General features: G+C 35.6%; 1 pseudogene; it reads right to left on the bottom strand.

Annotated features, from left to right (window-relative positions):
- Nucleotides 1-26,799: 26,799 nt before the first annotated feature.
- Nucleotides 26,800-54,097, bottom strand: LOC128567392 (eukaryotic translation initiation factor 3 subunit C-like; annotated as a pseudogene).
- Between the last annotated feature and the right edge of the window lie 17,992 nt (nt 54,098-72,089).

Here is a 72,089-nt window from a genome sequence, read left to right as displayed (position 1 = left end):
TGGTGATGCTCTGATAGAATTTCCCAATTTAAGTCCTTGCAAGATAGCACCCCCATTTAATTGGGCAGATAGCAAGGGAGAAACTCAGTCCATTTCTGTGATACTTACAAATGAGGGAAGAGGTTTCTAACTGACGCATGGAAAGAAAGAAATCTTCACATAGCTGGTCTATTACTTTACACAGCTGGAGCTTGTTTGTTATAATTGCTCACATGGTAAGAATTGGTGCTTCTTGGGCCATATAATATTTACTTTAGGCTGCCTTCCTCCCCTATCATACCTCTGAAATGAGCTAATCTTACCTCTATATAGACAAGGAAAACTTTTCCTGCTCTGTTACTGAGCTTAATTTAAAGGCAGTTGGCAGAAGAGAAAGAGAATGCCATCCAGCACCATGTATTACCTGATGGTTATTCATTTGATGTGTTTATATTTCTCCCCAGGCATACCAATTAAGAGAGTTCATCTGCCTGTGTTAGAAAATTGACTTGCAATGGGCTGCTAGAACCAACCACAATGCCCAAGGTCATTGTCTAATAGAGTAAATTGTCCAATTACAGAGTAAGTAGCAGAAACAATAAGGGAAATGTGATAAAAATATTTTAATTAGTGCCATTTCACTAATAGTCTGCCTTTTTTCACACTATCTGGACAGTGAGATTTAGCTAATCTTTTCATTTCTGCAGCATGAAGCCTTGGCAAGATCACTGTTGTGATAGGGGAGAAAGGCAGGTATTGCAAGGCTGTCCATTACACCCCTGCAAAGTGCTTATACTGAGAGCTGTCCTAAATATTGGACATCTATTAACAAACTTAATCCTTTCCACAACCTTAGGAGACAGAAATTAGTATTGTCTACATTTTATAGATAAAGAAACATATTAAGGAAAGAGCAGAAATAAATATTAGTTCAGTTATTTTAGAACTTGAAATGATTTGAAACAGAGTAAAAACAATTTTTTTTGCTAAATATATAGCATGTTGAATTGTTTCTCCAAAAAAGATATGTTCAAGTCCTAAACCCCAGCACTATAACTGTGACTTTGAAAACAGGTTATGTTCAAATACAATCAAAGGAAGATGAGCTCTATTAGATTAGGTATGTCCTACAGCCAATGACTGTCATCTTTGTAAGATAAGGATGGAGAATTTGGAGACAGAGACCCAAACACAGAGGCAAGATGACCATATGAAGATGGGGTCAGAAATTGAAGTGATGCAGCTCCAAGGCTAGGAATGCTAAGAGTTGTAGGCAACCCCCGGAAGCAAGGAAGAGGCAGGGTAAGACTCTTCCCTGTTTTTCAAAAAATCATGGCCTGTTGACACATGAATTTCAGACCTCTACCTTCAAGAAATTTGAGAAAATAATTTTATGTCACTTTAATTCACTTGGTTTGTGGCAATTTCTCAGCTCCAAGAAACTAATATTACACAGGGTTTTTTCTGCTTAATTACATATATATCAAGATAAAGAATTTTGTATTACATCTATCTTCCTTACCACTTTTCTTTTAAATATCTTATTTCAGGATATCAAAGGAATAAAAATGTTTTTGATGCATGACTTGAATCAGGACTATAAATGTGCTCATCACCCAAACAGTCCCCTTTGGTTGAGTTTTGCCCATCCATTTTCCCCCCCGTCCCATGCTTGATTTCCAAATACTTTAACTTCCCTCAGCGCACTTGTGTTGCCCTTTGGTTAGTCCAACTTCTTAAAGAGTGTATATGGTGTTTGTTTTTCCATTCTCGAGATGCTGGTCTCCAGTTTCTTCCGAATTGCTACAGAAGGCATTAATTCATCCCTTTTTATGGCTGAGGAGCACTCAATGATATAAATATGCCACATTTTGTTAACCCACTCATGAATTGATGAGCAATCCTAAGCAAATAGAACAAATCTGGAGGTGTCGTATTACATGACTTCAAGCTATATACAAGGATATAATGTCCAAAATAGTGTGCTATTGTTACAAAAGTAGAAATGTGGACTAATGGGACTGAATGCAGAATCCAGATATAAAACTGTTTACTTATAGCCAAGTGATCTTTGACAAAGTAAACAATAATGCAACTATGGCAGCAACAAAAACAAATGGAACTTGATTAAATTGAAAGTTCTTTCATTTCCCCTTTTTTCTATCTTCCTTCCCATCTTCTTTTCTTCTTTTTTCCCCCCTGATTTTAAAATTATAAAATATTTTTCCCATAAATTGACGTACAGACTTAGTTTTAAAGTGTCTCCATGAAATAAGTGTCCCAAAGAAATTTGGAAGCACTTAGCACATCTATAATCCTATACACTGCAATGTAAATTGTTGGGTGACAGCTGCCTGGACTGATACAGAGCCCTGATAAGGTGAAATCTTGAGGGTTTGTTTATTTATTTATTTATTTTTATTGTTAAGGCATAGCTGTGTACATTAGTGCAATCAAGGGGTACAATGTGCGGGTTTCATATACAATCTGAAATATTCTCATCAAACTGTTCAACGTAGCCTTCATGGCATTTTCTTAGTTCCTGTATGTAGGCATTTGTATTCTGCCTTTAGTAAGTTTCGCCTGTACCCATTCTAAGATGCACTGTAGATGTGGCCCCACCCATTTCCCTCCCTCCAATTTTGTATTGCTTTTTTACTTGTCTCATAGCTCTGCTGCTGTGGTTAATAGCAATATAATTCATGGCTCTTAGCACTGTAGCTCAGAGCCAATACAAGGAGCCAAAAACATGACACAGGGAATGAAATTAATAACAATGTCACCACTTTATCTCCAGATACTAGATGGAAGGTGGAGTGGGGAAGGTGGCCCCACTGTCGCCTGCACCCTCCCTGATTTTCTTCCCACTCCATCTGATCTAATATCGTCATTCAAATTAAATCGTCCTCTCTATATGTAAGCCAAAAACATGTCTTAAGATTTGTTATTTTATTTCTATTCCTACATCTACACTGGTAAATGTTTTGTTCCTAAACGCGATATCCATGCAACCTCTCCATGTGAGGCTGTTTATTTCCCTGTAATCTCACTATCAAAGGGCCCATAGAAGGTGTCCAGTGACCCTGGTTCTCCACTAGTTCACTCAGCTCCTTGTTTTTGCTTCATACTAGTCCATCCTTTTACTACTTCTGACATCTACAAAATTCCTTCCCTCAGCATTTATGTAAACTCATCACTCATACTTTAGAAATCATTCCTTTTCGAATGTTAATTCTTTTCCATTTTATTAGGTTTTAAAAAGTTTTCTCTATAGAGTCTTCCACATGAGACACCTCCTTTACGTAACTCTAATTCAGCAGTTCTCAACCTGTGGGTCCTACCCACAGGAACTGTATTAAAGGACCGCGGCATTAGGAAGGTTGAGAACCGCTGAGAGTCTAATTCTATTTGAAATTCATGACATAGTTGCTTTTTCCCCACGCAGTACACGTGAAATCACCAAACCAGTACCACCTTCTCATTCCTCTTCATCTTTTTCTCTCCTGGCTGGATGCCTTTCTTTCCTTTCTATCCCCTTCTCTCTGCACTAAATAGCTGTCTTAACACACAGCGAAATTAAGTCTGTAAAAGGTTATATGGGAGAATATGTGAGAAATAATTCAATTTGGAGACTGCAAGAGGAGAGATAAGGGTTGAAAACCTGAATATATTATTCCCTAGTGACCTCAGAAAGTGACTTTCTCAGGTGACCGTAAGACTATGAATCACTGTATCCTTACCTCTTGAGTTTCCAATGATAAGTTAAATAGAAGAGGCACAAACTCAAATCCTACCTCTGCACACTCTACATGTGTTTGCAGAAATGACTCTAGCCATTGTACATTTTTCTGGGTGTGTGAGAGAAAGGTGTGAGTTAATAATGTAAAAGTTTTTTAATAATGAAATGTACTGCTACCTTTTTAGTATTATACTCTGTATTTTATTTCTGGAATAAATCATATAATGTCGTTATTTAAAGTACTACCCAAAGTCTGATAATTCCAAAATGTAAGTCTCCAGCCCATTTCTCCCTTCTGTAATTAACTATAATGGCTTTTTTAATAACACCAACTTGACTAGACTTCAGTTTCAAGTTATTCAGTCAAATTCATACTGTGTGCTACTGTGAGGAGGAGCCTATTCTGGAAAATCTTCAAGGGCCTGATTCAGTTATGCAGATAGATGGAAAGCATTGACTTGTGAGAGGGAGGGGAAATTTCTGTGGTTTTGGACTTGCTTTACCAGTCCCATTCCCTAAAATTTTATAGGCCTATTTATTATAATACAGCTCTCTCTCCCTCTTTCTTTTTCCCTCTCTGTGTGTGTGTGTACGTGTATATGAAACTCTTTCTCTGGAAAGACCATTAGAGCTGTTATCACACAGCAAACAAAAACACCCTAAAATAATGACTGCCACTCAGACACTGACACACGTCAACACAAACACAGCTCTGAGACATACACTAAGGCTCTGAAACCTACTGAGCTGTTTGTACACTGTTGTCAATGTAAGCGCATGGTGGCGAGTTTGCAGATTTGTCAGCCCTCATGGGAGGACATCTCCAAGGGTTGTTCTAGAAAGAGTTCCAAGAGTTCCAAAATCGCTTTGAAGAGTGGACTAGGCATTAGTACTAGGGAGTACTAGGGAGTACTTTGAAGGTGACCATAGTGATAGTCGACAATGAGGAAGGTAGCACTTTTTCTAGGATGAGTTCCCAAACAATTGTCAGAACTCAAGTTCTATATCTCCTATTGGTTTTGCTTGTCTGTGAATTCTGACCGATACACTTACTAAACATTCCCACTTACATTCCATAGACAACTCAAGCTCAACATGTCAGCATTTACTTAGTATTGCTCCTGGAAAAGAGGATGTGTTCATAAAGACTTTCTAAATTTGATGCATTGATAGGAGCCCCAAACCACCTTCCTCCTCAATCCATTCTTCTCTAGTCCCTAAATCATTATTGGCATCATCATCCACAAAAGACTCAGAAACTCTCTTTCCAGGCCCGCCACTCAAGCTCCAAGTCCTAAATAGCTCTCTGCTTTCCACCTCTTTTCCATCTGGATTGTCTCAGGGCATGTGAGGCAATAGTGCCTGCAGTAGTCTCTGGCTGCTTCCAGGATTGACTGAGTGTACTTTCTAAAATACGAACCTTATGATCGCACTTTCTTCACCTTTCCGATGTTAGAATAATTCTCCACGACTTATTTGAAAATACAATTTAAACTACAATTTAAATTATTTTGCTTAGTACAAATTTGAAATTTGACTCCCAAGCCCTTCTAATTTTACTTGGAAATTCCACTCAAGGCCTCAGCTGCAGCCATATAAACAAACTCCACTTTCTGAATTCATGGTGCGGTTTCCTAACTCTGCCTTCATTCATGCTTCCTTCTCTACCAAGAACAACTTTCTTAATTCCTTAGCCCTACGTAAAGATGCTTAGCCTGAAGAATCACTTTTAGCCTTGGTTTCCTTCAGGAAGACATCATTGTTTCTCTTCTGCCATGAATAACTGTCGAGCTTCTTCTCAGTTAAGCAGCATCCTGTTTCTGCTCCTTTGACAGCACTTATCACCCTGTTCCCTAATCATTGCTTTCTTTTTGTATATCTTCCCTATGGAAATGTGAGCACTTTGAGGTTAGGAGACATGTTGAATTCAATGTTATGTTTCCAGCACTATCTTAGTGTTTAGTGGAATTTAGTCAGTGTTCAAAGGATAGTTTTTGAATAAATGAATAAATAAAATCTGCACCTTGAAACTCACTCTCTTTATCTGCCACATACAACCTTGTTCATTTTTTCACTGAGAAACGAAGCCATGACTTCCACTTATTCCCTTTTCATCCTCCGTGGAATGTACCTGACTTCACCTTGCCTTAGTACAGAAGTAGTATTTTAATACCTTTCCTTCCTTTATTTTCCCTCTTTACTGGGCATTTCAATATCTATTTTTAAAAATTTTATTGTATATATTTAAGCTATACAAAATGATGTTATATACACAGTAAAAGGCTTACTATAGAGGGACAAATGAACATATCCAGCATCTCTCATGGTTACACACTCTTCTCCCATGTTGTACATTAAATCTTAGGGCTTGTTCATCATATACATATGAGGTTTTTTTTTTTTAGTTTCTACATATAACCAATATTTTTCTTTCTGTGTCTGACATTTCACTTAGCATAGTGTTTTCTCGATCCATCCATGTTGTAGCAAATGGCATTATATCCTACTTTTTAAAAAGCTGACCAATATTCCATTATACATACATATATGCATATCACAATTGATCCATTTGTCCATTAATGAATGCCTAGTTATATTCACATCTTGGCAAGAAAATGAGGAATCACTTTTAGCCTTTTTTCCTTGTAAAAATCTATGCACTGCCACATTTATTATAACATTATAATAAATAGTGCTAAAACAAATGTAGAAATGCATATATTTTTACAAGATGATTTCATTTCCTTTGGGTATATACCCAGAGGAGGAGTTGCTGGGTCATATGGTATTTCTATTTTCATTTCTTTAAAAAGCTCCATACTGGTTCTGTAATTCCTCTCTGATTAGGTAATTTGTTTTAAACCTATCTTCTGATTTAGGGTTTCTTTGATCTGCTTTATCTAGTCTACTATTGATACTTTCTACCATCTATGTATATTTCATTTCCTTTATTAAATTCTTCAGCTCCAATATTTCTGTTTAGTTCTTTCTTATGATATTTATCTATTTGTTCAATGTATCACTTAAATTGTTTCCCTGATTTTGTTGAATTATCCATCTGAATTCTTTTGTATCTCAGGAACCAGGAAGTATAACTGCTCGGAGAGTGGGCCTGGTTCCAAGAAGGTATTGAACAGTAGTTGTGGTGCCTAGAGGGACGGCCTCCTCTGTTTCTCCAAAGATAGCACAGCTGTTTCGACTCCATGAAACTCCCGCAGCTGGTTTAGCACCTGTGAGAACTGCAGCAGGGCCCCGAGGTGAGAGTTGTAGGTATGCAAGGTGAAGATGGGGCATGCCCTGGCTGTCTTCCTTTACCCTTCTCTATAGAGGGAGGATTGTCTCTGGGTTCTGAGCTCATCCCACCTGGGACACATGGTGGCAAAGGGAGGGGGTGTTTTATTTCATTTCCTATGTGGCCATCCCATATTTTTGTGCCCCATGGTGAGAGTTCTAAGTGTCCAAGGTGAAGATGGAGAATGCTGTGCTTTTGTGCTCCATGGGGTTTTTGCTACTCCTTTGATATGCTCTGGTGATCTCATTTAGGTATTTTCAGCAGGATGTTTTTTATTCATTGTTTTGTCTGTCTTGTTGAGATGGGCAAGCTCTAGAAGACTCTAATCAGTCCTCTTGCCTACATCACTCTTGTCAACACCTCAGTTTCTTTGCAAACTTACAATTTTCACATTGCCTTTTTCTCTTGCTATGATATAAATCTCTCTTTGCCACTGACTTCATCCCAATTTTACAACATATTGAGGTATCCCCATTTTAAAAACTTAAAATCTCTGACCTGATGTTTTAAGTTACTGCCATACGTCTGTCTTTCTCTTTGCCAGAAATGTTCTTTTGAATGATTGTTTGTACTTATAGTCTCCATTTTCTCTGATTGCCTTCATTTCTCAACTAACTGTAATCTAGACCCGTAGTTGATTTGGTCCAAACATGACAAAAATACAAATAAAAATAGTGTCTGGCATTTTTGTTAATATTTTTCCCCTTTTTGTTGCTTTTACTGTTTTATTCTCTGTCATCTTAACTCTTTCAGTTCTTATTTCTAGGACGCTCTACCTAATTGATTTTTAAAGTTCCTTTCCTTGCTTTTTGTGGTTGGATTTTACCCAGTATTTTACATTAATGTTTATTATTCTGAAATCCATGTCTTAACCATGAATAATGTCTGTTTTCCAGACAATTTTTAATTCCCAGCAAAGCATTTTCAATGTAATAATGCTGGTAACAAGCTTACCTACCTTAGAATGAAAATAATATCTTCTAAGCCTGCTTTTTCTCATGTGTTCTCTGCCCAGTAAATGTCTCTATCAGGTGGTAATCCTGATAACACATGTGGTTTATTCTGAGTTATTTCTCCAGCTTCCATTATTAACCAACTGCTGGTAATCCCATCTAAAATGTTCTTCAAATGTTTCTTCTTTTTTTTCCCTTTTCCCTTCCCTTGCTTCAAATCACATCACTTCTTACCTGAGTTAGAACAGTAAGCCTTTTACATGATGTTCCTTAATATAGCCTACATTTCACATTGATCATATTCACTGTCTAAATTTTTAAGTACTATAATCAGACTTATTTAAAACATTATCATTACTTAATGTTTATTCACTAAATTGCTCTTAAAATGCAGTAAAGGTCAACTTTTGTAGACATTCTATAATCGTTTATTTAGTTGTAGCTACTGAGGTATTAAATGAAAATGTAGAGGGTTAAGGTCTAGTTAGTATAACTCTAAAGTTCATTCTTTTTTTCATTATATCAAAATAAGAAAATTGTTTCAGAAAAGTTTTCAGGCTCTCTCTGAGAAAGTAAATATTTAACTACTTTATAGTCTCTTTCACAACTTGAAAGTTCTACAAAGAGAAATAAAGTTAAAAATGGTAGCATTGACATTGATAATAGTAGCAAATATTTTTTAACTTCTATACAATGAATACTGAACAGTACATTATGTCATTTAATCTACAATGTAGCTCTATGTGATAAGTAACTGTGTATTATTATTTTGTGGCAAAGACTTAAGGAACATTTTCTTTTCTTCATAGCTACATAGTCAAATATAATCTCAGCCTTTCTTACAATTAGATATGGTCATGTAATTAAATTTTAGTCAACAGAATAATGAACTGAAGTGATACATTATTGACACAAATAACTTTCACACTTGATCTTGTATTTCTTTTTCTTTTACATGACAGAAAAGCAGTATTCACACAACATTGGTGATTACAAATTGAAGTGGCAGAACATTTATTCTTCTATCACTCCTCTCCCAACTCACATCTTCTGCTCCTCCCTGCCATCCAGTCCTGGATGTCTAGGAGATTTTATTTTAGACTTTCACTGAGTAAGAAATGAAGGTATATAAGTGCAGATATTAAGTCAAGGGCGAAGCCTCAATTTGTACTCATATCTGTCTAGAGTTCACAATTCACCAATAGTACCATGAGGTTCAAGGAAAAAACAAATACACATTATAAATTTTTTTTAACATCAGATTTTTTTAAAAGGGAGCTCTATTTTCTAACCTCTGTTAAGCAGGAAATTACTTAAAAATAATAATCAAACACAAATTTCCAAGGATTTTTGTAAACATTTCCTGTGATCTTTACATCCTGTGAGGCATCAGCAAATAGTCCCAAGTTTTAGGCTAGTTCTATTTTTATTTCATGTACCATCGTAATAATCATAAATCTCATGAAGGAAAGGCAAATAATTACAATTATGGTTCTTTTTGTGTTTTTATTTTTATAACTAAACTATTTCTTTAACTATGTTAATTGGGTTGATATACTTTTTACTTTTATTGTTCTAAGATTATGATCTTACCACAAACATGGGACTGGGAACATAATCTAGGAGCAGGATGTCACAGAAGACCTCAATTAGGTCACATACACAAATCACAGGAATGACAATTAACATTTAAGAAGGCTTGTGCTCAGAATGACCAACACTTCTGGTCAACCAACGCGACAGAAGCAAAGAGATATTTTCTCTATCTGGTCTAGAGCAACTCTGGCTGTCTTTACCAATATTTAAACATTTTGTATTTCTAACTCCCTGAGAGGGCAGTCCAGTCTAAGTTAGCCTTGTCTGCTCAGTGACCTCTGCAGCAGAATCACACTGGGGAAAGATGTAGTTTTAATAAGATGGTTTCTTGAGTTTCTTAGAAGGCCTGCAGTGCCTTTTGTACTGGGCTTAGGATCTCTTGAATCTACTTTTCTCTTGACTCTGTTCCCATTCGCCCATCGTCTGTAATCATTTTCTTAATTCTGAATCTACTTAAAAATAATAATTGAATATTGGTTTTAAGTTTATTAAATCATTATCGATAATGTAAGCACATCAAGAGATGACTTTTTCCATAAGTACTCCCACAAGTGCCTGCAGTAGGTTTATCAATTGTAACAAATTTATCACCCTAGTGGGGAATGTCCACAATGGGGTAGGCTACCCAGGTGTTGGGGTGAAGGATGTATGAGAAATCGCGGTACCTTCCTCTTAGTTTTGCTGTAAACATAGTAGTTGTAAAAAAAATAAATAAAAATAAAAGTCTTAAATAATGCTGGCCAGAATATTTTAAACAATTCCTCATATAAATTGTACGTGGTTGATATTACTAATATGTATGTAAAAATATAAACAGTGCTCCTTCCTTCCCCAGCACGTGCATATTTTAAAAGATCAGGTTGATAACAAAGTTTTTTTTTTTATTTGGGGGCAGTTTTAGATTTGATGTAGTTTATTTCTAATTTTCTTCAGGTATCAAAGTACACTTAAGCCTTGATAAGATAAAATAAATAAAAAACTATTCTTTTAACTTAAAAATATAATAAATAACTGAGGGTAGCCAATAAAAGCAAATACTGGCATTTATTGTCTAAACTGGATCAAAAGGCAAGTAAGGTTGCATGTAATCTTGTATGTCTCTTTGTTATGAGATATTCTTTTACCCAAGAAAATATTTTTCATTAAAAAATAAAGGGCTATGAATTGTTCAATTCATGAACCAAAAAAAGTTTCTTATATCTTTCCTAAAGCAACTAACCCTGAAACTAATTAGTTGTTATCTATAGAGGGGAAAAGAATGATTCATTAATATTTAACCCCAGAATCACGGGCATGAATGTAAAAAAAAAAATTGTCAAATATTAAATAGGAGTAGAATTTGTATCTTTGCAATTTAAAAGGTTAGATGAAAGACCCCTAAGTAATGTTTTGAATTATAAATATTTTTAAGTAAAAAATGATTATAGACTGTTTCATTTATGTTTTTAAAGGGCCATTTTTTAGCAAATTATTTTTCTCTCACTGCCACAATGTCAGAGCTCATATATTTGCTAAGTGACTGGGTATTTTCTGGAATTTCTTGATGTAAGTGGTACTCCCTAAAATCTTAGGCATACTTGTATTTGTGTATGGACTATTATTTGCTAGTGTCTTTTTAATCAGTAGTTTTGATTGAAGGGAGAAGAATACTGCATTAGATTGTGAGTCCATAGAAGAATTCACTTATCATTAAAAGTGTGCGATTCTTGTTCTATATTCCTCCTGGCAAAGATTTGGTTCAAGGACTTTTTGAAAATGTATTTTTCTTAATGGGAAGGTCTCACTATGTTGCTGAGGCTGAACTTAAACCCCTGGGCTGAATTAATCCTCCCACCCCAACCTCCTGAGTAGTTAAGACTACAGACACAAGCCACCATGGGCTGCTCTTAGAAGACTTTGTTCATAATTCTTTGTAAATGCATTCCATATTTCAAACTTAATGAGGAACATGGATTAGTGTTATCAATCAATAGGGTTGTCCTTAGTATTCTTCATAACCTCTGACTAACCCTAAATGTCATTTAAAGCCTAACTTATCACAAAAATGTATGAAATATGATTAAGTTTTTTACTTCCTATGGTGACAGAACAAATTCCCCACTCACGGTATTAAGGACAGCTGTATTCTGTATGATCCCCTTTGCTGAAAATATACATGTTCAGAAAATCTTTGTTTTAAAGTTTAGTATACTCCAAGAATTATTTTTTAGAAGAGAAATATATGGTAATCCTGTTAATTCTAATTCTACACAATTGTTATTAATCAAAATTGACACATAAAAACTGTTTGGAGTCTGAGATATTGATTTCCTAATTCCACAAAAGGAGATTTGTATTATAATACTGCTATTGCTAGATAAATTTGAAAAACAGAAAGCCAAAAACTTAGTGGTTAATTATCAGTTTTTAACAGGAATGTTATTTGTATTAAACTGCACATTTTTTAAAAAGCTTCTGACTAGGTTGATGACGTGCCTCCTGTTGCCCTGGCCTTCCTTTCTTGCTTTTCATTATTATCTGTTTTACAATCAATAGTAGCAAATGTAAAATATAATATAGAAGATGCATTCCATTAAAAAGATCAAACTCATTCTAAAGACATGTAGCAATAGATATTAAACTATCAAATATTGAAAAAATGTATAATGCTTCCTTTATGTAAATGATTAATGTGAATAATTTTTAAGTCATTGATTTTTAGGATTAACATTGGTCTCTTATTTGTTAGCTTTTGAATAGGTTTTAATCCAAACTGACTAGCTTTCAACTGTTTCACTTTTAAGGAGACATTATTTTAACTAGTCTACTTTGTGCCTAAAAATTCCTAGGAAAAATATTGAAGCAATATATTATTACTTGAAAAATCGAAGGCAGGTACAAATCTAAGTTGATATTGTCCAACACTCTGAGTAATCTGCAGTGATGGAATGCTTTGTGTTTGCACTGTCCAAAATGGTAGCTTGTAGGAGCAAATAAGTACTGATTATTTGAAAAGCTGGTGCAATTAATGAATGGAATTTTTCATTTAATTTAATTTTAATTTTTTTAAATGTTAATAGTTTTAGTCATGACTACTATATTGGACAGTGCAGATATAAATCATTATGTCAACTTTTTGTCCTTGTTCATATTTTCCTAAAATTATGCAGATAGCTTTCTAATTAGCATATAAAACATTAAGGAAGATACGACTGTCAGCACTGTAATTTTAAAAAGTAATCAAAGTTTAAACTATATGCCATGAACATTTTTTAAAATATATTTTTTTAATATTTGATGGAGTAACAAAGTTCTATTTTCAAATAAGTGATTCAAATAATAATGAGCCTCGAAGGACACATATAATTATGTTATCCAAAATAATTTTCTTCCATAATTGTTTCTTTTATATGATCACTGCTTTCAATTTTTAATGACATTGCTTTTATAAATGAATGACTTTTCACAAAGACATCCATTACACTTTCTAGGACCAGTTGACTTCTTCCTGAATGCTTGCTTTTAAAAATACATTTTTCAAGTATTTTATTTCAAGGCTTTTAATAATGAAGTCTTCACTTGATTAAAATATATGTTCCATTTGTTAGTATTTTGAGAATGACAGGCATAGTTTTATGTAACCAAAATAATTTATAAAAACTGTCACAAATTTGAGACATTTATTATTGTGTATATAAGGAAATTCTAATCATAGGATTGTCCCAAAGTGCCTCTGAACTCTGGGTACGATAATTGGCATGATATTTTGAATATATTCCCCAAATTAGTAATCGATCATATAACTTTGATTTATTTTTAAAAGTTTATATTTTTGTTTTCAATAATGTTAAACCATATTTTCTTTTTTTCTTTTTTTGTAGTTATGTTAAAATGCCCCACTGCTATTCTGTTATTTATTTCTGGAAGATAGAAACACAAGGTAAAGAAAATAAACTTACTGAGTCAAAGTTGAAAAAGATAAAGAATCATTGTTTTTTGTTATATTAAAAATAATTTTCAGATGATTTTTTTTTTTGGTTATGTAGTTTCATGTGATTCTATTTGGCTAAAAGAAATTAATACAATTGAGTCTAATGTTGGATGATTTAAATTTACAATTTTAAATAATATACATTAAGGGCAAATAGTCAAGATATATTTTCTTTTTTTTATTTATTTTTTATTAAATCATAGCTGTGTACATTGATATGATCATGGGGCATCATTCACTAGCTTTACAGACCATTTACCAAGTTTCACATATACCCTTGTAAGATGCACCGCTGGTGTAATCCCACCAATCCCCTTCCCTCTACCCACCTCCCCTTTCCCTCCCCTCCCTTTCCCCCTTCCCCCTATTCTTAGGTTGTAACTGGGTTATAGCTTTCATGTGCAAACCCTAAATTAGTTTCATAGTAGGGCTGAGTACATTGGGTACTTTTTCTTCCATTCTTGAGATACTTTACTAAGAAGAATATGTTCCAGCTCCATCCATGTAAACATGAAAGAGGTAAAGTCTCCATCTTTTTTAAGGCTGCATAATATTCCATGGTGTACATGTACCACGATTTATTAATCCATTCATGGATGGATGGGCATTTGGGCTTCTTCCATGACTTAGCAATTATGAATTGAGCTGCAATAAACATTCTGGTACAAATATCTTTGTTATGATGTGCTTTTTGGTCTTCTGGGTATATGCCCAGTAGAGGAATTACAGGATTGAATGGCAGATCTATTTTTAGATCTCTAAGTGTTCTCCATAGCTCTTTCCAAAAGGAATGTATTAATTTGCATTCCCACCAGCAGTGCAAAAGTGTTCCCTTTTCTCCACATTCACACCAACATCTCTGGTCTTAGGATTTTGTGATATAGGCTAGTCTCACTGGAGTTAGATGGTATCTCAAAGTAGTTTTGATTTGCATTTCTCTGATGATTAAAGATATATGTGCTATTTATATGTGCGTTAGTTAGGAACAAAAAAGCTAAAAACATTGAGAAATATTGGAAATGAACTTTCATATAATGTATATAAAAGCATTAGGAAAAGTAGATCCCACAGTGTTACTTCATGCTGTAAGTCTATTTTTAGGTGGGCTAGATTTCTTTTAGCTTTTAAGGCTAAATGTTTTGGATTTAATTCTACAACAAGAAATAAAATAATTGCTCATTACTATAAAATGTCATACTTTTATAGTTAGATTTATTAGCATTAATATAAAGTAGTCTTTGATCCAGACAAGTAAACTGTATTAAGTTAAAAACACTGATATTTTAAAATCATTATCTATATTCACAGGTTTATATTAACTTTTTCTAATTAAAAACATACAATATGTAACTATAGGCAAAGGACAGTCTTTTAATTATTTTTCCCATGTAATGAGACATTTATTTCTCTGCAGATTAGAGTTTGCAATATTAAAATACTTATTTAAAGGTTATGCATTAAACACAGGTGAAGGGCATTATAAATTAACTTACATTCCTAATACAGAATATATACATATGCGTGTGTGTGTTGTAGAGATAAGAAATTAGAAATATATAGAACACTGAAAAAAAGTAGACATTTTAGTGTTGTTTTATTCTTTTCACTTCTTCCTTTAATAAAAAAGAGCCAAAGAACATTAAATAAAAGCAAGCAGAGTGGGGAATGATCAAACCAATATCAAAAGTGACATAGTGATATAGGTACATCTTAATTATATATACGTTTTATATGTATGTGATTTTTAACTCATGTTACCGTGTGATTTTTGAACCATCTCAGATGTGTTGGTTACCTGTAGAATCTGGAATTACACACTCGTAAATTTACTTTTGACCTCTGAACGATTAATCACAATGTGAAACGTGTTCCAATCGGCAGAGAGTACAGCATGAAGCCTCGAGTTGCTGAAGTGAAGTTTAATAGATCCTATCCTGAATTCAGGATTTGGGATCTAGTATATAATGGATAGTATTTATTTTTATGTACCATTAGTAAGTACAATTTAACTCCATCTTTTGTTTGAAAAGTAAAACGAGTTCACAGACCATAGCAAAAGGAAGCAAGGGTGTTTTAAAAACACAGTTATCAAAGGGCTGTAGGAAAAGTAAGTATAATGTGTATAGTGGAGGCAGATAAAGAATGGAGAATCTAAATAATAGAATATAAAATTTGCCTCATTAGAAGTACACAGGTGAACAAAAAGGAAAAAAAGGAAGATCAACACCTTGACAGGATAAGATTGGATTCAAGTGACTTTGATAAATTGGAGAAGTTATGAAAAACAAATGGTACTGACATTCAGTAGGAACAAGTGTAGCATAAGGCAATTAAAACGGAGAGCGGTCGCATAAAAGCAACGAGAGCGTAACAGATTGAAGTATGTAACAGTCATAGCATGCTCAAGTAGGAAGGGAAACTGGAGGTCGTTCAACAATCGAGATGTAGGAAGACTTCACAACTTATCATAAGAAGAACTAGTAATATAATAACGATCTCTTGGTCTATTAACTTAATAATTTCCCTCCACACCATATTGTCCTGGAATCTAACCAGGAATCATGATTGACAGAACTCTCCACTCCTCAGCAAAGCCATCAGCCAATCTTTCAGTAGCACTAAATGGATATTCTGAAGATCTTTCCTTCTCTCACTGTTAGTACTTCTGTTCTAGTGTAAGACACCATCACCCCAATCTGCTCTGACATCCACTTTTTAGATGGTAGGTCAAGTGATTTCGCCATATCCTTTTCCTTTGTTTCTAAAACTTACTGAGGTTTAATTGCATTGTGATAACAAGCAAACTTCTGGACATGGCTAAAATTTCGTCATGTGATTCGGGCCTCCCCACTCTCATGCTCACCTGTCTATATTTGCACCAACTTTCCGTCTTTCTGTTTCTAGATGAAGCCATGTTCATGTATTCTGTGTGATGGTATACTTCCTGTTTCCTAATTAAAAATCCTTTTAAATGGCATAAAGAGTACCAGTCTAACCGAGGATTCTACTGTCTGAAGTTTTGCATATTTCAATAAAAAAGATTTCCGGTTTCGTATGAAAAAGTATTGTACCCAAATGTTTTTAAAACAGTGAAAATTTAAAATAAAATTGCAAGCAAGCATATTTCCTTTATAACTAAGCTAATTTGTGAGTATATGAGACAAAAGAGCAGTTTCTTTTCCTAATATGAATGCATCTGTATTCAAGGTCACATTTTGTTTGGACTTTGTCACTTTTCACATGAAATTAATTTTTGTCTGCTGACTATTATAATAATTGGATATATACTCCATGGAAAGCAATTTTTGATGTTCTAGCCAGATCTCTGCATTTAAATACAAACTTAACAGAGCAGAAAACAGAATGAAAACATGTAGACTGAATCGGCACAGCCTTTTGCCCCCAACTCTGGGGCACATGTTCTGCAGAGGTAGAGGCAGCTTACTGATGCCTACCTCTCTCTTGGTTTGGTGCTGCAGGTGACAATTATCAGGAACCATTTATTTTTTTGCCTTGTACTATTTCTTTGCTTAAGCTCTCAAAGCCTTGGAAACTGTTCAAGAAAGCACAGGTCTGGGGGAAGCTGAGCAATACTCATTATATAACCAAAATAGTTCATTAAACATAAACTGAATGTGGGATTGTGGCTGCAGGCAGCTGTCTGGTCATGCTTTGCCACATCCAGGTTATTTTAAAGTTGGTATAAATTAAGTTCCTTTTTGGAAGTATCTACTGAGCTCAGGCGTATTTCAAGAGGGTAGGAAAGTGATTAATTCAGTATAATACCTATGAGCACTACTTCAGGATCATTTATAGAAGAAATTTCTATCATTTATGTTAGTGTAGTTCAAATAATTGTCAGCCACAGATTCAAACAGTGTACATGCATTTTGAACAAAAAAGTGCAGAGTGGAAGCTGTTCTTTTTCATTTTTCCGTTATGACCAGTAAAACCTTAGTCTATGTTTTACCAGAATATGGTTACCCATCAAATATATGAACGTCATTGGGATATTGGGTAATCACTCTGTTTTCTCCCTATGCAAATGGTAAATAGGCCTTTCTCTTATTAATCTCCCTTAATTGTGAATTGAACTTTCAACAAGCTTTCAGGGGAAAATACAAGTTTTCCTCACTACTACAAATGACATGAGAACATTTAGAAAATTCCATGAGAATATTCCAGACATATTAATCTTTTTCTGAAATGCTTATTGTTGTGAGATGTGCAATATACACATTTGAACTATATATTTTGCAAAGGTATATATCAGAGTCAGACCCACAAACTCAAGTGTTTTGCTGGTATTTTATATTACTCATTTGGGGATGGGAAATTTGAGCATTATTTTCTTATATCAACAAAATCATATATATTACCGTATGTATGTATATGTATCTTATTTTCAATTATGCTTGATTCATTTATTTCTTATGTACATTTAAAAATGTGTTTCCAGAGAAGTAATGATTTCCTAAGCTATAAGACAATATTAAAAGAGCATATTATTTTTGTCAAATTATATCTACATCAATTTGATAGTTGTTCTTGCTTTGTAATCAACGTGATAATCTTCCTGGTGTTCAATGACCTTCTTTCTAGTGATATCTGAGATGTTTTCCTCAATAATTCACTTGAATAGATTTTCCACACTTGCTTTTTCTTGGTTGCCCTGCCGGATACCTATTATTCACATGTTGGCTCATTTTACATAGTCTCATGGTCTTCCTCCTGCTAGGTCTAGCCTGTTGTTGAAGCTTTATACTACATTTTGTAATTACCTAAAGGACTCATTATTATTATTTTATTTTTTTTTTTTTGAGACAGAGTCTCACTTTGTTGCCCTTGGTAGAGTGCTGTCGTATCACAGCTCACAGCAACTTCCAGCTTTTGGGCTTAGGCGATTCTCTTGCCTCACCCTCCTGAAAAGCTGGGACTACAGGCGCCTGCCACAACACCCAGCTAGACTCATTCTTTTTTTTTTTTTTTTTTTTTTAAGTTCTCTTATATCCTTTCTTAATTTCTCTTTCTCCTTAGTAATTTTTTTATATTTTCCATTCATGTCTTGAAATATATTTTTTGCTTCTTTGTGCTGGTTTTCAACTTTATCTTCAGTTTCTTTCATCTTATTTGCATCCATATTCTGAATTATATTTTTTACATTTTGATAATTTCCTTTTTATAGGGTCTATTGCTGTGGATCTATTGTGATTTTTTTTGGGGGTGGGTGTCAAAACTAGCTTGTTTTTTTTTTTTTTTTCTGTTGCCAGAACTTTTTTCCTAGTTTCCTTTTTTTTTTTTTTTTTTCTTATCTGAAATCTTTTCTCTCAGCTCAGGGTTGATAGTTTTGTTGTGAGCCATGAACCTCTTCTCCTATGCTGGGAACTCTTCTTAGTGAGAAGGAGAAGAGGTCTCCAGACGAGTGACCCAGCAGGAGAGGGGCAGATGCACTGAGATCCTGAATGCAGGGTTCTCCTGCAGTATCTCCCCTGTGGTTGTCACAGTCCAAGCTGATGCTGGAGCACATTCATTCAGATTGCTGGACTGTTCTCTGTTGCTGTTGGAAGTAGGGTAAAGGGTTATGTAAGTCCCTCTCCAAGGAGATATTCCCTGGCTGGCACCTGGTCTGTCATTGGACCTTGATGAATGTCTGCAAACATCTTAAAACCTCAGTCAGTGGTGGGGTGAGTTGCAGGACCTTGGTGAGTGCCGGATACCCTATGGAACTTTGGCCAGTCCTGGGGTTGGGGCTGGGGGTCATCGAAGGGCCTGAGCTGGTGCTGAGTTTATCTCTAGGCTGCTGTTGGGTGTTTAGGCAGGGGGCTGGATGAGCCTGTCTCTACTGAGGCAGACATTGTCAGGGATTTCTCTGCCGGAGTCTCCCTATAGTGACAGCAGTGGCTGTTTGGCAAGACTATTTCAGTGGTGGTTACAGGTGACAAGGGTATAGGTGTTCACTTTATTCAGGTGTAGAGGTAATGGCCGTACACAGCAGGGTGCGGTGTGTGGCTAGCTGGCTGTGCAGGAGAGGTGGAACATGAGTGTGGCAACATGCAGTGCTGTGGGGCAGGGCCTGCTGGCCAATGCATTGGGGCCAGAGGCTTTGTTTTGCTGGCCAGCACTTGAGGCCACAGGTATGCATCCTGCCAGCCAGCACATAAGGCTAATGTGCATAGCCCCCTGCACAGCATGTAGTTGTGAGTGCACGGTGCTTGGCCCCTGGGTCCACAGTGGCGTGGGCCTCAGCTCAGCAGCACACAGGGCCTGGAGGCTTATTTTACTAGTCTGTGCGCAGAGTCCTAGAGTTTGAGCTGCTGGATGGCTGGGGCTCTTTTCTAACAAAGGTCCCCTGAGATTGCTACCATGGATATCGCTTCTGTAGAATAAGTAGGAAGCATTTCATTCAGCCTTAGTCCAGTCTCTGCTGGCACATTGCTAATTAGAGGTCTGGCAGAAAAAGGGCACAGTGACTTACCTGACAATGTTCTATAGATAAAGTCTAAAGTCAACCTTTTAGATTTGCTTGGAAATTACTACCAAAGCAAAGAAACAAATTTAAGATATCATCTACAACCATTGCGCTTGTTTTTCTGTGGACATTCATACCTATTGAAACATGTGCAAATCATACATCCATGTATTTCTCTCTAATAGGGATGTTATAAGAGAATAAATAAGATCATATTCTTCCAGATTCACTTATCTATTCATCCTTTATAGTTGAATAAGGAGGATCTTTCTAAATTCTATTTTAAGTCATGTTGTTTTTCTGCTTAGAATTATTTATGGTATCTCCCCAATACATAACTTAAATTCCAAACTTCTTTGCATGGTACAAAGTCGTTCATTACCTGGTACTTGCCACTTGTCTGGGTTAATTTTCTGGAACTCCCTTCAACAGACCTTATACTTCAACAATAATTTATGGTCCATTCTCAATACATAATACCTTTTTTAATTTTATTAAAAAAGTCAATTTATTTTCTTGAAGTGTTCCTCTTTGTTGTTCAACCTGATATACTCATCCTTCAATCTTAGAAACAGAATTCCCAGAATTTTACAAGAAGCGTTAGTTTTCTGTGCCTTCCCCTTATAATTCTATGTGCATGTTGGAGAGTGGCTGATGACCGAAACGTGTAATTCCACATTGATGTTATCATAAGGCAGATTTGGTCGCTTTGCCTTCCTTATCTTCTTTGCTAAAGGTTAGAGTAGGCATTAGTATATTACAAGTTTCTAGTTTCCTTGAACATGGTCATATACAAGACAAGTATTGTTTGAAAGGAGAAAATAGCCTTGGTTAAGAAAAGAGTGTGGCGGAGGAGCAGAAAACTGATAGTGATAAGATGGGTGACAACATAACCTCTATGCACAGAACATCATACATGTATGACAAATTATGGGCCATGAAAAGCTATACCTCTAGAAGGAATAAGAAATGAGCAAGAGTGATCCTGTACAAAATCAGTGAAGCCAGAATTGGAATAGACAAGGAAATGGACATTTTGATAATTTTGGGGGGGCATAGACTTACCAACCTTGAACATGGGTGCAACATGATGACTTGGAAACAGTAATAACGAATGCGTAGACTCTAACAAGGTTGGATTTAAAAGAAAGTACTGCATTTCTTAGCCTGCAGAGGGGGCCCTATAACTAGGGAAATGCAACACGTGAGGGTCTCAGAATACCTCTATGACAGTGTTGATCACTTTGTATTAAAATAAGTAGCCTGTTTCTCTACTTATAGAATGCGTTAAGGAAGGATGTCTTGATTACATTCTTAAATTCTTAGAATATAGTGTAATATTGAATGAATGTATGAATAAGGGAATGAATGAATATTTTGCCTTCATTTCTGTCAGTGGGGGAGGGTAGTGTTTAGTAGGAGTTGGAGCACTGGTGAGTATTTGATTACCAAATTGCATGGCATATAGGATATGGTTCCCATTCCTCAGAGCAGAGTAGAGTTTAAGATAGGAAAGAACAATCACTGAGATAATATAAAGGATAGAAATCTTGTGTTATCAAGAAATTGTTACACTTCGTCGATTCAAATGGTACTTAGGATTCCTGCAAAGCTTTGGACATGGATACTATTGAAAATCTATCATGTTCTTGGAAGGGAAAATTCAAGTTATGTATTAGATGCTGTATTAAACATTTAGTTTCATCATACTGAGCAGGGTACATGAGCAATTTTCACATGCAACCTACTTCTACATAAAGCACACAAGTAATAAAACTGTTTTAAGTTATGTGCCACGTTAATTTTCCTATAAAATCTTAGTGAATTTTTATGTTTTCCTATCATAACTTTTCAATGATTTGTGCTGTGCTTATAAAGTGAGACCTTTAACTGAAAGTACCGATTTGAATGTGGACCATGAGTATCACAGGCCTGTTCGTGTTGTCATTCTTTACAACTGCAATATTAACTTTTAGTAAAAATAGTATTTTTTTAGTTAGTGCTTTTTTCTGGCTAGATACTACAATCAAAATAATTATCTCACTATGTATTATATTGTAAAACTGTATAGAGACTCTACCTTAATTCATGTTTTAGCATTTTCCATATGCTAAGTAAGAAAATGGTAAGATTAAGAGAGCTGGCCAAAAAGAGCAACTTGTGTAGTGTATGAGAGGGTGGACCAGTCAGTCTTACCAATACTCACAAACCAGTCAAAAATGCTATTTCTCACAGATGTTTTTACTGAAACAAAAACTAGCATTTAAAATAGTTTCATTCACAGTTTCTTCTAGTATCTTTAAAGTTTATTAAGAGTAAAATAAAATTTAGATTTATTGATTATAACTCTTTTGGGATTGAAATACTTTGTTTTATTTTGCTTCATTTATCATTTACTAAGCAAAGGTTAGCAACTGGAATTAAAGTTGTTTACAGTAACAAGGCTAAGGGAAACTTTATTACGTATTATATTTTATTTGTTTTAATAAGTTTAAGGCAAACAAGTATTTTTCGTTACATGCATGAGTTGTTTAATGGTGAAATCAAGCTTTTGGTGTATCTATCACCCAAATAGTGTACACTGTATCCAATATGTAATTTTTAATCCCTTACCCTCCCGTGCAACCTCCCTGAGTTTCTAATATTATAAAAGAAAAATGTTGGCTTTCATTTTAAAAATTATTATTATTAAGAATCTAAATATACATTACATTAGAAAAAATATTTAATAAAATACATTCCACATTCATTCTGATTTACTCTTTTCTCATAAGTTAAGCAGATCTGAAAAAAAAGTATATATGTAGATAGATAACGTTTACTACTTTTAATGCTACAACAAACTAGAGTGATGGGTAATGGTTTTCTTAATTGTTCTCAAATGTGAGTTAAGGTCACCCCACTTTCAATGTGTTTTAAGTACAAATTGCTGGTAAACAGTAAACACTCAGGATTAAAATACTGAATAATAGGCTCAACGCCCATAGCACAGTGGTTACGGTGCCAGAGGCTGGTGGGTTTGAACCCACCATACCCTGAGGCTGGTGGGTTTGAACCTGGACCTGGCATGCCAAACAACAATGACAATTGCAACAAAAAATAGCTGGGTGTTGTAGGGGGCACCTGTAGTCCCAGCTACTTGGGAGGCTGAGGCAAGAGAATAGCTTAAGCCCATGAGTTTGGGATTGCTGTGAGTTGTGATGCCATATCGCTCCTCCAAGGGCAACATAGCGCGACTCTGTCTCAAACACAAACAAAAAAAATTAATAATAATCTTTGCCACTATCAAGGTAAAAAATTTTAATTGTGAAATTTGGTCTCTGTTTATATTTTTACTGAGAAGTCATAGTAATACATTGATGAAAATGAAATCATATAAATTCATTCTTAATAATTAGGCTTCTATTTATGTTATAAAAATATAAATTATGAGAGATTCAAATGTGTTTTTATTTACTCATTGTGTTCATTTACAAATTTATTCACTTATTTATTTAATGAGATTTTATTGAATTCCTGGACTGGGAAATATTTGAAGTTGAATAATTCTTGTCTGAATTTTCAAGTTGTTATATGGAAGAAAACTCTGTAACATAAGAGAGAACTGGTTTAAAGTGCTAACCAGAGGAATGAAGAGCAAGCTTTGCAATCTCAAGGAAGGACGTGTTAATTACAGCTAGATCCGGGCAGTATCCGTGTTTGCTGTTTAACCGTGCTGCTGTTTTGATGCATCCCCAACACCAAATGATGCTAATAAACCGGTGCAGCCTGGATTCTATGGAAACTAAACCAACCAAACAAAAATCTAGGATGGAATTAAGGTGGGTAAAATTGTTGAATTCTGTAGTAGAACACACATAGCAACCTGCATAAAAGAGGGCTTTATGTTTTTCAAAATAATTCCCTGTTACACATTGGCTGAAGTTTCCAAAATAAAAGCAGAAATTAGGTAACAAACAGTTCTGCTTTTGGAAAGAATTGCCCCGTATAGAGGAGCTGGTCTATTGGTGAATCATCGGTTGAGTGCCCCAAACTCAATTCACTGTCCCTAATGGGACACCAAGGTCTGGACCAAGGTCCAAAACACAAAATATGGCTGTACCTGGAGTTAACTGTTACCTGAATCTTAGATACTGTGCCTGGGAAGCAGAGAGTAACCTTTATAGATTTGGCCTTGTATTTAGAAACCTATTCATCAAAATGGGGGCATCTTACTCCAGGCAATTAGTTTTGACAATGGAACAGTAAATAGTCCCTAATTAATGACTTTCTGTAATTATTCTTTCCTATGTGGACATTAACCAGTGTTCACGCATTAACTGTGACATCAACATGATTGCCTTATCAGTGAAAGACCATTTTGCAGCTTAATTATGTATTTCAGAGACTCATATATCTTAATAGCTTTCAGAATTACTATAGCCTCTAAATCTTTAAAAGGTTTAAAAAGTTTGAAGGAGGAGAGGTCTCTTCTGACCTCTTTCTTCCTTGTCCATTTTAATCTTTCACGCCACATCTACACAATTTCCTCTCATCCATCCCACCTCTGAAAAAACCCATAGAAACCCCATAGGACCGTAGTGTGCCATACAAAAACTACTAACCACATGTGATGCTTTAAGTTTGAATTTCTTAAAATTAAATACAATTACAAATTTGGTTTTTAGATTAGTTACATGTGAAGTGTTCAGCCACATGTAGGTAGCGGCCAGCTACTGCATTGAAAGTACAGAAGCTCTTCTCCATAATCACAGACAATTCTAACAGACAGTGCAGAACATAGAGAAAGCCCCAGGAAGGCTAGTCTTTTGTCTATTTTGTTTATTGATACAGTCTCCGAGTACAGAATATTGCTAGGCACCGAGTATGTCCTCTAAGAACTATTTGTTGCTTGACTAAATTACTGCTCGCTTTCCCCTGTGTTTGAATTGGTTCTGGGATTGAACCCAGAGACACAGACTTCAGGAATGCCTGCAGACACATAAAGAACACTTTTTAACAGGGATACAAATGTGCACTGGGGTACTTACTCATTTGAGCTTTCTCCTGTATCTAAAGCACCAGAGAGAATGCATTAATTAGATTCGGTAAAATAAGTGCTTCTATAAAAAGATAGAATGAATTATTTTACCAATTACCACAGACACATGAGAGTAAAAGGGCACAAGATACATGTATTGGCTATAATATAAAATTCAGCTATGCTACTATTCCTTTATATCAAAGAATAATTATCACAATTCAGAAACATTCTTGGGAAAGCAAACTTCTAAAACAAAGAATTGCTCAAAATTAAAACAATGATTACAAAACGAGAGGAATAACATTGACCAGCAGAAGATAGAATGTTCCAGAAATGAAATTCTAGACTAATACATAAATAAAACTTTCTGACCAATTTTTTTTTTTTTTTATTTGAGACAGAGTCTCGAGCTGTTGCCCTTTGTACAGTGCTATGGCATCATAGCTCACAGCAGCCTCAAACCCTTTGGCTCAAGCAATTGTCTTGCCTCAGTTTTTCTATTTTAGAGGAGACAGGTCACGCTTTTGCTCAGGTTGGTTTCAAACTCGTGAGCTCAAGCAATCCACCCTCCTCGGCCTCCCAGAGTGCTAGGATTACAGGCATGAGCCATTGTGCCCATCCAAAAATAACTTTTTATTCATTATACTTAAATGTTAGTTGAAAATTGTAATTGTAATACTAACCATATATATGGCAAAATAAATAGACTAAAATGGAGGAAAGTAAGTAAATTTAACAAATGGCATTTTGTTGGTATTCATTATCAAAAGACTATGACATTAACATAGCTGTATCAAGTGAAGTGAAAATTGATTGTATCACAAATAATTAAGGTAAATTATGTTAAATGTCAAAATAAGAAATAGAATTCAATTATCCAGTGAAAACCAGTAGTTTTCTTTTCTCTTTTTAAAATAGTTTTCAATTGGTATTAGAGAATGTGGTCACAGTTTTTTTAATAATGTTTTCCAAAGCAAATGTATTCAGAAATACTGTGGTTCCATTAATCAAGACATCTTTGTGCCTTAGAGAAAGTGCAAATAACGTGTTTTCCGCCCCCATGTGGCATAAAAACTGTCCAATAAGAGCAAGTGATAGGTTAATTTAATAAGCAATATCTAAACACTAGTTAGATACAAATGTTGCAGTTCAAGAATTAGGTTTCCACAGATATGGATTAAGAGAATTTCTAGCTTTGATTTAAAATCAGAATGTAAAGTAGCCTAAGTTTTAGAAGTCGGGGTTTGATATTTATTAATACTAATTAATGATCTGGGCATAGAAGAGGGTTGCACTAGAAGTATAAATTGGTATCAAGTAAGCTGCTACCATTTCTCCATTTAATTCAATTCACCAGGGACTGAACAGTAACATTCTACAAGATGAATTATATGGTTTTTGTCCTCAGAGAGCTTATAATCTATTAAAGAAAATTTAACATATTCTTAAAACAATTATACTACTAAGGGAGACTGGTATAATCATCTGACTGGATGATTGTATGACAGTATGTCTAAGCTAATCAGAGTTCGTTCTTACGTAAAATATTTAAAAATGCAATATAATTTGCTAAATAAGGTCTAGGCACTAATTCTTGAACAATCTGTTTTGTTATGGGGCCAGGGTGCCATCTATTAAATATGAGATTGAAAATTAATAACTAATAATCAGGTCCTAAATGTACATATTCAAATATTTTGAGAAGATAATAAAACTAAACCCTCAAATCGTCTTATATTTTGTCATCAATGAAATACTTGATAATACAATGAAAACAATTATCTTAATTTTCTTTTTTTTTTTTTTTTTTTTTTTTTTTGTAGAGACAGAGTCTCACTTTATGGCCCTCGTTAGAGTGCCGTGGACTCACACAGCTCACAGCAACCTCCAACTCCTGGGCTTAAGCGATTCTCTTGCCTCAGCCTCCCGCCACAACGCCCGGCTATTTTTTGGTTGCAGTTTGGCCGGGGCTGGGTTTGAACCCGCCACCCTCAGCATATGGGGCCGGCGCCTTACTGACTGAGCCACAGGCGCCGCCCTAATTATCTTAATTTTCATAGGTCAGTTAACTTTTAATATTTAAGGAAATTTAAGCTGAAAGTTCTTGCTCCAAACAAAAACATTGGAAGTTAAAGTTACTATTGGTGCTTACCAATTCAATGTGATATATCTTATGATAAAATTGGCACAATTAAGTAAATCTTTAATTTTTATAGTATTTGGTCAATGTAGCATACCTGGAAAATTTATCTATACTCTATGGAATTTAGGTGAGCAGAAACCTAGAAAGTTCATATTACTCCCCACAGAATTGCTTCTTTTAAAGCTGTTCCCAATGAGTAAACATTTAACTTTAGGAATATACTAATGTTCTAACAGAATAGGGATGAGCTAGCCACTCTGGATAAATTAAGAGCTGATCTAACCCGGTTCCCAAGGTTGAGACTAACCATTTGGAAAGAGTGATTTCACTGTGTAACACATGCAGACCAAATTCTCTCTTAATTCTAGCCAATACCGTTACTCTAGAGAAGCCATTCCCCCACCCCTCCTTGGCAGTAGACTAGCTGAACTAGAAAAGTTTTAGAATCCCAAGGAGGATACTTTATAACATAATAAAAACTATTTGAGAAATGTTGTGAATAAATTCTCCTTTTACCTGAAGTATAGCAATAATTACATGTGATACTTCAGGAGGCAAATAAAGCAAATTCTTTGGATTTCCTCCTAGATATTTATAGAATTTAGACAGCATTTATTTCTACAATTAAAGTACTCAAATAACATTTAGATGGAGTTTTGTCTTCTATTGTGTTAAGTAGTTTAAAATATCTATGACTGAAACAACTCCGTGCTTTGAGGGACAAAATATCTTGATTATCATGTTGACAACATTTGATTTGAATTTAAACATTGTCTGGCCTTATATCTCATTGATTCCTATAGTTTTCCACCCCATTTAATGTATGTTTTTTGAAATTTCTAGTTTCTATGAATCAAATATTTTATGAAAAAGTAGAGATTCATGTATGTTTTCTCACAAAGAGCCTACTTTCTTCAGGCTGCTTTATAGAAATGGCTTGTGAGTACTGTGAAGATTCTGTGTAGTACCATGAACCTGGCTATCTTGACTATTCATTTGTTCATTATTTTTATTATTTTAATTAATTTTTTTGAGACAGAGTCTCACTTTATCACCCTGGGTAGAATGCTGTGGCATCATAGCTCACAGCAACCTCAAACTCTTAGGCTCAAGCAATTCTGTTGCTTCATCCTCCCCAGTAGTGGGACTACAGGCACTCTTCACAATGCCCACTATTTTTAGAGACATGATTTCCCTCTGGCTCAGGCTGGTCTTGAACTCCTCAGCTCAGGCGATCTGCCTGCCTTGGCCTCGCAGAGTGCTCGGATTACAGGTATGAGCCACCACAACCGTCCTATCTTGACTAGTTAAACATATATCATCACTTAGCTAAAAACAAGTGTTGTTTAGATCTCAGAGTGCATTTCAGGCTGATAACTGCAGGTAGAAAATTCAATATTAGATGCTTGGAGGTAGAGGTGGTATTTAAATTCTCTTCCTTTCTCAATTCTCACTCTCCTCAAGGAGTTACAAAATGTCCCCATCCAACCGTGTCTCTATCATCTCTGTGATAATTATTTGCCTTCACAATTAAATATTTATTGATTTTTTTTTTTTAGTTTCTTGTCCATAGAACTACAACAAATATATTCAGGATGATGAAGTTGTACTGAATTTTCATTCAGTACAACTTCATCATCCTCTTACCATTATTTTGTGAACTCCATTATATACGAAGCTTTTGGTAAAATTTACTTCACTTCAAATAAGTTCAACAAATCACTCATTAAATACCTATAAGATACCAGGTATTCAAAACAAAACATGTCTTTATCGCCTCAGCAATGGGCTATTGTAAGAACTCAGAAAAAAATTCACTGCCTGAGTAAATTTAACTGAGGTCATTAATTTAGCAAATGTCTTTACATTGTACACTAAATGTTTATATTAGCTAATAGTAATGCCATTGTTATTAATTGTCAGTTTTTCAGTGTAGCAACAACAGTAAATTAAATGGCTCAAAATTGCACTACCTGCAAGGTCAGATTCTCTTCTCTTCCTCATTATAAACGTATGCAAGTGGACACACCTGTCCCCTACGGGACCAGGTAAGATGCAATAAAAGTTTGAGTTGCTCCTCATAGTTCCCCATTATATATAGATGGTTATGTATGGTCTTTAGCTTCACTCAAGTACACTCAGAGAAATGAAGCACATTTAGGTGCTTAGCGAGGTCTGTGCAGGGTTAAGGTGTGTAGACAGTGGTCTGGGAACAACCAGAGCTGCATGGGGTGGGGCACAGGTGCCCTCAGAGCCTGGACCTCGTAGTAGGAATTTGCTGGGTCTGGGGAGAGAATATTCTTGGGGGAAGGAGGGAGCTCAGGGCATAGGCAGACTTCAAACCCAACTCTGAGTAGCATTCCCTTTAAAGCCACTAAAGCCAAAGTAAAGGAAGAGGGAAAGAATTAGGAGGTGTGGAGGGAAAGAGCGGCTCCGCCCTCGTGAGCAAGGCTCTGCATTCAGTTTGTATTAGTGGTTTTTAGTGGCTGCCTATCCAAAGCTCAACCAAGTGAATATGTAATGGTTTTGTGGTCCACCTAATCTCTGTATTAAGGTCCTCATCAGTGACAGCATTTATTCCACCTTTGAGGGGAACCTTCTCACATGGCTAAATCAACCAGCAAGGCCTATATTTTTCTTCATAACTTTCCTTGTCAGCATTTTATCCTCCTGCTAGAATTGTCAAGAACTGGGAAAGCTCTGAAATTGTACTCTTCTTATAAGCTAGCAAGTTAGCCAGTTCCAGTAAAAGACACTAAACTCTTGGCCAGAGTTAAAAGGCTTTGTATCTCATGGCAGAGCAAGCAAAATGTGTATCTCATATTTCTGTCAGTTTTACGTGTCCCCAAGTCCATGGAGGTGACACATATGACTTAGATTGGTATGTACAGTGGTTTGTGTTACAGGAAGCTTTAGGAGCCCTGAGCTTTTGGGAAACTCTGATCTTTTATAATATGAAGTAAGCACATAAGGGAGACGCTTCCTCTAACTTCCAACACCGTTTGCTACAGCAACCTCACTGACAATACAGGATGGGGCAAAGACTTTTTTCTGAAATCTCATTAAATTTCTATTATATAAATATATTATGTAGTTAATGAACAAAATTGAAAATGCATATGAGATGTTTTCTAATAAAGATAATGAAATTGATATTCAAAGAAAGATGTTTTTATTTTGTTGCTTTTACATCTTGACTTGTTACATTAGTCTTGTATAATGCAAGCCCCAATGTGCTCTAGAAATACTATAATGCAAATACATTTGTATAATTAAAGTGATTTAAAGACAAGCAAACTATGATTTTTTTTAGATTAATTACATTCCTGCTTTACCTATGGAGTAAACTGTATGTGTTCTTATGAATTAATGCAGGTTTAATCATCATGTGAGTGCTTTTGCCATCTGATATTTTTATAGAGAAAGAACTCACTTTCATTAACCCTAACTCGCAACTAAAGCAATATTTGAGTGTACAGAATGGAACAACTGAAGAAAACACATCTTTTTAGAATACTTCATTAGTCAAGTTTAGTCCTGCTTGGACTTGTTGCTCATTATATATTTCTTACCACTCTTATTGAGGATGAAATGGAAATATTGCCTCGGGTACAGAAAAAGAAAAATACAGGAAGGGAAAACTCTTATTGTTAGACTATAAAGTATTTACCAGGGCACCTATAAGATCTGTACATCTACTTCAGCTCATATGTATTAGAATTATGAAAGTTTTACTTATCATAGTATAATTGAATAATCTGTCTTTTTGTCTTTACTGGTATTATGCAGACAAAAGAGACCTATTCCAAATGCCTTAAAAATTCTTTGACAGATGCTTGGAAAATGCTTTGATTTCATGATCTCTTAAATAATCATATGAATAACAATATCACTACTTATACTGAGCTCAACAGTTAGGTATATTTGCAGTAACTCTAACATAGGCTGAGATACTGAAAACCAATGGAGCAAATATTATATGTATGTGCTAAATTACAAACAATTATTATTTTTTAATAAGTTGGTGGTAGAAGTGTGTGAAATGAATTATAATTTGCCAAAGTGAATTTAAGAAACAGTAAAAACAAAGTCATCTCTGAAGTAGCAAATAGATTTCTATATATGTTCTTGCACCATTGTTATAACTAATTTTTTGAGAAAATATAGAATGATTTGTAGAAAAATATTTTTATATGAAACAATTTCATATAAAAATATTAAATTTTATATCTATAATTGTGAAATACACTTTTAAAAGTTGTATATATTTAAGTATATATAAACACAACAGATGTTTTGTTATGTATACATAGTGAAATGATTACCACTACTGGATCATGCATCAGCAGGCATCACTGTCCAGACAGCCATGTAGGGGATCTCCAGAAACATGGAGATAGATAGATGCGCCCCGGCAGCTCCAGTTTGATGTGCAGGTATAAGAGTACCATTGGCGCCATTCCACCTTCTCCTGCTCCTGGTTGTGCTTCTCTAGGCTGTACAGCCTCAGACTCCGGCCCAGGAATTCCTTGGCTTGGCCACTTGACTATATCTTCAGCAGAGCTTTGTGGCATCCTTAGTCAGGCCTTGGTGGAAAGCACAGTGCGGTTGTACAGGATCTGCAATGGTGGGTTCAGATGTTGGATATTGTTCTGTAGGTGACTCATGAGCATGAGATCACAGGGCTGGTGCCAGACGGAGCACAGAGAGTGATGGGAAGTGGAAGAGAATAGCATACACGTGGATCCAGTCTGTGTTCATTTTCCACTTGGTCTTGCTCAGACTTTGAGGAACACTTGGGAAGGATGGGCTGGCGCTGTCATGCCTTATAGTCAAATGTAGTAGGTGTGGAGAATGGGCCTCAAGTAGATGTGACAGATCACCTCAATGGAGCCCCTCTCCTCCAGTTAGCATTGCACTTGCTCGATGATGGCACACACCTGGCCTCATCCCGCAGGTGCTCCACTGTATTATTGAGAGTGAGGATCAATATTTTGCATGATTTTGGTAAATTCTTCATCCATTCCACCCGAGTTAGGATACAACCATGAAAGGACAATGGCTGGTCTTAGCATTTTGCAGGTCCTCACTCTCTTCCATAATATTCTCTTCAACAAAGTTGCTGGGGTTTGCAAGCTGGATGTTCATCAGCTCACTGATATGCTCCAGACGTGTCTATTACATTTCTGGTTTCATTATGTTACCAGGTTAGGATTATAGTCATAGAGAGATGCAAGGATATTGACTTGATCTTGACAATGATGCTCTCCTTTAGTTTGTTTTCAGTAACTGAACCAGTAATTGTAGCAGCTGTATCTGGGAAGCCTGATCAGTTCCCTGCTCACTAAGTCCTTCCTTCCTTCCCTCTCTCCCACCCTTCCTTCCTTCCCTTTCTTTCCTCCTTTCCTTTCTTTTTTCTTTCTTTCCTTTCTTTTTCTTTCAGCATAAAGCAAAGTTTATTGAGGAAGAGAAAGAGAGGCTTACAGAGTAAGAAACCTTACAAAGTAGGAAACATTCACCATAGACAGTGAATTGGCCTCCATTGCAAAGGCAGGTAGGCAAAGAAACCTCATTCACTTTCTTGCTGACAACAGCATGGATGATTTCAGTTCCTTTAGGAAACATTTTTGGCTTTTCCTTAACAAGTCGTGCTCCACCCCAGAACTTTTCCTACTCTCCAATGTTATTGTACTCCTCCTTATCCAGGTGCTTTTATTTCCTAGTGTGCTTCTTCTTGGCTTTGTCTTCCCATTTATTCTCCACTGACTTCTTGTCCTCCACTGTGTTGTGGGACTTTTTAAGGACTCATGAGGCCAGTGCAGTTTGTTCCCCTGGTTCCTCTTCTGAGTATGAATTAGAAGATAGGAAACCAGTCTTCCAGTCTTCATCATCTTCAGAATCTTCTCAGTCCTCATCTTTATCCTGCATCTTGTTGAGGAACTTAGGACTCTCCCAAGAAGGAGCTTCTGATTCAGCACTGACACTATCCTCATCCTTATATGAAGAGCTTTCTTTTTTTTTTTATTGTTGGGGATTCATTGAGGGTACAATAGGCCAGGTTACACTAATTACAATTGTTAGGTAAAGTCCCTCTTGCAATCAAGTCTTGCCCTCTTAATCATCTTCATTCTTATCTTCATCTGCAGACTCCTCAGTCTTCTGCTTGTAACTTGTGATATGGAATCAATCTCAGTTGTATTTTCAAATGTTCTGGCACAGGGTTCTTAGAGCCTTAGTAGTATTCTTGTTCATCTCTGTTTTCCCTCTTTACGTTCCCAAAGCTCATTGAGATAATCTTCAGATCAGCCAGGATGTGGATATAGAACTGTGGGATACTTTCCTTGTCAATAATGCTGTTGGCTTTTCTATGTTTTTCTAGGAGCTCAAACACTTCCAGGCACTTGGTGATATCATGAATCTTCATGGCATCATGGATAGTCTAGATAAAGTTGGTCTGCTCCTCAAACCTCTTGTCATTAGCACTTCAGCCAACTTTCTTGGTATCTTCTTCATTTCAGCTCAGCAAAAATCAATATTTGCTGTAGTAACCCGACAGGTTTGGTGATAAACTTCTCATGGTGAGGGTGCTGAGGGGCTACAGCCAGCACAGGTGACCAGCTGAACTCAAGTCACACCATGATGCCAAGGCAGCAGAAATGCCAGAAAGACAGACTAAATTTATTTTTTAATTGATAAAATATATTTATCATGTCATGATATTTAAATATATGTGTGTGTATACATATACACAAGCATATAATTGCTAAATTGGACTTATTAGCATATGTATCATTTTACATACTTATTTTTTTCATGGTGAGAACACTTTCTTAATTTCCAAGAATACAAAAAGTTTCTGTCAACTATAGTCATCAGGGTGTAAAATGGATCTCTTGAACTTGTATCTAATCAAAAGTTTGTATTATTTGACCAATATCTCCTCAATTCCCTGTCTCCCTAAGTCCCTGGAAATCATTATCCTAATGTATGCTTTCATGAGTTCAAGATTGGAGATTCCAAGTTTGTTATATCATATAGTATTTGTCTTTCTATTTTCTACCTTCTAGCCACAGTGGTACAGGTTTTGGGATCTAAGGCCCTGGGTATCCCCACATCTTTGGCTTTACAGGGTTTAGCCCACACAGAGTATCTCTCAGGTTGAGTCTTCTGCCTACAACTTTCCCAGACTGGGTTGCATGCTGATAGCTCTATAGTTCTGGGGGTATTAAGGAGTGTAGGAGTTAAAGGAATCTCCCCCTTTCCTCTGAAAGTTTGCAGAAAGATCAATTCACAATTAAGGTAGAATAATAAAAGTTTCTTTACCATGCACATGGGGAGAATTGTAGTGTGATTACTCAGTATCCCAATGAAGATCAGATATTTTATACCTATAATTTTGGTAGGGAGGGGGAGATGAAGAGTACAAGTAATTCTGTTTAGAAGAAACAACTGGTGCAGGCAAGGATAAATGCATAAGGAAAACTGATTAACTTGTTTGAGTCTCTTTGTAAATTATTATAAAAGACTGGTATTATATTTAAATGTTTTGGGCCAAGTCTGATAGCATCCTTGAACTTCTTTCCTGCAATATATGGAGATAACAGGGAGAGGAAGGAAATCAATTTCTCTTTTGGTATTTTAATTGGTCAGTCTAGCTTATGCAGATAAAGGGAAAGCTCCTTTCCCTTCATGAATACCCAAATGCAAAGTAGGTTTGCTGTGCACTACTATCAATTCCAAGGATGTTTTTTGATTCTGAATGCCTTTGTTTCAAAATTTTCTTTCTACCAAGGAGTTATGTTTTGGGGTGACAAGTTTTGTGCTCCTTCATGTACCCTGTCTGGAACTTTCCTAGGAGTTTCACAGGTAAAAGCTTAGTCAATATCTTTGGAGCAAGAAATTGAGTTAGTAATCAAGTAATAAAAGTTATGAAAAGGGAGAGAAGAGCATAGATTAGAATAAGAATAAAAGAACAGATTTAAGCACATTTCCTGACACCCCATTAATTCATTGCCCCCTTCTTGGGAATGAGTGTCCTCATTAATCTGATGGATAATATTTGTTATGTTTTGTAACAGGTGTAGATCATTCTGTACTTGCCCTGAGTGATTTCACCAATATTCACACAAGTTCCTCCCTGTTGGGCTGGCAGGGTATTCAGGATACAGAGGTTTTCTTTTTCTTTTCTTTTCTTTTCTTCTACCCAAATTCCTCTTCTACCCAAACCAATCTATAAATTCAATGTAATCTTTATCAACATTTTAATTTCTCTCTTTTCCTTTGCACAGAAGTTTTCAAAAAACGAGGCTGGACTTTTGACTTCTAACTGAAGTTCTCCAACTGCTTGCATAGTGATAGTGAACTTTTAGTCTACTATGAATAGATTCAAAACTATCTTTTCAATGTTACGAGTTTCAAATACCAGGAAATGAGTTCTGAGCCCTGAAAAAACTTATAAAATACAAGTGGAATTTTTATAATGTGACATACAGTACATTTGCATGGTAACACTTTATGAACAATAGAGCCCAAGTTTATAATTTGGCTGGCATTTAAGATGGAGAACCTTGTAAAAGTGGGTGTCAGATAAGCAAGTTTATAGTGTCTGTCCTGCCCATCCGGTGGAAAGCATTCATATACTTTATTGCCACACACAATAAAAAGATCAATGTCATTTACAGATGTGTTGGAACCTGTGACCTCCCAGACTGGAGACTGCAATACTTCTTTATTGGCACTTCCACATCTCCGGTTTCCATGTGCCCCTACTGGTCTATGGATACAGAACAGGTTGCAAAATATTTTATCTAAAATGCCTTTGGTCTTGTTCTAGCAGTTATAGGGCTTGGTTCTGTCACTTAACCAAGTCAGTTCATGCTTTTATTCTATCCATATGTAATTGTTAGTGTCTGGCAACTTAACAAGGAGAACAGGAATAAGTAAACCACCACAAGTTGCTCAGGCTTGGCTGTGAGCCAGTCATACCATCTGGTGATTTGACAATTGTTGACATCATGAGCGTTATTGTCAGCACCATTGAAGAGAGCAAGAATGCCATCTGTGGAATCAAACTGTAGGGTTCGATTGCAATATTGCCCTAGAATGTCACCTGGAAAAGATGAAAAATTTCTTTCTACCAACTTTACCTGAGCAAAAAAATATAGCTTCCTGGGCGGCACCTGTGGCTCAAGGAGTAGGGCGCCGGTCCCATATGCCAGAGGTGGCGAGTTCAAACCCAGCCCTGGCCAAAAACCAAAAAAAAAAAAATATATATATATAGCTTCCACAGAGGTTTTTCTGTGTCCAGTTAACTCACCAACAGGAGAAGCAACATGCTGTTTTTTCTCTAGTTGTGGATGTCTCTTCTTGTCATATATCCGTCTTTTAGATTTGTCCCACCAGGCACTCACATTGCAGAAACAAAATGAGAATAGTTCCTTTGAGTGATCTAGGTGTTGGCATCACCGGCAGTTAGATTAATTAGTTAGGCCAGGGTTTGGAAGACAGGTGCAAAGGGCTGCTGGGTTTGTGCCTGACCTTCTGGAAAAACAATAAAGGTTACTAAGAACAAGGCATTGTTTGAAAAAGTTTTAGTGGAAAATTCAAGGGTAAATGGGATAGATTGAGGCATGTTCCACTTACTTTCAAGAGTATGATCCTTACAGGGGAAGCTTAAAAGAAGTTTACAAAAAGCAGCCTTTTATGAGGGGTAAAGAGGAAAAAAGATTTTAGACAATGAAATTAGCTTTTCCCAAGATTGCAGATAAATAAACCTATCTACTTTGTGAAGAAGCCTTCTTCAGGGGTCTGAGAACTGGCCCTGGAAATCTTAATCTTCGCCTTGTGTGAATTCAGGAGGGTTTTTCTTCTATACTTATGGCAGTGTACTTGGTTAACAGTACTTCCATAGGGCCTTTCCAGTGAGGTGATAAAGTATATCTTGTAATGAATTTGATGTACACATGATCACTTGGACAAAACAAAAAAGGTGGCTGGGCTTTTCAGTTGGCAGAGGCCATGGTCCTTTCACTTGCTGATGCTGTGCTCTCCCATATTAGTTAGTGACTGTGTATAGCTAGTCATGATGTAGGATTGTTCACTTAAATCCCCATAGTGTTCAGTCAGCCCAGGAAATAAAAAATAAAAGATTTAGAGGTTCCAGTGGGCATGGGTAACAGGACACTATTGCACAGAAGGTCCAACTACATTCCAAGCAGGCAAATATTCAGCTTTCCTGATATCATTTATTGAAGAAACTGCCCCTAAAGACTAATTGACATATATAGTCATGCTGTTATTTTGAGACTCCCTGATCTGTTCCATTAGTACATATGTCTATATTTATGCTAGTGACATGCTATTTTAATTTAAAATAATAGTAAAATAGATGTTTACAATGCTTAAGAAATTATTATAGAATATTTCCTCTTTAAGACCACAAATAATGAGATGATTTAAATTAGCTTGTGTACATAATTTCTGTAGCCTCTGAACTAGAAGAAAGTAGAGGAAAAGAGCATTTCATCTTCCCACAAAACTTCAGAAAATAAAATTAGAAAATATTTTGAAAATTATACATATTGTGAGTATGATTGGGCAATACTATGCAGATTAAATATATATTGTATACACATATATAAATTAAATGGAATAAAATCTTCTAGGGTTGAGCTTATGAGGTGAGTGAGGTGGTAATGGATAAAGAAACTTTATATTGGAGCTGATGCATCATTATATAGTATAGGAGTCCACATGCCAGGCCCCTGTGCATGCACTTATATAAAGAGGACCTAAATGCAAAGTAGGTTTACTGTGTACTCCTATCAATTCCAGGGAGGAACTCTAAACACCACTGTATCTTGGATGCCAATTTTTATCACTTGCACGATATCAGTGAGACAAAACACTGGCACACAAATTACACAAAGCATTTTTACTACTAATAGCCAACAACACAGGACAGAAGCCTAGGATTCATGATGTGCTGGTTGCTCAAAGCTTAGGAAAGCTGCCCAGGGAGGATGTAATCTCTTGCACTGCAGCAGAGGGTCCCTGGAAAGTAGTCTACCCTGAGTTTTGTAGACCAAATATAATAGGATTCATTGGGCTAAAGTATTGTGATAAATTCTTTCTAGGAGGGACAGAAGGAGAGGCACCACTGAGCTGTTCTGACCAATTCCTCCTTGTCTGAGGATGTTACATTTTTAGCACATTCTATAGGTATTCTTGAAACTGACAAATGAGAACAGGAAAAGTGTGGTCTGTACAAGGCCACATGGAGAACTGCCCTGCACTAAATATAACACAAATTTTAAACTACAAATAATTTATATTAGAAAGTGATAGTCTTATTGCCCTCCATTCATTTTATCCAGAATGTGCCTTGAATTAGAGGCAGATTTCTAATTAACTACCGTCTAGTAAATAATAATTGGTTTTGCCTTCCTTGCCTCATAACCTACCCATTCCGTGACATGATGAAAGCCTGTGAAAAATTCTTTCACAAGACTGACTAGATATTTCATTGGTAAGAGACAAAACATGGATTTTTCTCAATTTATGTGTAGGAAATAGGCCACCAGTCCCTATCCCTTAAAAAAAGAGCAGAAAACAGTTTTGCTTCTTTGAAATGGGATAGAGAGGAGCCTCTTTTCTCACAGTAACTTTTTGGAATGAAAATGTATCTTCCTCAGGGCCAAATAAATGCCTATGGTCTCTAGCTTTTATAAGCAACGGGTGTCTCCCATTTCTTTTGAAAGATAAATAACTAGGGAGATTGTTCTGTAGCCTACTTAGCACTTGGGGTGCTTTATCTAGGGAACTGGTACGGGTTATAATCATTTGACTCATTTGCAGAGATAACCAAATATTTAATAACCTTTCATAATATAGCAATAAACTATATAAATAATGATATTAATATTATATAGAGAAGGTGATTTTTAGAAAAATAAAACAAAATACTATATTGGTCTTTATTGTAGTTTTCCTTGCCCATTCACATGTTTCCTGGGCTAGTGAATTTATCTTTTTGGCTTAAAAACAGGCTAGGAAATTTTTATATTTTCTGGATAATTGGTATTTAAGTGATTTTCACAATGGTTATCTATAGGACTTCCTTATTTTACAGCTGTCTGTGGACACTTAAGAGTTAAAAGAAAAAGTGGAAGTTTATAAAATGGTAAATTAAACAGTAAAATGTAATGGTACATCTATTTTTACTGAATGAGAGAATAGCTAATAAACCATCATTACAATAACATTTGTAATCAACTTAAAAACATAAGAGATAACTTTTCATAACTTGTTTCTGGTAGCATTTTTCTCAGCTATCAAATGAAATAATCTGAAATATAAGCCCAATGCCAAGATTTTGGACTCTAGTTATCTAATGCTATTCTTCCCTAGAAGAAACTAAGATTTTTAGTGGAATGGCTATTTCATATTATGGACAAGAAAACTCAAGGTGAGCCTTGCCAGCAAGAAAATTGTTTTTCATAAATGCTGAAGTTTGAATCAAGTAGATAAAATAAAACTTCAAATTATAGGGAAGAAAACCAGAGGCCAAGAGGGACAAATTAAACATTAAAACAAAATAAAGTTTTTGCTTTTGGGTTAGGTGAAGTTGGTCTTGGCAGAATAATGCTTCCTCTGATAACTATGAGAGAATCCTGAATAAATACCACAAATTCTGTTTTAAAAATATCCAAGAGCATTGGAAGCAATGTGAACTAACAGAAGCTCCCAAGAAGAAAGAATTGATTATAAGCATCATGGCAGTTGGCAGCTATTATTTTATTCCTATAAGCATTTGCTGGTTCTGGGGATGGGCTGCAGACAAGGCCAGCGGGTTTTGCTGGGCTAGCTGCAACTGGTTAAAACTTTTGTTGGTGGGATGGGTTATTAACATGACAAAATTGGAGTCGTGACTTTGAATATGTGGTTTGCTTTCTGTACAAGATATCTTATGAATTCTAAAGAAAATGACATGCCCTACAGTCTGGTAGAGCTTAGAAACAAAAGATATAGCCACCTGGAGTCAAGAAGCAGAGAATAAAAATGTCTAGAAAAGATTACATTAAAGGAAGCTATGAATTGATACTGGGCGGGTACAGTTACTTTTTCCATGGGGACACTTACGATTTATACATAATTAGACCTAGTCAGAGCTTGAGAATTCAGGAATGGTACCCATCATAAAAACACTGCTAGAAATCCAGGAAGCATTTTGGTTTCTTATGAGGCTACAGTGACATAATGGAGTCTTCACACACATGTCTGCTCTTTACCTCTAGGCATTTTCCAAAATGTAAATCTGTGTTGGGTAAAATATTAAAGACCAGAGTTAAAAACCTCTAATGGGCAGAATTCAATATTCTGCAGTCTTGCAGTGATGAGTTGACGAAGACCTACAGGATCTTGTGTAAAAGCCTCAGAAGTCAATGACTTTGAAATGGTAGTGAGCAAGAAGTTGACAGACTGTTACTAATATATAATGCTGCCATAACTCTTAACTAGATATAAAGACAAAATTTTTCATAACCATAAAGCAATAACAAAATGCTAAACCTGTCTGTTCTGTGACTGCTATGTGGTCCACAAAGAGTCAGGAAACTAGAAAGTATCGAGACAGTCCCCAGTGGAGTATTCTAGAGCCTAAAATATTTGAGTAGAATAATCATTCAGTTAGAATAAAATGTTATGGGTTTTTAAGGGCATGTGCTGATGCCTTATTTATGGTGCTCGAATTTTCAGACAGTTTTGGCAGGCAAAACAAAAGTAATTGGTCAAGGTAATCTAAAATATCAATTTAGAAGATGATAGGAAATAATAATGTCGCTGCCCACATCTTTTATAAGATCAAATGTAAACACAAAACATAATGGGCTTGGTAAATTAAGAACTAAACATGTATAGATATGTACCATAGAGGAATCATGGTTAAGTTCAACAGTGAAGGGAAGAGTTAATGGAGAGTTTAAGGGGTAAAATGAGTAAGCATTCTAGTTCATGGAATTATGCGACTGCCATGTTCTTTCTGGGAATGCTTATTGGGGCTGGATGTGTGAACAGAGGTACAGCATGATATCAGCATGATATCAGGGAGACAGCCAGAACTGGGAAATTTAAACCTTGTTTAGGAACAAAATATTGGGAGGTGGGAGGAGTTTCAGAGCGGAAGCCTGAAATACACACAAGCCTGCCGTCAGGAAAGGAAATAGAGTAAGAAGAAAGAAGAGGTAGTCAGGATACTCTAGTTCCTTTCCTGACGGCAGGCTTGTGTATACAAGAGGATGGAGCACATACCCATCAGACCCAATATGCAGTTACTTAAAGTAAGGGTAAGGCACTAGGTCATAAGCAAGGTGACTGGTAGTTGTGGCAGCTATGCTGGGGGCTATCAGGTGACTGTTCATTGAGGAAATTAGAATACTTAAATATTCACAGGAAAGTTATTGCACACAGAGTTGGCAGGGCTATCTGAAGAACTGAGAGTCATGCATGGCCCTGCTCTTAGAATGGGCCTGCATGGAGAATGGGGGAAAATGGGTCAATTCAGCTGGCAAATGCTCAATAACAGCCAAAGTCCAGTGGGTCCAGTGTTTCCATGAACCAATTTGGGATATATTTATCAGTTTCTGAATACACAATTGGGACTGACATACACAAACACACACACTTATACATAGCATGGCCTATGGTATAAAATGTGTATTTTTATATACACACATTATTCTCATTTTATAGCAAAAGAATAACAAAAAGTTACATAATTTTATACAACCAATCAGTGACAGAACTGAGGCGTGAATCAGGCTATCAAGTGCATGTGTCTGAGTAGTCAGTCAACCCTAATGACACCGTCTATTCTGAAAGTATAATAGAGTATCTGCTTTTAGGTTCACCAAATTATGGACTAAGCATTGAACTTGAACCAGAAACACCCATTTCATCTCAATTCTAACATGCACTGTATAGTAAAATAATATCACAAAGCAAGTCATTCTGCTTTACAAAATTGCAATGATTTTTTTTTTTTCATCATTCAACATAGTCTGATTCTGGAAAGTTTATTGTGCTGCTGATTTGAGTGCCAACGGCCTCTTGAAGAAAATTGGCTTTTGCAAAATACTAAGTTTTAAAGCAGTCGCATTGTAAACCCCTCCAGCAGAAAGGAGTAAAAATGCTATTACAGTTCTTTCATAATTTCTCTTTGGATCTGTTCTTCTGGAAAAGATAAAATTGAGCCAAATAGTTTTCAGTGCATTGGAGGTCACAGAAAAGAATCCTTTTTTTATAGAAAATGGTCCACAGAAACAGCACCCAATGGCATCCAATTAAATAGCTGAAAAGGTTGAGCTACGTTTGCATGGCCACCTCTGCCCTTGCCACATTGCACACCGATGAAGGGATACAATTTTATGATTCTTCCAACATTATGCTCAAAAGTGAAATAAGCAATCATAAGTACCAGCCTTAAATGAATATCTAGTCTATTAGAAGAAATGGGACTGTAACCAAATACAAATATATTAAGATAATGTGTACAAATACATTAATACAAAATAAAGTATATTAAATAAGATTGTGCAAGGGTCAGATATGGCGCAGCGGACGGAGTCATTATTTCTCTTTATACTCTTCCTGACTTTTGCAACTTCTTTATCTTCAGCCTTTTGCAACTCTATTGATAGAATAATAAAACACATGAAAATAAATTTTAAGTTTAAAGTTAGTTTATTAGCAGCTACAAATATTTTATGCAAAGTAAATGATAATATTGACTAAAACTGAATATGGCTTGGTCATCCTATTTTGTTTACTGTTTCAATCATTATCAGAGGCTCAGTTTTGCTAATTTTTTTTCATTTTTAGTTGTGTAATAAATATTTCAACATATACATTATATGTAATAACTTTCCCTAAATTTTTGGAGAATATACTTTTTCACACTTTCAATGACTTCTTGAGATTATTATTATTTTGAGACAGAATCTCTGTCTCTCAGGCCAGACTTCAGTGGCGACATCACAGCTCAGAACAAACTCCAATTGCTTTGCTCAAGCAATCTTAGCAATCTTTCTGCTTCACTCTTTCTGGGAGCTGGAACTATAGACATGCAACCCTATGACTGGCTAATTTCTCTGTTTTTTCTTTCTTTTTTTTTTTTTTTTGTAGAGACAATTTCTAGTCTCCTCCCACCAAGGCTGGTTTCAAATTCATGGCCTCAAGCAATCCTTCCACTTCAGCATCCCAAAATGCTAGGGTTACAGGCTTGAGTCATTGCAACTAGCCAGGATGATTTTTTTTTTTTTTTTTGTAGAGACAGAGTCTCACTTTATGGCCCTCGGTAGAGTGCCGTGGCCTCACACAGCTCACAGCAACCTCCAACTCCTGGGCTTAAGCGATTCTCTTGCCTCAGCCTCCCGAGTAGCTGGGACTACAGGAGCCTGCCACAACGCCCGGGTATTTTTTGGTTGCAGTTTGGCCGGGGCCGGGTTTGAACCCGTCACCCTCGGTATATGGGGCTGGCGCCCACTAGCCAGGATGATTAACAATTTTCTTACTTGAGTAGGAGGCTTAGAAGAATTAGAAATATTCTATAGATTACTAACTGGCCAAATGCTTAAGCAGGATCTTCTGTAGATGCAATCTTAAGTTCTGGCTAAGAGGCTATCTATGAAATGACCCTTTTTGTGTGTGTGTGTGGGGGGTCACTTCTTATCCAAAGTTTAAACTCGTTGAATTTTACAGCTAAGGTAATGAAAACCAAAAGGAGAGGATGTAATGGACATTTTTGTTTTGTTTACTCAACAACATGTCTTTGGGAATTATAAGCTGGAAAACAACCACAACACTTTTCTTTGAGGGAATTGCTTCTTCCTCACTCCAACTTTATATTCCTGACTAATTCTCTTTTGGAAAACCCTAACTGTACTAGCCCCATCACAGTGTTCCCATTATCCTGGACATATGAATGAGTCCTGACTTTGACTCCCATCACATTTGGACATATGAATGAGTCCTGACTTTGACTCCCATCACATTATTCTGTATTAATTTCTTCATTATTATTCTACTTAACTGACTTAAGTTTGTTTTTCCTTTTGCTAGTTTTGTTTTTTAGTTCCCCCATTGTAATTCAAAATACAGAGACTTTTTTTTTTTTTTTTTTAATTCTCATCTATACTCATGTATAGCTGGGCTGAGATCCTGACCTGGAACTCCATAGGTTTTCAAACAATATATGCTGAATGAGTGGAGGGATACAAGACATGGCATAAATTCCTTCACCCAGGATTTTCCAAGTGCGGTTGACAGGGAAATTCTCTTTTCTTTTAGGTCCCAGAGTTATGACAATATAATCTCAGACCCACCAGTTTCCATGCCTCTATATAAAATGCTAAATAAATGAAGATGAACCTCAAGAAGCAGAGATAAGATGGGAAAACATAGGGAGAGTCTTTGTCAAATGAAAACCCTGGTTTGTACATAATGAGCCCTCTACAGGACTGTACATCCCTTCAGGATTTCCTTCACGATTTCCTTCACATCTGAGTTACCCTGACATGCTTTCAACAAAGGATCTTACAGTAAAACTTAACAATTAAAATCTAATTTACATGCCAAATAATCCTAAGTAATGAGGGTAGAAGAGGAAAACAGTCTAACTCACTGATCAATTTTAGATAGACATACAAACTACTCTGGTGAATCTTGTGATATTTTCCACTTAACATCTTAGAGAGTAAGCACCACTTTTACATAGAACAGATCATTTGAAATTTATAATATTTCTGAGGATTTCAAATATATTAATAGCCCCATTTATACTCAGGTAATGTGCAGTAATATTTTAATAGTAATATGTGTGATTTATTGAATGCTTATAATATGCCAAAACTTACACTGAGTATATCAGATCAATTATTTATTTAAACCTCATAAATGCCCTGGAGGCAAATTCTAAGATCACACACATTTAAGGTTTAAGGAAGCTTTGGCATAGAAGAGTTAAATCCTTTCCTAAGCTACACAGTTTGCAGTTAGATGACTGGTGAAATTCACAAAGCTAGTCAGAGAGGTGGGACTTGAACTTGTGAATAAAGTTCAGTAAGTAATTTATCTGGTATCATCACTATAAATAAGCATCAGAGTATCTTTAGATGTGTTTGGAGGGTAAATTTTTGGAGAGTCATTTTATTTAACATAACTGATTTGTTTGACATTAATGATTTTCCATCTTTTATAGATTATTTCCACATTTATTTTTTACTCCTTAGAATGTAAATGTGGAAATAATTTTCTAATTTTCTTTCTGATTTGTGGATGCAACTATTTGCACAGCGTGTAGTTCTATTAGGTTGGAGTATAGATTGTATGAAGAGGGAAGAGTGAGATAAACAGAAAAGTAGCTATAAATTAGCAAAATGAGACCAGTGTGTGAAGAAATCTAAGTGCCGGGCTAAGGAACATGTCTTTTAAATCTAAATGAAGGAGTCAGTGGGGACGCTGGTTGGAACTGTGCACTTGTTCACATTTCTGATGCCATGGTTCTAGAATAAATACTGTTCCTCTCCCTTGAACTATTTAACTTCCTACTTTTATCTCTTGCATTACATTTTCCTACCCTCCAATATTAAGCTGTTACTCTAATTGTGTGGTTCTATTCCAGAAGCATCAGTGCTTCTCCATGACACAGAATAAAGTCCAGGTAGCTTAGCCTGAAAGGTACTAATCTCAACCTAAAACTTCAAACGTACTGCCCTGCACTGCTGTGATTTTAGCTTTGCTGAAATTGCCTCCTGTAGGCATTGAGAACTCAGTCAGTCTGTATTCTTATGTGACCCGCACTTTCTAATCTTGTTATTTTCTATACCAACAATGGTCTCCATTAATATTCCTCTGTGGGAAAATTTTCCGTATCCAGTATTAATAATACCCAATTCAAAGTGTACTTTCTCTATTATTTTTATTCTCATCTTTCAGTGGAAATTAATTTGTCTAATGTGTGTTTTCTTGATTTGATGGCCCACCAAATTTTGATCTGATTGTGAAAGAGTTGTTCTCTGCTCAGATTGGCTTGGAAAATGTTGAGTTAGAAAAACTTTATGAATATGTCTTTTGAGCCTTTTTATAATAATTGGGATGTCTCTAAAGGAGGATATGTTACCCAGTATTTCTTCAAAATAATTTTGTAGTAACTGACCTGGCAAGAAGACCCCTAAAGGCCCCTAACTGATTCAGCCTGAGTCCCCGCATGTCTCAAACCCCCCTTGGGTTAATTCCTCAAACAGGTTTCAGAATAGAACAAGGAAGCTCCTTGAGTTCCCAAGAACTCCTAGCAATAGGTAACCATGGTAGAACTTATCCCAACCCCCTAGCAATGACTAAACAATGGTGGAAAACTTACCTAAGCAATATTTCCTAAAGCCACGTTTGTCCCCATGCCAACTGCCAAGATACAACCCCCTGACTCCCTGTAACCGGTGCCAAGCCCCCACTGAGCCAACTCTGTAACCGCACCCCTGAGCTAACCAACAGCCACGTTTTGCTTCTGTTTTCGCTTGCTTGCCACATAGCACAAAAATGGTATAAAAATCAGCTTGCTGCTCATTTGGGGGCCATTTGCCCTTTGGGGCAGTGGCCCACCTGCCCAGGTGTAATAAATCACCATCTGATTTATACCTGAAGTGGAGTCTGAGCTTTTCTTCCAGGTGGCAAATGAGTTACAATAATTTAACTAAGGAACTTGTTTGTGTCACTTAATATCTCCTAGGATTATTCAATCACAGAATACTGTTTGGGAGACATAGCATTATTGCCACTACTTTGTTATATTTTTTAAGTTGTGATTATGGTACAATTATCTACAAATTTGTATTTCTTCCTTTACTTGATTGCCCATTCTCAAGGGCAAATAATTTATGTTGTTTATATGTGCTTCCATTTAAGAGCTTGGCAGAGTTTTATAGCATACCATAGTTTCTTAAATGTTAACGTCAATATAATTTTGCCGTACACAGATGGTATTTAAGAAGACAAAGCTATTCTTTATTAGTTAATGTTTCATATTAAAAACTTAATATATGTATCATATATCATAAGTATTATATCAAAGCAAAACAATTTTATATTATTCCAGAGCGATATTAAATATTTCATGAAGCTTATCATTTTTACTTGGAGTATTAAATAATTTGTATAACATTTGGGTTCTTTTCTAGTATTAGTGAGATTTTTAGTAAGATTTTTCTTACTTTTCTGAAGTATAAAATAATCTGGGATAACTAGGTAGATCCTGACAGTGTTTTCATTTCTTCATGTCCTCAACAACATTTTATGGTTAAGTGACCCAGAATATTTGCTTATTCACCCAATGTCTAAATGATATTTTTGTGTGAATATTTAAAAACTGAATGAGAATATTCTTTTATCCATACAGTGCCACAGAGGGAGATGTAAGATATAACCTGTGTGGCAATAAACCAAACAAGTCACCAGGTATGTTTTACCTGTCAAATCTCTAGTTTACAATTTTTCCTATGCTCTAAATTAGTGATTCTTTTTTTTTAAGTCATTTGTACATTGATCATAAATACATTTATGCCATTATGGTATTCAATGTGTTGATTATTTGTGCAAATTGGAGTGCTTACATCCTACTAATCAACATAGCTTTCATCTCATTTACCCAATTACAGCATTAAGACAATTGTGTCTATACCTGATAGATCCAAATTCTTTGTAGCAGCCCATATAAGCCTATGGCTAGGAGGAGTGAGAGTTATAATACCTGTATAGCTCAATAATGGAATGCCTTGGTGAAAAGGGCATGGAAAGAGATTTAGCTCTCCTAACAAGCATAAGAGCTTGCAAGATGAGAGCATTGGTGAATTGGCGATCTCTACACCTGTAGTGTTGGGCAGCCCGAGATCAGCCTTATATTAGGCTGGAGGAGAAGCCAGTTGGGAGCATGCGCATAGTATCACGGACTGGCTTATTCTGTCTCCTCTCTGCCTGCAGATGCCAGCACGGGGTCTCTCTGATGAAGATTACCAAGCTCTACTAAAGACTAAGATCTATCTATTCTAAGACTGCTTTACTCTAAGACTCTCTATCCCCTGCAGAAGTAGATAGCCCTCAGGCACCTAAGAGAAATTGTTCCTGAGCAAGGTAGCTTAGCAGTCCGCATCCAGAACCTAGTTAAGCCGGGCCAAGACCTGGCCAGTCCCAGGCCCTGACAAGCAGTGGCAGTGGTGGGCTGTGACAATTCTTACCTGTTTCCAAACAATAATTTTCTAGCCCCAACATCAGTAGTGTTCAGAATGAAAAACCAGTCTTAAATAATTAGGGTTTATCAGTTATCAGAAATATTTATATATGTTAAATGTTTTGAGTTATTTTGATAATTTTTATGATTGTTATTCCGCAATACTTTGACAGATGGAACTCAGCTTAATTGGTGAAATAAATATATAAGGGAATAATAGCACCTGAGGAAGATTTACCAAGAAGTTTTTGAAGCCCAAGTTTCAGGGGCCCTCGTTACATAGATCCCTTCTTTGGCACTGAAAAAGACTCTAGCAGTGTTTATTATTGTCTTATTATTACTGTAATAAGGTGACTTAGCACCAGTCATTTAAGACAGTTATGCTCAATGGACTTCTCCTTTGTCTCATGTTGGGTGGCACTGGAATGACCATGTTATTTTTTTAAATTTGTGACTTATGATTTATTTTATCATTCAATTAAATATTTAATTTCATACTTAAAGTAGAAGAAGCTGTCAGCATCCTTTTAGGTCCCCCCGCCCACACACCCCCAGGCTGTTTCTCGAGCTCGATGTAGGCTTTGCTAGATAGTTCTGTGCATGTCCGTGGCTTCCACCTAGAAATTTTCTCTTCCTTAGGACTTTCTCTGGCATGAGCCCTTAGAAATGCACAAACATACAGACTGCCAGAAATGCTGAGAAATTACTTCTCTCAGAACAACCCCAAGCGAGGGTGAATAGGGGTGGTATGTACCCCAGCTTCCTTGCCTTTTGGTGGCACATTCTGAGGTCTGCTCTAAAATGTCTCCCAGAGGGCCACACAGCAAGAATGAGCCCCATTTGCTCAAAGTGATGCCCCCCTTATTTATGAACCCTTTATTGGCCTTAATCCCTCTCCATGTCCATAGATCACTTTCTCACCATGTTTGTGGACTCACCTCTGGTATATGCTAATTGTACCCATGTTCTCCTCCAGGAGTCTGTTTCTGAGATGTGTGGTTTAATATTTGCAAATTTGTATTATTTTTCTTTAAAGGGGCTGCTGTATTGTGTAATCTTTCGGCCCCACATGAACTGTATTCTCCTTTCAATGTCTTGCGCTAATTTTGTAATAAGAAAATCCTTAGGTAATTCTGAGGCCACTCACCCATCTCAGGCCAACAGAGTAACCAGGGGAAATCAATGTGTTAGAGTTGCATAATTTTTTAAAAAACCTTGCTGCACTTTTTTTATCATAAGATAGTTTATCTAAAGAAAACTTTTACTTTTATAATAAGAAAAGTATTTTAAAACTCTACCTCCATTATTTCTCAGTAATAAAGCTTAGAGGCTAAAGCGGTGAACCTGGATGACATTTTGACCTGATTCATTCAACCACCTTGCCCCTAAAGCTACTGTTATATTAGAGAAGTTAAACCACAAACCAAACAAATAGTAAGTAAATGTCAATTTAACTTGCATTCTCATAAACAAAAGCATGACTGCTAGGAAAAAAAAAAAGCAAATCAGTATTGGGTTGGGGATGTCTCCAATGACCCACAGTGACATAGACAATGATATATGTGAAACCTTTCCTTTCTGGGTCAGCAGTCTGAATCCAGCCCAGGTCAGCTGAATCCAAAAAATTCATTAATATTTCACAGTTGACTTATACACTTTGTGGAATAAGTCTGGTTTCACTCTGGGTTTTAGAAGACAGGTGTCTGGAGCCTAACACTCTACTGTACCCAGGGCTCTAATGGGCCCCCTTCTTAGAAGCCTTGACAGAAAAAGCAGGGATTAAATGAACTTTGAAACTGAACCTCACTCACTGTGGTGCATGTAGGAATCTCAGTTTGCCGGCTACCCTGGATTGATGGCAAAGTAGTATTTTTCCTTTCCTGCCCTGCCTCGTGTAGATTTAGGGGAAATTGAGAATACCAGATGTCAGATTGCTATTTGTGCAGTGCACTGAAAACATCTTTGAAAAGAAAAGAATTTCAAAGGTGCTTATCAAAAATTGCTTTTGGCATGGAGCTCTGCCTGACATGCTTCAACATAAGAGTAAAATGCTATGGCCAAGGTATAAGCCCCGTGTACATAAATTCCTCATCACAGCACTCACAGAGTGCACACTGAAGCAGTTCTCCTTCAGGCACTGGAGTAGGAGGTGGGGCTACGTTCGATTTCCTTCTGGCTTCACGATAGGTAATAGAGTGGTCATTTTTGAGCAGTTAGTAAATTAAGAAATAAAAAATGGATTTCAATTTTCATAATTTTACTCAGGGCACCTTTTGAAGTGTGTATTATTAGTTTGTCCTAATGCAAAACTACCAACTGAAACTAATCTCCCTAATGAGGTTCATTTGTCCTTTGACAAAAGCAATAGTTTCCTCAAGAAAAACTTAATAGCGTGGCCAGTACCTTATAATTAATTTTCTTGCCCAATCCTTGCAAGCATGAAAACAAACAGTAAATTTTTCATTTGTTCATCACTTTAGAACAAGTGTTTAGCAGAGATATGCTTGATTAATGGATTTAATTTGTTTCTTTCTTCCGTAGTCAGTTTTCATATTACATTGGTTATCAGAGGCTAGGACAGTAAGGCAGGCACTCTCCTCACAGGCCACTCCATCAGTGTCAGGGCCGGCTTCTAGCTCCAGGTCTGCATCTTTAACCTTTGTCGTCCTGCAGAATCTTTCATCAATCTGTGTTATAGTCACCTTGGGAAGAAAAGGCAGAAGCACTCAGTCAGCACTTACAGGGAGTAAAGTGTGTCATTATTTCTAACAAAATGCTGGCAGCGGTACACCTTTCATTTCCAACTGAAATATGATTTGTGAGATCAGCAACCCAACTGTTAAAAGAGAAAAATGGAAGGTACCAGTCTGGTCACTACAAGGCCCTCTATAAAAAACAACACAAAATACCACATGCTTCCTGCATGCTGAGACTTTAAAATGACTAGGGCTAGTTTGGCAAATTGAATCTTATTGTCAGATAATGAAAGTACCTATGTAGAGGTTAAATGGCATCATAAAAATGTAATTCCAGTTGTCATAATACTGACCACTTCATAGTAGGGGGCAAATCTCCATGGTTCTGATCTGTAGTTCACTTGACTTTTCAGCGTGACATAAATAGTCATAAGTATTAGCTTGAGAGCTTTTTATGATTTTTTAAACATATGTGTAACATAGACTCTGTAGAAAAATGGAAATGCTTAAGATCCTCTTTTTTAGGGAAAATTTGACTCCACCGTAAAAGTTAAAACTAAAAACATACGATTAGATATACTTTTTTGTGTGGGTATGAAGTATACTTACACGTTACATAATTTTACCAAGGAAATTGCCTTTTTTATATTAAAAGATAAAGTATGAAATTAGTACATATAAAATACAGAAAATATAGTCTAAATACATACTGGTAATTTAAAGAAACTTTCACAAACTTATTACAGCTTGTGAGTTCCAAGTTCAAAATGAAGACTTTTATTTCTATATAATTGGGGATCTTTTTAAAACAGTTAAAGTGGATTTTATTTTTTTCTCAGCATACATGTCCATCTTCTAGATACTTCCATGACAGTATTATGTGTGAAAACTTTAAATTAATACTTTAGGGAATGACTCTGAAGCGGTATATTTTAAAATGATTTCTGGCATTTAGTCCAAACAATCTTTTTTCAACCTGCTTTGGAAGATAAAAATACAAGCTAAAATAATAAAAGATCTGATAGTTAAGCAAAGTTGTGCAATTTACATGTAACTGTGATAGATCTGAGTTGATAGAGAATCAAAATTGAGAGTCTACTAGGGGCTTTGTCATTTACTATTTTTCAGTTATTAGGCTAGCTATTTTTCTGAAAATAATACAGTTAATCATAAACGTCTTAATTATGTAAACTGAGGCTTACTGTTAAGTAACTTCACAATGGGACAACTTTAATGGCTCCCTACCATGCACTAATTTAACCAGTATTTTCTATTTCGGCGTGAAATGTGCTTGGCCGGGCTGACATTCCAGCCACACATACCCCTCCTATCACCTATATCTGAAGCCCTCCAGTCATTTCTGTTCTCTGTGATTGTTACGGCTCTGGCTCTGTGGTGTCCCTCTTCCTGGCTTTTGCCTCCTCACCTTCCTTCCCTGTATCTCCACTCAGTCAACTCCTACCTATTTTGACAGCTCAGGTAAAAAGCTCCTCGCTTCCTGAAACCTTCACAAATTAATACAGTCAAAATTAATTTCTTCCTTCTTTGTGGTCTTATAGTACTCTGTTTTCCATTCATCTAATGCACCAAACCACATAACTCGAAATAGATTTGGGGCATATATGTCTGTCTTTGCCACTAAATTACAAGGTCTTGAGGTCTACATTTCTAATCTCTCTCAACTTTGCCTTGTCCCACAGGCAGAACAAAAATGCCTAGCACAGAGTCGAGCTCAATAAAAATACATTAGGTGGACACATGAATAACTTAATCATAAGTTGCATAATAAATTTTGCCAGACGGTAGTATAAACTATTCTAAAATGCATTCCAAAGAATTAGTTTACAATATCTTACCTATTGCACGAAACAATGTATTTCATTATTGGAACTAGGGTAAATGCTTCTTTAGAGCATCTAAATTCAAATCTAAGAATTATCACAAAAAAGTATCAAGTAATTTATTTTTCTAAGTAAAATACTATAGATACAAAAGATTTGCATTATTTTAGTTAGTTATTTTTGAGATAGGATTAGAGTGCAGTAATGGCATCATAGCTCACAGCACCACAAACTCATGGACTCTGCCTTAGCTTCCCAAATAGCTGTGACCTCAGGCTTGTGCCACCATGTTCAGCTAATTTATTTCATTTTTTGTAGAGACAGGGTCTCACTATCTTGCTGAGGTTGATCTCAAACTCCTAGCCTCAAATGAACCTCCCACCTTAGCCTCCCCAAGTGTTGGGATTACAAATGTAATCTACCGTACCCAACCTATTTAGATTTTAATAGGCAACATTTTTTCAAAAGAAGATTCATGTAGCAAAATATTGCAGAGCATTGTAATTTTGTCCATTATCTTGAGTTTCTCAAGCTATTCTATGCCATGACATCCCTTATTCTCATCCCTCAAGTAAACCCTCCCAGGCCGCATCAACAAGTATTTTGCAAAGTGCAAAAGTTAGTACATGCAACTCAGATATGAGAGAAAGATAAAGGAAAAATCTCTCAATAAGGCAATTTGTATATTAATTTTAACTTCTAGTGCTACTGGACACAGACTTGTAGGCATAAGAAAAGCAATGTTTGTGAAAATCATTAAAATTTGGAGAAAGTCTGCAATAAGAGCTAATTGATATAAATTAGAAAAGTCTGTGAAACTCCTCCCATAGCCGGTCAGTGCACATTGAATAGAAGATATTTCTAGGTTGTTGTTACAATCTCAAGGGTTGTCCTTTGGTCCCCCAGCTGTTTATGGAAAGAAAAGAGCTCACAATAATAAAGTTTCAATTTGCCTGACTCAACACCTCAGGTTTCCTTATGGGATTCCCTACCTCTGTTGGGTGTTCTGCCTGGGCTTCTATTCTACATGAACCCTCGGTTCAGTCCAAGGTGCTGTCTAACTGAGCAAGAGCTGTCTGTGTTTATTTTGTCCAGGAGCTGCTGCTGGCCATCTGCCAGCATTGCACCACCTTTCTGTCGTCACCTTCCAATTTAGAGAAAAGATTGTTCCTTTCATTCTTATCATTATTCAAAGTCTCGTTTATTCAGTCTTAAACAACACTACAAGAAAAATAAAATCTGCAGCTTATATTGGATTTTGCTAAACCAGATTGACTTTAGATCTTTGACAGTCCAGACTGTACGATGTTCCTGTTGTCTTCCGACACTAATATCCATTGATCCTCCTTCTAGGACAACTGCTCTTAACATAAGTAGACATAGACCTGACAAAACAATTGATTTTCTACACATGCATTTTTTGTAATTTAGCAAAATAATTTTCAAAAATTTAAAACCATTCTCATACAAATATAAATTGAGCATATTAACTCATTAAATAATAAGGGTACCAGTAAAAGTTTTAAATCAGTAGAGACTGGAATCACTGAGAATTTATATCCTCTACCAGTTAAAATTCATTTGCATCAGCATTAGTGAGATGGTTTCATTGTTATGACCAGGAAGAATTTGTGTTACTCTCAGTTTTCTACAAGTTAAATTTTATTGTGAACTTAGTCAAAGGCCTTGAAAGGTACACATCCCTACAGCATCAGAAGATACCCAGTCCACTAGACTACACCCAGTATGTTCCACTGAAAGAAAATTCAACAGGCTGTTTTACTAATTTTTCAAGATTTACAGCTTTTCCCTATTTTTATATTCAAGATGTTTCTCTAATTATCATTAAGCATTAAGTTTATCACATAGTTGTTTTCATGTTTATATAAAGTGTGTGATTATTCTAATGTTTCCCCTTTGGGGAAAATATTTCTTTCTGATTTTTCTCCAAGGGTGTTTTATCCTTTTAGCTTTCTTTTCTTGTTACTCCATGCCAGAGGACTGAAATAGTTTAGACATCATACATTCTCTTAAGAAAATGTGAATAATTTTTTTAAAAAGAAGCAAATGAAAAATCACACAAACTCAGGAATTTACCATAGCTTGACACTTCCATAAATAAGAACAACATTGAAAAGAATAGCATTGAATGTTCTCAAACTTGAGAGAGAGGGAGGCTGAGTTGTAAAGACAGAAATAAAGGCATGTTCTAGGGGAACAAAAATAATTCAGATCTCTTTGAATTCCCACGTGGTTTTTGGCTCCACTTTTACAGTCAGTGCTATAATAGTATTCGTCAAACTTTGATTGGAGATACATCAATGTGAAGGTTATGCTACACAATCTAAACATTTCTTCAGTGTCTGGGTTTTAATGGATGAGAGGAAGAAATTAAAAAAATTAATTCTGCGTATCCTGGAGATTGGCTCTGGTTAGTGCAATAAATATTTGATTATTAAGCCTAGTATAGGAAAGAAAGCTAACTTTTAAGACAAAAGGCAGTTTTCATTTCATAGTTATTACTCAATTGTTTAAATCCATGTATGTTTTTAGGGTGTATTAATATGTCAATGTGTATTCCATTTTACTGGATTTCTTGAAATGGATGAAAAAATAAAATTAGAGTAATATAAGCCTTTATTTTTATTTTTTTATTAAATCATAGTTGTGTACATTAGTATGATCATGGGGCACCATACACTTGGTTCATAGACCGTTTGACACATTTTCATCATACTAGTTAACATAGCTTTCCTGGCATTTTCTTAGTTATTTTGCTAAGACCTTTGTAAAATAGTAGTAGATATATGGCCAGTCTCATTTGGAAAGATATACAAGTCCAAGGTAAAAAATTGTTGTTAAGATAAACCATGAGCTTTTAGGATTTCAGTTTGTCACCTAAAACTAGAACGGGTACTCCTGAGACAAAGAGCATTTAAATGCTGCTGTAGGTCAAACGGAATAGATTTGATCTACAGAGAAAGCTACTTTCTTCTATAACTTCATTAAAAGTTTGTGGTTTAGGGTGGTGCCTGTGTGGCTCAGTGAGTAGGGCGCTGGCCCCATATACTGAGGGTGGCAGGTTCAAACCCAGCCCCGGCTGAACTGCAAGCAAAAAATAGCCGGGCATTGTGGCGGGCGCCTGTAGTCCCAGCTGCTCAGGAGGCTGAGGCAGGAGAATCGCCGAAGCCCAAGAGCTAGAGGTTGCTGTGAGTACTGTGACATCATGACACTCTACTGAGGGCGGTAAAGTGAGACTCTGTCTCTACAAAAAAGAAAAAAAGTTTATAGTTTATACACTTTAACAAATAGAAGAAAGGAAAGATAACTCTAACTGGAAATAAATTAAAATGGAATATTGTAAGCCTATTAATACATATATATTCTGACTCTTGGTGTAAATTATGCATTAATAGCTATTTTCATTAGAACCAACGATGATTGTGTGTATTTAAAAATTTGGTCTTGCCACATTTCAAACACAGTAACTGAAGTGAGTTATAAATGATAATACATAATAGGAAGAAAGAATGCTATAAAAGGTAGTCCAGGAATACTTTCCAAATCTTCTTCTCCGTTATTACCACTCAAAATTATATTCACTCTGAAATTCACAGTGTTAGGGTGTGTATAGATTTACATGTAGTATTCACTAACACCATGATTAATGGTCAATGGGTATTTCTATGTGATATAAAATACCACCATTTTCTTTAAGGTTAGGATAAACTGACCAGGAGTCTGTTTAGTTAAAGACATGATGTAAATCCTGAAGGAGCCTGCAAATAGATAGCTTACAATTCTCTCTATTGAAAAGTAGAGGAACTTTTTGAACAGTATACAAGAGCTAAAAAATAATACTGGCTGTAGAGGTAAAATACAATTCAGTTATCAGTAAAGCCCATAAATGAAGTTGAGAATTATTTTTGAAAGCTTTAAAAATGTAGGAAATTTCTATTAGGAGAAAAAATAAAAAGAATTCCAAATACATAGACTTTGCTACCTTCCAGATGGAATAATTAAATTTTCTAGCTTCTATTGTAAACTTGGGGACTTTCTTAAGATTGTAAATTCAAATATTTCGGATAGGCAGGCAACAGAAACAACTCTTCTCATCCGTAAAAGAGTGGGCTTATAGAGTAAGTGAGTACTTGGTCTAATGGTATCCAAAATAAAAAGTAAAAAAAAAAAAATAAATAAAAAAACGTAAAGGTCTCTGAAAGCAAAACCAAGTGCATCTGTAAAGGTGAGAAACTCCTGGTCTACAGTAATAAGAAATGTGCCACTTTACTGTTGGCAACCAGATCTACCACTCATTGTCTGGTCACCCCCTTTTATTTATAACCTTAACATTATCTTCTCCCTCTTTAAACTACAGCTACCTTCTTTTAGGTAGTACTTCTCAGAAATACTACAGATATGGGGTTGAAGTAGACAGGCATTGGAATTTTACACAAGGAAATAAGTATAATAAAGAAAGTATGTGGGGACAATAGGGAGGACGACTGAGAAATCCTGCTTATCATTGACATTTTCTTTCCCCCATCCCTCTCTCTAACACAATGTATCAGGATATTTAAGATTATCAGAAAGTGTAAATAAATATTCTTTAATCCACCAACCATAGTGCTCCAGTTAGTGCATGGTGCTGATAATCCACCAACCACACAATATTAAAAGATTATTGGTATTTGAAATTTGGTATAAGTTACACACATCTGCCAGTCTTCCAGGCTAATATTATCTCCAATGAGATAACAGAAGAAGTAGAGGACAATTGAATTGGAGAAATTGCTGGTAAAAAGTGATTAAAATGAAAGTGAAGATAGATGAAATAAGGAGGTATAAGAAAACTACAAATACATAGTATAATTAATATTTATCCTAAAAGAACTAAAACACACACATTTTATTAAACGTCAAAAGTAGGGAAAAGGTAAGAATTAAAGTTTATGAAAAGATGATAGAGATTGGAAAGAGAATAGAGATCTGAAATTCAGAATATAAGTTATTTGTGCCTGAAGAAGAAAGTTGAACAAAATAAAATATAATATACAGATATACAGATATAGTAAATATATACAGATAAATATATACAAAATAAAATATACAGATATAGTAAAAAGAGTGTTTTTTTATTTTCAGAATGGGCAAATACTAGATTTTGAATATACAAAGAGATTTCTAAGTATAAGGTAAAATCAAGCAATTCACATACAGCAACAATCTAGTGAACATACAAATTTTGAGCATAAATAACATCAACAACAGCTAGAATCAATGTATTTTAAAAAATGGAATAAATAAAAGCAAAAGGGATAAGGCTTTCCTCAGACTTAAACACATAACATTAGAAGCCATAAGACAATGGAAGGACCAGAGGTTTCAGTAGTATAATAATACACTCCCCAAATACCATATTCATCTGATGTACTGCCTGTCATGATAAAAGGCAAGCCTGGAAATTCAAGAACATACAGTATATTAGAGTGTCAGCAGGATGGCATGTTTAGAAAACCATCCCTCTTCTCTCCAAAGGTTGCCCACTCTGTGTAAAAATATTTCTTTTCTGTGGGACATTTATATTTTCCATTACTGAATTACTTAAATAGGCTAGATTTATTCTAGTAGAATAGATCATATGGAAGTGTATTCTAAATAGCACAGAATATTCTGGGGTTAATGGGGTGTTGGCCCTTCGGATATGATGCATTTGGATCCTTTTATTAACGCATTTAAAAAGTTTTACCAGTCATCTGGCAGATAACAGCAGAAGTTTTTGTTCTTTTCCAAAGATAAAAACTAATTTTTTTTAGAAAAAAAAATGAAATATCAAACAATGATAAGGAGAGAAATTATTTCAACTTGTCATCTCTACATGACAGAGGTTTTAATTGGTGTTTTTAAAAGAAACAAATATCTTCCTTCACCCCTGTCCTGCGTGCTGAACTTTTTAGTGTACAAGTGCATGACTACTGGACAGAAAACTTTCCATGATGAATTCACACTGAAAAAAGGGAGAAATGTAGACTTCATGGGAGTAAATGAAAGTTTAAATGCCAAGAGTCAGAATAAAGTCAACATGATCAAGAGACACGGCAGCATAATTGGAAACATTCTGCGAAGAGGTGGCAATTTCCTGGCCCCACAAGAGCATAACTATGTGATACACTCTTGTGAATAATGTCCAAGACACTAAGAATACTTGAGATCGTAGGGATGCTCCATTACTACCATCCGAATTTCAGCATAGCAAAAGATATGGTTTTGTTCCAGGGAATACCTCAGCTGAGCCAGGTGTACTTTGCCAGTCTCCAGGAATGAGATTAAGAGTGGCATGAAATTCAGTGCACAGAGACATGAAGTCAGTCCATGTTGATCCCTCCCAGCTTCCACTGGCTGACAAAGGATCCTAGGACTTTCCTGAAATTCAAACAGCAACTAGACAAAAAAATCTGTTATCCAGACATTTTGGAACATACTAACAGGCCCTTAAAGTCTCCATAAATCCTGTCCTTTAGTTTTCTTGAGTTTGCCTAGATACTATAATTTTTTTTATAAAGGTCATAACTCACAATTAACTGATTATTAAGCCATAGAAAATCCTACTCCATTAGTTAAAAATTGGTGACCTTGAAGAATACTTAATGAGAAGATTCTCATATTATAAATTTAGGTGAAAGAATGTGTAACCCTATAATTGTCTGTAATGTGTATTTTTTGTGTCTAAATATTACTAATTAGCATTTTTAAGTGCTGAGAAATTCTTAAAAATAATTTATGCCTTAGTTTACTTTCTACAATTCCTAAAATAAGTATGTTTAATTTTTATCAGAAATACATAAAATATATGATAAGGAAACTTAGCTCTCAAAATACCATATTAAATTTGAGGTCTATAATAGTATTGATCTATTTTGATTAATAAATTAAAACTACAGAGTTCTAATAATAAGATTTAATCTAGCCATTTATTTAATCTTTATCTGCTCATGCTAATCAACTATTTCAGCCAACTTAAGTTATCTGTGTAAAATAATCTGTTGAGGACTTTCAAAATCATAGTGCTAAAATTGTTTACTATTACTTGATCTGTACTGCTTAATAAATATGAAGAGAAGGAAATAATAGGTGAATTGCTTAGTTCTTTACATCTTCATATGAGTTAGTAAAGCTCCATGTTTGATGTAATTTGTATGTAAATGATCTTTGGGTTTTAGTTAACTACAGCTCAATATTTTTTAATTATACTTAAAAATGTAACAGTCTTACACTAGAACAATAACTATGCCATATTTTAGTCATGATTAGTAATGTTTTCATTATATGCTAAGCTAGCCAGAAAATGTTTTGCAATTTGCTTTCAATTCATTTTGGAGGAAACACATTCAAAACATTTTAAAGGAAAAAATGGCATAATCAAGATAGGATCCATGAGAAGAAAAGAAAATAGTGAATAAACCAGATTTTATTACAAGGGAAATAGCTGAGCAATATGAGATGATTAACCCAGAAATAAGAACACACATGGCAAATACATGAGCTGTCAAATAAATGTAAGAAAGAGGGTGCTCAATATTTTTTTGAAATTAGAAATTACAATAATGTAGATTCTGTAAGAAGTCTATTATACAATGTGACTAAGGTTAATAACAATGTATTATAGTGTTGAAAATTGTTAAGAAAGTAGATTTTTTTTTTTTATTTTTGATTTTTTTTTTTTTGTAGAGACAGAGTCTCACTGTACCGCCCTCGGGTAGAGTGCCGTGGCCTCACACGGCTCACAGCAACCTCTTAACTCTTGGGCTTACGCGATTCTCTTGCCTCAGCCTCCCGAGCAGCTGGGACTACAGGCGCCCGCCACAACGCCCGGCTATTTTTTGGTTGCAGTTTGGCCAGGGCTGGGTTTGAACCCGCCACCCTCGGTATATGGGGCTGGCGCCCTACTCACTGAGCCACAGGCGCCGCCCAAGAAAGTAGATTTTAAGAGTTCTAACCACAAAAAAACAAATATGTAAGGTAATGTATATGTTGAGTACCTTGATTTAGCCTTTCTTTCCATAATATAGACATTTCCATAATATATTTTAAAGCATCACATACACAATAAGAACAATTTTGCTCAGTTAAAAAATAAGCTTAGTAAAACCAAAAAAATGCAGACATCAGGATCTGCAGTGCTTAGATCTGTAGTGAAGCCTGAGTTATGGATTCTCCAAACATCTTCAATGTTCTAGGCTGCTAAGTCAAATCAACTATGATCAGTTCTCAAAACTCTTGTTGGTAGAGAGAATTAAGAGAAAATATAATCAAACTCTCATAGTTACGAAAGAAATTGATAAAATTACTTAACGGCAAAGTTTTAGAACTGTGGTAGGTAGATTCAGGCATCACTATATCCAAGTGGTTAGATACTTGGATATATTAGACAAAAAATCTAATAGCCACTTGGATATTAGATACTTGGATATAGTATCTAACCACTTGGATATAGTGATGCCTGAATGGCACATGTATCACTTCTTTTTATTCATCTCTCACAAGGGGTCTTTTTCATCTGTTGTGTTTCATTTTCTGCAAGTTCTCTTCATGTGCTGACAAATAAGGCCACAAGCATGTCCAGTCATACTTAGTTCTATGGATTTCTGATGTCAGAAGGCATACAGGTCTACTTTCTCTAGCTTTCTGAGAGATTCTAAGGTAAGTATTTTGAGTGGCTTTTTAATTTAATTTTCATTAATAATCAAAATGTAAATAATACTTGTTGTTCACAGAGTGAACTTAGAATAAATCCACGCTTTTTTGGTACTTGAGGATTGGTAGAATTGGGCAGCAAAATCACGTGAAATGAAGAAGGAGATACTACTATAATAAATATCTTGTGCATATACAATTAACAGTTAATCCAATGTATATTTTGATAGACTTATACACATGAACTATTGCTGTTCTTGCTTAGATTTTTAAGCCTATGTATTCCTAATTTAATCAGCATGCCCAAATGCCAGTTTAGAAATGGGAGAACTATCTTTGTGAATATAGAAAACAATTTTTTCATATGTATCTGGGGTATTTACCTATCTTCTTTTGAAAAGCTTCTTTTGATCTCTTTTGCCCACTTCTTCATGGAGTTGTTGGTTTTCTTCCTGCTGATTTGTTTGAATTCTTTGTAGATTCTGGATATTAAATCTTTATTGGATATATAGCTTGTGAACATTTTCTCCCATTCTGTAGGTTGTCTATTTGTTCCGTTGATTATTTCCATTGCTGTGCAGAAGTATTTTAATTTATTCATTGATTTATTTTTGTTGTTGCTTTAATTGCTTTCGGGTTCTTATTCATAAATTCATTGCCTAAGCTGAAGTGTAGGAATTTTTTCTTCTAGAATTTTTATATTTTTATGCCTTATATTTATCCATCATTAATTAATTTTTCTAAGTGGTGAGAAATAGGGGGCCAGTTTTATTCTTCCACACGTGACTACCCAATCTTCTCAGTGCAATTTGTGCATATTTTCCCCAGTGTATATTGAAGATCAGTTGGTTATAGAGATGATTTTATATCTGGGTTCTCTCTTTTCTTCCATTGGTTTGTGTATCTAATTTTGTACCAATATTATACTGTTTTTGGTTACCATGACCTTATAATATATAGTTTAAAGTCTGGTAATGATGTCTCTAGATTTGTTGTTTTTGCTTGTGATTGTTTGTTATCCAGGCTCTTTTCTGATTCCAAACAAAGCATGGAATTATTTTTTCAATATCTGTGAAATATGGTATTGATATTTTGAATCTGTAAATCACTTTGGGTACTAAGGACATTTTCACAGTGTAGATACCACTGATCCATGAGCAGGATCTACTTTCTATTTGTTTGTGTCCTCTGTGATTTCTTTCCTTAGTGTTTCATAGTTCTTGTAGAGATTTTTCCCCTCTTGGTAAAGCATATTCCTAAGTATTTTATTTTCTTTACAGCTATTGTGTGTGGTATTAAATCTTTGATTTTACTCTCAGCTTGACTATTATTGGTATTGAGTAATGCTACTGATTTGCGTATTTTGATTTTGTAACCTGAGACTTCACTGAATTTATTTATCAATCCCTGGAGTCTCTTGTTAGAGTCTTTGACATTTTCTAGGTATAAGATCAAATCACCAGTGAAAAGTGTTAGTTCAATCTTCTCTTTCCCAAATTGTATACATTTTATTTCCTTCTTTTGCCTATCCTCTGGTGAGGACTTCCAGTACTCTATTGAATAGAAGTGGGGACAATGGGCAATCTTGTCTTATTCTAGTTCTTTGGTGCATTGCTTTCAACTTTTACCCACTCATTATGTTGGTTGTGGGTTTTCTAATCAGCAGGGAAATTCAAATTAAAACCACAGTGAGATATTCCCTGTCAGAATAGCTATTATTAAAAACAATAGATGCTAGTGTAGATGCAGAGAGAAAGGAATGTTTATACACCATTGGTGGAACTGAAAAATTAGTAGAACATTTATAGAAAACAGAATGGAGATTTCTCAAAGAACTGAAAGAGACATACCATTCAATGCAGCAGTTTTACTATGGGGTATCTCCCTGAAAGAAAAGAAGTGATTTTGTCAAAAAGATGCCTGCCCTTGAATGCTTATTACAGGAAAATGCACAATTGCAAGAGATATGGAATCAATCCAAGTGCCCATCAATGCATGAGTGGATGAACAAAATATGGAATATATATAACACAGAACACTACTCATCCATAAAAACAAATGAAATAATGTCTTTTGTAGCAATTTAATGGAACTGTAGGCCATTATTCTAAGTGAAATATTTCAGGAATAGTAAAACAAACACCACATATATTCGTTAATAATTTGGAACTAATTTATGGGCACACAGGTGCACAGAGAAGTGAAAATCATTGGAAATCAACAAGGGAGGAGAGAAGAGTTGAGGTGGGGTGTAAACCTACCTAACAGGTGTGAGGAACACTATTCCAGTGATGAGCACATTTATAGCTCTAACTTAAGCCTTATAAAAGTTATCCATGTAACAAAAACACTTGTTCCCCCTTATATTGTGAAATTAGAAAAAAAATAAAAAGAAAACAATTTAATGGAAACCTGAACTCTTAACCCAGTGTAATAAATTTTATGGAATATTTGCTTTGTGGAGTTTTTAATACTGGAGCACCCAACCCCTGGGCATGGGTTAGTACTTATCTGTGGCATGTTAGAAACCTGGCCCCTCAGCAGGAGGTGAGCTTGGGCAAGTGAGCAAAGCTTCATCTGTATTTAGAGCCACTCCCCATCACTGGCATCATCACATGAGCTCCACCTCCTGTCAAGTAAGGAGCCAGATTAGGAGCTTGAACCATACTGTAAACAACATGTGCATGGAGTCTAGATTTCTCACTCCTTATGAAAATGTAATGCTTGATTATCCCAGATGGAGAGGCAATGCACTTGAATCATCCTGACCCCAGGTCTGCAGATAGCTTGTTTTCCATGAAAACAGCCCCTGGTAACAAAGTGTTTGAAGACTTGCCATTTTAATACACATAGTTTGCCAATATGGTCATTCAGTCAGCGCTTAGAAAGAAAATCAATGCAGAGTATTTTGCTCATTAACAAGTCAGTTTTTGAACATAAGATTCATGTCAGACAATTTTCTAGGAATAGATTAATAAAGTATAATTTTTAACCTGGTATAATTCAATCATAAGGAAAATAAATAACCAAATTCATAATTAGAATACATATGTGTATGAGCACATTACATATGTGTGTGTATGTGCACGCGTGTGTATACACTTCCTTATATAAAAAGTGTTACCGAGGCCTTGAGGAAGCCCAGCAAAAGCAGCTGTCAGTAGTGATTTGAGGGCTGGAGAGATTTCTCCAAATGGCTTTATCAGATTTGTGACAGTTAGACTTGTGGACAATGAAGGAAGAATGTTCCACATAATGGAAATAACACATAGCAAAGTGTGAAAGTTCTAAAAGATACCTAAGGGTTTGGCAAGACGGCCAGAGCGAGGTGCAGCGTGGTACGGTAATATACATAGGAAGGCAGGCAGGAGATATTAGTGCTTTTGAGTTTTTTTTCCTTGTCTATTTTATGGATTTTTTTTAATGTTAATATAAATTTTAAAACAGAGTTTTAATCTATATTTTACTAAAATTTTATGTTTAATGTAATTTCTTATTTTTCAGTTAATGTTCATGTAAACTCTTACCAATAAGTTCAGTTCGCTGAATCTGTTCTAGTTCTGAGGGCTGCCCAATTCATCAATCATTCAATAAATTCTGCTGAACTTAATTATTTTAATTAAAAAAATGACATACCAATCATTTTACTTCAATATTCCTTACCCAATGAATATTTATTGAGCTTGTAAGTAATAAGTCTGAAGCTTTTGGTGTAAAGCAAGATACAAAAAAAAAAAAAAAAAAATTGGATGATATTTAGCTACCTTCAAGGAACGTGGGAAATAGAAAAGATAAAAATTTAATTACCAAAAATTTTACTGCAAAGTTTTACCCCAAATATTAAATTTATAGCATAAATGATAAAAATAAAAAATAATCTAACTGAAGTCTATACTTGCATAATGTACATAAGTCAAGTTTATAATCTTTAGTTAAATATAAGACTAAGCATCCTTATACTAGAGATACATACAGATATTACAAATGTATGCTTAATATATTTTTAACACTTCATACTTATTTTTCACAGAGAAATGCTATACCAGAGCAATAAAAATTGTTGATATTGTGAAAAACAAACTAAAATGATTGCATAAGAAAAATTGTAGCACCTTACAAGAGCTTCACATTTTCTATTATTCATCGAATTTCTTAAGTTATGCATACTGTAAAATACAGAAATATGTATAATGATAGATATAATAGTCAAATATTAACTCCTATGAATAACTCATGTATATAATCTAGATCTTGTAAAAATAATAGACCCCCCTAAAATCATGTTTTATTTATTTATTATTTATTTAATTTCAGGATTTTAGGTTAATGTGAGGGTACAAATAACCTAGTCACAATATTTGAACTTGTTAGGTAGAGCCCTTCTGGTAGTTATGTTCTGTACCCAAAGGTGTGATGTACAGCCCTACATTGTGCCCACTCAGTGGCAGCACCCCAAACCGTCCTTCTCTTTTCCCACTTCCTTATTCCCTCTGCCCCAAACTTGAGCGGAAATGAGTTTTTCTCATATGTGGGCATGAATCAGATCATCTGCTGGCTTCATAATAGTATTGAGTGCATTGGATATTTGCTTTTTCCATTCTTGTGATACTTTACTTAGAAGAATGTGTTTCAACTCTATCCAGATTAATGCAAAAGATGTAAAGTAACCATCTTTTTTTAATGACTGAATAGTATGTCATGGTATACATATACCACAGTTTGTTAATCCATTTCTAAAATTTGATGGGCATTTAGGTTGTTTCCACATCTTGGTAATTGTAAATTGAGCTGTGATAAACAATCTAGTGCATATCTTCTTATGATAAAATATATATTTTTCTTTTGGGTAGATGCCTAAGTAATGGGTTTACTGATCAAATGGGAGATTGGAGTTCTTTGAGGATTCTCCATACTTCGTTCCAAAGAGGCTATATTAGTTTGCAGTCCCACCAACAATGTAAAGGTGTTCCACTCTCTCCACCTCTGCAACTTTGGAATTTTGTGATGTGGGCTAATTTTACCAGGGTTAGGTGATATCTCAGGGTGGTTTGATTTGCATTTCTCTGATGATTAGAGATGAACATTTTTTCATATGTTTGTTGGCCATTCGTCTGTCCTCCTCTAAGAATTTTCTCTCCAGCCCAGAGGTAGATGGGATTGTTTACTCTTTTTCTGTTGATGAATTTGATTTCTCTATAGATCCTCATTATCAAGTCTTTGTAAGATTTTTAACATGTAAATATCTTTTCCTCTTCTGAAGGTTGTCTATTTTCTTTGATTGTTGTGTCCTTAGTTGTGCTGAAACTTTTCAGCTTAAGTCCCATTTGTTTATTTTTGTTGTTGTTACAAATGCCACTTAAGTCTTCTTTATAAAATCTTTCCCCAGCCCAACACCTTCAAAAGTTTTTCTGAAGTCATATGATCAAGACTAAATAAAATGTAAAAATGTACAAAATAATTTCAAACACTTTTATAATCTGTCTTAAGTCTTATGGTACAAAAACAAGGGGCAAAGGAAAAAAGATTTGGGCTATTAGTGCATGTATACAGAGATAAGTGTTAATAAAACCTGGTTATGTGCTTTTGTTTGTGATTGCATGGTTTAAAATACTCCTCAAGACTAGTGCTTAAGTCATGTATAATTTTCTTAAGTCCAAAAAGGTTGTGATGTGTTTTATGTAAAAAATATATATATATTTTTAGATAAGCTTCTTTCAGGCATGAGTAATACTGCTGCTGGCCCTGAGTTCAGTGTTAATGAATCAACAATATATATTAAGATGTCTTTAAACAGAAACACATGTAATCAGGTTATATGCACATATTGATCAATTGATGAAAACGTGACTAGAGGTTTGTAGGATCCTAACCCTGCCTTTCCCTTAGATGCTCTGGTTCAGTATTTACTAATTTAGTGTTTGTAGAACATAATTACTATAAGTAAGGGGAATTAATTATATATGATATATTTGTTGACATGGGAATTTAGTAGTTTTAAAGAGAGAAAGATTGGAATGACAGATTACTTCTTCAAATAGATAACAGTTCACACTAAGTTTTGCACTAGGATAAAATTGGTTCATTGATCAGATCTTTAAAATATTAAAGACCTTATAAAAACTGATCAAATATATTTTAAGATAATGCCATTGAAAATATATTTATACATCCATATTTAACTTGAATTTAAACTTTTTACTTACTCAATATTCTCACTCATAGTACAGTTATTTACTTACATAACTTGCTCCAAGTATGTATGTGTGGGTAATTTCTTCATGCTATTTTTCTTTGGGAAAGAAAGATGATGCTAATAGGAACCCAGAATATTCAAAGATAATGACTTTAGTTTTCAATACGGCTTTTCAGGTGGTTAGGTTTAAATAATATCATATAAATAGTTATTTATTTAGTCAATAACCCTTTATTGAGTTTTTACTACCCTGTTTTCCCGAAAATAAGACATCCTCCAAAAATAAGAAATCATAGTTATTTATTTAGTCAGTAACCCTTTATTGGGTTTCTACTAGGTACCCAGAAATTTCTTGTGCCAAGACCAAACCAAGGATTGTGGACTCATCTTTGATTAAATAAATGAATAAATAAATATTTAACATAAAATATATAGGTGCAAAGTCTTGGGGAAGCCTGTTGTATTGTGGGGACCCTGAAACTTAAGCTGCAGTAGGTTCCTTAGGTTCTTGCTTCCTAAATCCCTCCTGTACCTTTAGTATAGACCAGCAGTAGGGATCAGAAGGTCAGACATAAATTTTGGGATTAATGGCGTTAAGCACAGACAGGTGTTAAGCTGTAATGAAAGGAGCGTAGTGTTTTCTAGGGCCACTCCAATAAATTAACACAAACTGGCCTACAGAAATTTATATTCTTGTGGTTCAAGAAGCCAGAAGTCTGAAATTCAGATGTAGGCAGGGCTGGTTCTTCTGAGGCTCTGGGGAAGATCCTCTTCCGCCCTCACTTCTAGCCACTGATGGTTGCCTGCAATCCTTGGCATTCCTTGGCTTGTAGTGTAGCAAGAATCTAGGCCTGGTGAAGAGAAAGCAGAGAGAAAGAATTACCTGAACACTGGTGGTAGCAGAGCTGTTTTATTTCAGGTGGTGGACCTAAGGCAGACTGGAATCTCCAATAGCCAAGCTCCCTGATCAGCTCTGCCCCTGTCTTTTTCTTGGACTCACAAGTAGACAGACAGAGCTCACTGGCAGTGTCAAATCACGTGCAGGGTTGACAGAAGAAGAAGCAAGCAGCAAGTGTTAGTTTCAAGGACCTAGGAAGCTAAGTTTTACAAATTCTTGAGGTTACCACGTAGAGAACCTTGCAGCTGTGTCTTTGGGCTTCTGTGAGAAATCATTTGTTGTTTTAGACTTCCCTTTTTCCAGATATCCTCCCTCAGTAGAAGCCTCCCCGCAGTCTCTGCCTCCACTGCCACGCGGCTCTCTTCTCTGTGCGTGTCTCTAGGTGGCTTCTCCTCCTCTTCCTTACAAGGATAGCCATTGTAGGGTTTGAAACCCGCCAGAGTCAAGTGTGACTTCATCTTAATTCATTAGATCTATAAGATCCTATTCCCAAGTAAGATCACATTCTGAGCTTCTGGATAGACCTATATTTAGGGGGGGAACTGACAATGTAATACATGTATCATCTACGGAGCATGAGTACCAAAAAAAAAAAAAAGGCCCAGGCTACTGACCGTTCTATGGAACAAAATGACTGACTGAGCGTGAGGACAGCCAGCTTCAGTCCGCTTGAGGGTATGTGTGTTTCTGTGTGTTTAACATATTGATATCTTTAGGGACGCACGTATTTCTTGGACTTGTTTTGAGAACAATGATATGTATCTGCATTACTTAGACATGTTAGTCAAAATGAATATCTCTACTTGGCTTAAGTTATAGCTTTATTTTAAGATGTTCTGAGAGCTGTTGCAAGGGAATCAGAGCAAGAATTTTCTATGACATTTTGGAGATACATATCATCTTCCCTTTAACAAATATAAAATTTACTTCAGTGAATAGTGGAAAAGCATGCTGAATTTCTTTTGTTTTTTCCTGCTATTTTCTCTTGTTCCTGTTGTGGGAAGTAATTTTCATAGCCAACTCCTGAAGAAGGCTACTTAAACTATTGATATGTGTTAAATGGTTTTATTGAATAGTAATGTTATTCCATTAGCATGTCTCAACTTGATGAAACAGGCAGTTCAGGATAAATGCTTCAGTTTGTAAATCATAATAAAATATCATAGAGGCTAAAGACTGAAAAGGAATACTATTTTTTATTCCATATCAATCATACCCTCCTATCTTTATTAAAAAACTTTAATTTTGCCACCCTATTCCCTGATACCAATCTAAAACCTCTGGTATTTATAAATCAAAGAGAAATGCCAATAAAAATGTATACACCAAGTATTTGCATGATGTTTAAACCCAGGTGTTTTTGTATAGTTGCTGGGTTGCTAATATCTAGGTAGTTGTAGATATCAAAAAGAAAACTGAGAATCAACTTTCCAAGGCATAACTCATTTTGCATAATGAACACAAGATGAAACCACTATATGCTTTTCTCCCCCTAAATTTTAAATTAAATAGAGTTTTGCTTTTACTGTAGTGACTCTGAATGATTCTACTTCTCTGGGGCAAAATGAATGCTTTCTGGTTTCAGATGATGTTTAGACTGTGGTTAGAATTTGAAAATTAAAGACCTAATTAAAAATAGGTGAAATAGTCCTGACTAGTCAAATGACTACACACATGCATATGTGCACACACACACACATATTAGGGAGGCGAGCTTAAGTAGCATTCTTGCCATTTTTAAAAGATCACTTTGACTAAGAAATTTAGTCAAAAGAGGCCAGGTATGGTGGTTCTCATCTGTAATCCTAGCACTTTCTCAGAGTGAGGCTAGAGACTTCAGCACAGGAGTTCAAGACCAGCCTGAACAATACAGCAAGACTACTTCTCTACAAAAAAATAGAGATTTAACTGGGCATGGTTATGTAGTGAAGAGTGCTTGTGGGAATACTTAAGGGAAGAGTCATATCTTGATGTGCTTGCATTACTAGTAATAATGATTTTATAAATTTGAAACCAATATTCAATTATTAATTGATAGTAGATTAGAAATATTATTTGAAATAGGGAACAGAGTCTGGACTAAGGGGGACAGTAATGGAGAATTGATTTGGACTCAGTTTCCTGCTTTGAGCACAAGGTGCAAAATCCTGTCACTTTAATATTCTAAAGCCTGGTGTGCTAAATTCCCCACCCCTTACAGCTCCTGTACTGCAGGTGGCTGGAGGCCTTCAAGCCGCATTCTGCCAGGGTGGGCCTGTGCACTACAGGAGAGTGCTTTCTTTAGATGTAGTCCAACACAGGAAGACTTCCTCTGGACAAGATAAGGAGAAGAAACATCTCTTTTCTTCTGTCACCTTAATTGGTCCAGAAGAGTCTATCTGTTTGGACACAAGGCTGTCAGAGTATTAAACATCACATCTATGATGTGTGACTGTGGGTTAGCTAGGATTTGGTCCTTGACTCAGCCTTTAATTGGCTTCCTTATCAAGCCCCTGTTTATATTAAGACCATATACCTTACAACAGTAAAAAACAACAGGTAAATCCATGCAATTAACATAATTAATTGTAGAGTTAGTCTAATTAGTAGACATGTAAGTGAAGCAAGAACCTTGATGGGATTGTTTGTCTTGCTTTCATAAGATTTATGACTGTAACACAGATGTATGAAATAAATACAGAGCTAGCCCGATACTCAGGGTGGCATACTGGAAGCCTTATGAAGAAGTGTGTGCTGCCTCCCAAACCCTGTGTCTATGGGTGGTGCCTGTGGCTCAAAGGAGTAGGGCGCTGGCCCCATATGTCAGAGGTGGCAGGTTCAAACCCAGCCCAGGCAAAAAACTGCAAAAAAAAAAAAAACCTCTTTGTGTCTATTATTTCTCTATATTAATATTTTATAACTCCTATTAATAATTGTCCTCAGTCTCTATACACTACCAGGACATAAGGAAGTAAACTCACTGCATGTTGAGGTTGGTCCATGACATTCATGCCTGTAGTCTCAGTTATGTGAGAAGCTGCAGCAGGGGATCACTCGCGCCCAGGAGTTGGAGTCTTCACTGAGCTATGATAACACTACTGTCGTCTTAGCCAGGCAGCAGAGCCAGTTCCTATCTTTAAAAAAAAAAAAAAAAAAAATCACAAATTTTTAACAGTTTTTCAAACGAAGTTATAACAAATTATAGATTAATTTGAAAATTGGGAGCTATAGAAAATTTAAAAATAATTACAATGTCTGGCAGCTATAAGGTGTATTTTGCTTCCTACTTATTTGCCCAAAACTATTTGCCCAAACTATAACTATTTTGTTATAACCAGAATCTCTCTCTC

This window comes from Nycticebus coucang, chromosome 16 (genome assembly GCF_027406575.1).
Source record: "Nycticebus coucang isolate mNycCou1 chromosome 16, mNycCou1.pri, whole genome shotgun sequence".
Lineage (NCBI taxonomy): Eukaryota > Metazoa > Chordata > Mammalia > Primates > Lorisidae > Nycticebus > Nycticebus coucang.
Note: the sequence above shows the minus strand (reverse complement) of the source record. Positions and strands in the feature narration are given on the sequence as shown.